The 72089-nt window shown below is 40.4% G+C and overlaps 1 protein-coding gene and 1 pseudogene across 2 annotated transcripts; one reads left to right on the top strand and one right to left on the bottom strand.

The window, feature by feature from the left end:
- Positions 1-26134: 26134 nt before the first annotated feature.
- Positions 26135-48361, bottom strand: LOC307061581 (RE1-silencing transcription factor-like; the record flags this gene model as incomplete). Its single annotated transcript, XM_079716755.1, is given in 6 exon segments — positions 26135-28209; positions 34033-34116; positions 39452-40352; positions 48072-48085; positions 48088-48139; positions 48260-48361. Coding segments are annotated over 6 exon segments (3102 nt in total). The 3' UTR covers positions 26135-26260.
- On the top strand, positions 41490-42008 carry LOC307049773 (EKC/KEOPS complex subunit TPRKB-like; annotated as a pseudogene). The gene is made up of 2 exons: positions 41490-41531; positions 41623-42008. The product of its transcript is annotated as an EKC/KEOPS complex subunit TPRKB-like (transcript).
- Positions 48362-72089: the final 23728 nt, after the last annotated feature.

Genomic DNA, 72089 nt, shown 5'->3' with positions numbered 1-72089 from the left:
CATTCAGATTCGATGGAGAAATCAAAAGCTTTACAGAAAGCAAATGCTAAGAGAATTCAACACCACCAAACCAGCTCTATGACAAAGGCTAAAGGAACTTCTCTAAGTGGGAAACACAAGAGAAGAAAAGGACCTACAAAAATAAACCCAAAACAATTAGGAAAATGATAACAGGAACAAACATATCGATAATTACCTTAAAAGTGAATGGATTAAATGCTCCAACCAAAAGACACAGGCTTGCTGAATGGATACAAAAGCAAGACCCATCTATATGCTGTCTACAAGAGACCCACTTCAGACCTAGGGAAACATACAGACTGAAAGTGAGGAGATGGAAAAGGATATTCCATGCAAATGGAAATCAAAAGAAAGCTGGAGTAGCAATTCCATATCACATAAAATAGACTTTAAAATAAAGAATGTTACAAGAGGGCCTCCCTGGTGGCGCAGTGGTTGAGAGTCCGCCTGCCGATGCAGGGGATACGGGTTCGTGCCCCGGTCCGGGAGGATCCCATATGCCGCAGAGCTGGGCCCGTGAGCCATGGCCACTGAGCCTGCGCATCCGGAGCCTGTGCTCCGTAAAGGGAGAGGCCACAACAGTGAGAGGCCCGCGTACCGCAAAAAAAAAAAAAAAAAAGAATGTTACAAGAGACAAGGAAGGACACTACATAATGATCAAGGGATCAATCCAAGAAGAAGATATAACAAATATAAATATATACGCACCCAACATAGGAGCACCTCAATACATAAGGCAACTGCTAACAGCTATAAAAGAGGAAATCGACATTAACACAGTAATAGTGGGGAATTTTAACACCTCACTTACATCAATGGACATATCATTCAAACAGAAAATTAAAATGGAAACACAAGCTTTAAATAGACACAATAGACTAGATAGATTTAATTGATATTTATAGGACATACCATCCAAAAACAGCAGACTACACTGTCTTCTCAAGTGCACACGGAACATTCTCCAGGATAGATCATATCTTGGGTCACAAATCAAGCCTCACTAAATTTAAGAAAACTGAAATCATATCAAGCATCTTTTCTGACCACAACGCTATGAGATTAGAAATCAATTACAGGGAAAAAACATTAAAAACATAAACACATGGAGGCTAAACAATACGGCACTAAATAACCAAGAGATCACTGAAGAAATCAAAGAGGAAATCAAAAAATACCTAGACACAAATGACAATGAAAACACGACGATCCAAAACTATGGGATGCAGCAAAAGCAGTTCTGGGAGGGAAGTTTATAGCTCTGCAAGCCTACCTCAAGAAACAAGAAAAATCTCAAATAAACAATCTAACCTTACACCTACAGGAACTAGGGAAAGAAGAACAAACAAAACCCAAAGTTAGCAGAAGGAAAGAAATCATAAAGATGAGAGCAGAAATAAATGAAATAGAAACAAAGAAAACAATAGCAAAGATCAACACAACTAAAAAGCTGGTTCTTTGAGAAGATAAACAAAATTGATAAACCTTTAGCCAGACTCATCAAGAAAAATAGGGAGAGGACTCAAATCAATAAAATTAGAAATGAAAAAGGAGAAATTACAACAGACACTGCAGAAATACAAAGCATCCTAAGAGACTGCTACAAGCAACTCTATGCCAATAAAATGGACAAACTGGAACAAATGGACAAATTCTTAGAAAGGTATAGCCTTCCAAGACTGAACCAGGAAGAAATAGAAAATATGAACAGACCAATCACAAGTAATGAAATTGAAACTGTGATAAAAAATCTTCCAAAAAACAAAACTGCAGGACCAGATGGCTTCACACGTGAATTCTATCAAACATTTAGAGAAGAGCTAACACCCAGCCTTCTCAAACTCTTGCAAAAACTTGCAGAGGAAGGAACGCTCCCAAACTCATTCTATGAGGCCACCATCACCCTGATACCAAAACCAGACAAAGATACAACAAAAAAAGAAAATGACAGACCAATATCACTGATGAATATAGATGCAAAAATCCTCAACAAAATAGTAGCAAACAGAATCCAACAACACATTAAAAGAATCATACACCATGATCAAGTGGGATTTATCCCAGTGTTGCAAGGATTCTTTAATATATGCAAATCAATCAATGTGATACACCATATTAACAAACTGAAGAAGAAAAACCATATGATCATCTCAATAGATGCAGAGAAAGCTTTCGACAAAATTCAACACCGATTTATGATAAAAACCCTGCAGAAAGTAGGCATAGAGGGAACTTTCCTCAACATAATAAAGGCCATATATGACAAACCCACAGCCAACATTGTCCTCAATGGTGAAAAACTGAAACCATTTCCACTAAGATCAGGAACAAAACAAGGCTGCCCACTCTCACCACTCTTATTCAACATAGTTTTGGAAGTTTTAGCCACAGCAATCAGAGAAGAGAAGGAAATAAAAGGAATCCAAATTGGAAAAGAAGTAAAGCTGTCACTGTTTGCAGATGACATGTTACTATACATAGAGAATCCTAAAGATGCTACCAGAAAACTACTAGAGCTAATCAATGATTTTGGTAAAGTAGCAGGATACAAAATTAATGCACAGAAATCTCTGGCATTCCTGTACACTAATGATGAAAAATCTGAAAGTGAAATCAAGAAAACACTCCCATTTACCATTGCAACAAAAAGAATAAAATATCTAGGAATAAACCTACCTAGGGAGACAAAAGACCTGTATGCAGAAAATTATAAGACATTGATGAAAGAAATTAAAGATGATACAAATAGATGGAGATATATACCATGTTCCTGGATTGGAAGAATCAATATTGTGAAAATGACTCTACTACCCAAAGCAATCTACAGATTCAATGCAATCCCTATCAAACTACCACTGGCAGTTTTCACAGAACTAGAACAAAAAATTTCACAACTTGTATGGAAACACAAAAGACCCCGAATAGCCAAAGCAATCTTGAGAACGAAAAATGGAGCTGGAGGAATCAGGCTCCCTGACTTCAGACTATACTACAAAGCTACAGTAATCCAGACAGTGTGGTACTGGCACAAAAACAGAAAGATAGATCAATGGAACAGGATAGAAAGCCCAGAGTTAAACTCACACACATATGGTCAACTTTGATAAAGGAGGCAGGAATGTACAGTGGAGAAAGGACAGCCTCTTCAATAAGTGGTGCTGGGAAAACTGGACAGGGACATGTAAAAGTATGAGATTAGATCATTCCCTAACACCATACACAAAAATAAGCTCAAAATGGATTAAAGACCTAAATGTAAGGCCAGAAACTATCAAACTCTTAGAGGAAAACATAGGCAGAACACTCTATGACATAAATCACAGCAAGATCCTTTTGGACCCACCTCCTAGAGAAATGGAAATAAAAGCAAAGATAAACAAATGGGACCTAATGAAACTTCAAAGCTTTTGCACAGCAAAGGAAACCATAAACAAGACCAAAAGACAACCCTCAGAATGGGAGAAAATATTTGCAAATGAAGCAACTGACAAAGGATTAATCTCCAAAATTTATAAGCAGCTCATGCAGCTCAATAGCAAAAAAACAAACAACCCAATCCAAAAATGGACAGAAGACTTAAATAGGCATTTCTCCAAAGAAGATATACAGACTGCCAACAAACACATGAAAGAATGCTCAACATCATTAATCATTAGAGAAATGCAAATCAAAACTACAATGAGATATCATCTCACACCAGTCAGAATGGCCATCATCAAAAAATCTAGAAACAATAAATGCTGGAGAGGGTGTGGAGAAAAGGGAACACTCTTGCACTGCTGGTGGGAATGTGAATTGGTACAGCCACTATGGAGAACGGTATGGAGGTTCCTTAAAAAACTACAAATAGAACTACCATATGACCCAGCAATCCCACTACTAGGCATATACCCTGAGAAAACCATAATTCAAAAAGAGACATGTGGGCCTCCCTGGTGGCGCAGTGGTTGAGAGTCCGCCTGCCAATGCAGGGGATACGGGTTCGTGCCCCGGTCCGGGAGGATCCCATATGCCGCGGAGCGGCTGGGCCCGTGAGCCATGGCCGCTGAGCCTGCGCATCCGGAGCCTGTGCTCCGCAACGGGAGAGGCCACAACAGTGAGAGGCCCGCGTACCGGAAAAAAAAAAAAAAAAAAAAAAAAAAAAAAAAAAAGAGACATGTACCAAAATGTTCATTGCAGCTCTATTCACAATAGCCCGGAGATGGAAACAACCTAAGTGTCCATCACTGGATGAATGGATAAAGAAGATGTGGCACATATATACAGTGGAATATTCCTCAGCCATAAAAAGAAACGAAACTGAGCTATTTGTAATGAGGTGGATGGACCTAGAGTCTGTCATACAGAGTGAAGTAAGTCAGAAAGCGAAATACAAATACCGTATGCTAACACATATATATGGAATTTAAGAAAACAAAATGTCATGAAGAACCTAGGGGTAAAACAGGAATAAAGACACAGACCTACTTGAGAATGGATTTGAGGATATGGGGAGGGGGAAGGGGAAGCTGTGACAAAGGAAGAGAGAGGCATGGACATATATACAGTACCAAACGTAAGGTAGATAGATAGTGGGAAGCAGCTGCATAGCACAGGGAGATCAGCTCGGTGCTTTGTGACCGCCTGGAGGGGTGGGATAGGGAGGGTGGGAGGGAGGGAGACGCAAGAGGGAAGGGATGTGGAAACAAATGTATATGTGTGATTGATTGACTTTGTTATAAAGCAGAAACTAAAAAAAAAAAAAAAAAAAAAAAAAAGATGCCACCAGAAAACTACTAGAGCTAATCAATGAATTTGGTAAAGTTGTAGGATATAAAATTAATGCACAGAAATCTCTTGCATTACTAAACAATAACAATGAAAGATCAGAAAGAGAAATTAAGGAAACACCCCCATTTACCACTGCAACAAAAAGAATAAAATACCTAGGAATAAACCTACCTAAGGAGACAAAAGACCTGTATGCAGAAAACTATAAGACGCTGATGAAAGAAATTAAAGATGATACCAACAGATGGATAGATATAACATGTTCTTGGCTTGGAAGAATCAATATTGTGAAAATGACTGTAATACGCAAAGCAATCTACAGATTCAATGCAATCCCTATCAAATTATCAATGGCATTGTTTACAGAACTAGAACAAAAAATTGTAAAATTTGTATGGAGACAAAAGAGACCCTAAATAGCCAAAGCAGTCTTGAGGGAAAAAAATGGAGCTGGAGGAATCAGACTCCCTGACTTCAGACTATACTACAAAGCTACAGTAATCAAGACAATATGGTACTGGAACAAAAACAGAAATATACATCAATGGAACAAGATAGAAAGCCCAGAGATAAACCCACGCACCTATGGTCAACTAATCTATGACAAAGGAGGCAAGGATATACAATGGAGAAAAGACAGTCTCTTCAATAAGTGGTGCTGGGAAAACTGGACAGCAACATGTAAAAGAATGAAATTAGAAAACTCCCTAACACCATACACAAAAATAAACTCAAAATGAATTTGAGACCTAAATGTAAGACCAGACACTATAAAACTCTTAGAGGAAAACATAGGAAGAACACTCTTTGACATAAATCACAAAAGGTTCTTTTTTTGATCCACCTCCTGGAGTAATGGAAATAAAAACAAAAATAAACAAATGGGACCTAATGAAACTTAAAAGCTTTTGCACAGCAAAGGAAACCATAAAGATGACGAAAAGACAACCCTCAGAATGGGAGAAAATATTTGCAAACGAATCAACGGACAAAGTAGTAATCTCTAAAATATATAAACAGCCCAGGTAGCTCAATATTAAAGAAACAAACAACCCAATCCAAAAATGGGCAGAAGACCTAAATAGACATTTCTCCAAAGAAGACATACAGATGGCCACAAAGCACATGAAAAGCTGCTCAACATCACTAATTATTAGAGAAATGCAAATCAAAACTACAATGAGGTATCACCTCACACCAGTTAGAATCGGCATCATCAGAAAATCTACAAACAACAAATCCTGGAGAGGGTGTGGAGAAAAGGGAACCCTCTTGCACTGTTGGTGGGTATGTAAATTTATACAGCCACTATGGAGAACAATATGGAGGTTCCTTAAAAAACTAAAAATAGAATTACCATATGACCCAGCAATCCCACTACTGGGCATATACCCAGAGAAAACCATAATTCAAGACACATGCACCCCAATGTTCATTGTAGCACTATTTACAATAGCCAGGACATGGAAGCAACCTAAATGCCCATCAACAGATGAATGGATAAAGAAGATGTGGTACATATATACAATGGAATATTACTCAGCCATAAAAAGGAATGAAATTGAGTCATTTGTTGAGATGTGGATGGATCTAGAGACTGTCATACAGAGTGAAGAAAGTCAGAAAGAGAAAAACAAATATCGTATATTAACGCATGTATGTGGAACCTAGAAGAATGGTACAGATGAACCGGTTTGCAGGGCAGAAGTTGAGACCCAGATGTAGAGAACAAACATATAGACACCAAAGGGGGAAAGCCGCGGGGGGCTGGGGATGGTGGTGTGCTGAATTGGGCGATTGGGATTGACATGTATACACTGATGTGTATAAAATTGATGACTAATAAGAACCTGCCCAAAAAAATAAAAACCATTGATGGTAAAGGAGAAAAAAGGAAGTTCATTAAGTTTCTTATCAAGGAAACAGAGATGATTTTAAATTTTTCTGTAGTTGTATTTTAAGTAAACTAATGTAATGTTAAAAAATATATATAAATAAATAAAGTCCTGATCCTATTAGTGACATAGATATAGTAGTCCCTATCTATTCGCAAATCAAATAGCTTCAAAAACCAAATTAATTTTGTTCTGAACTTGTTTAAATGGCCTTGCCTTTCTGCTTGAGCATTCATCCTGTTTCCTGTTCCTTTTCACATCTTAACTGATTTTCACTAAAAGGGGATCTTAGCTGCCCAACTAAAAGCTTTCTATTATCTCCAGTTTTCTCAACATTTAACATCTAGCCTAAAGAGATTTCTCATTTTCCACTGTTCACTTTAAACTTTATGGTTAAATATTCAACTGGAAGAAAAATTAGAGAAATGGTGACCTCTTTCCCTTAAATACTAGATAGAAGATATATTTTACTGAAACACTTGCTAAGGAAAATGTCTTTCACTGGATGAAAAAGCTATTATGTAAAGTTAATTCCAAGAAATGTACTGAATATTTACAGCATGGGAACTTGGATGAGACTATTCAATGAAAGAAAACAATGCTTAACAGTCCCACTTACCCACTAACTCCCCCATTCAGCCTGGCTTCAATCAGTTCTAGGTACAGTTGCTCATTTGTCAATTGGAAATACTTCTTTTTTAACTAGACTGAAGGCATATTAGGTTTCTATCCACATCTGTTGCTGAATAACTAACCACCCCAAAACTTAGTGACTTAAAACAAGCTTCTATTTGCTCTTTAGTTTGGCAGTTTAATCTGGGCTCAGCTCAATGGTTCTCCCACTCTGTGGGGATATGCATTTGCAGATCTCACTCCATGTCAGGAGCTTCAGCTGGGATGGCTGTAATAACTTGGAAACCTGGGCCTTCTTCCATGGGTCCCTCTGTCTACCTAGAATATCGTCCTAAAGTAGGCCAGTTCAGGCTTGTTCACAAGGTCATCGTGTTCAGAAAAAGCATGAGAGTAGAAGCTGCAAGGCCTCTGAATCTCAGAGATCACGCAGTGTCACTCTGCTGCATTCTACTGGTCAAAGCAAGTTGCAGTGACAGTACAGACTCAAGTTGATTGGAAGGGCTGCAAAGAATCTGTAGCCACTTTCATCCATTACAAGGTTTCAGCATGTTCATCCCCTTGAGGAAAATGCAGTATAACATGCTATATATTCTGACCTATGTGAAGAGAATCCACTGTAAATTTATCAAATAAGAAATTTGATGCTGACTTAAATTTACCTCAGGAGTCAGATACATAGAACAGCTCGTGACCGAGGAAAGGAAGGAACACAAGGCTGTGGGATTTTGATTTCATCATGAATCTTTTAGGAATAGTGTTTTAAGTGTGCATGTATTACTTTCGTAAATTTAAAGTGAAAAAACAAATCCGTTCAGGTGCAAACCTAGGCAATCTCTACTCCCATCCTGACCCACCCTCGTGGAGCACTTACACTATCAGAAAGCTAAATCAGGAAGTCAGCTATCTGCACAGTCTCTGTTAGGGGAGGTAATGAGGACACAGAAATGAAGGAACTTAGTATCTCAAAGCAGTACCCTATTACTCTCCAAGAAGGAGAAAGGAGGTTTTAGGCAGAATCCAAGCTTAGGATCCTGAGGCCCTAGAAACTCTTCCTTTCTTTTCCTGGCTCTACAACCAGGGGGAGGTGTAGAGTGACATGGGGTTGAAAGTGATTTCAGAATCTTTCTCTTAGCATTGGCCACCTACCAGCATTTCTCCATCTCTGACGCCAAACAAGGAGACAGAAACCCACGTGGAGACATTTGTTGCTCGCAGCACTTCCTGCTGTCTAGCGTGGAGAGCCTGTTACTGTATGTCTCCACCACTCCCTATGGATTCTGAGAGACCAGGAGACAGGCACCTGATGCCAAGTGCCTGCAACTCAAGTGATATTTTAATAAATGGATCAAATGGGACAAATATTTGGGCCTACAATACAGCAGGCTCACAGGGCCCAAGAACCAAGGACGTTTCAAAATAAATGCCGTTCTTCTCTTTAAATTATATGTTCTCCTGTTTTCAAATAACTACCCACAAATCAAAACTACAATGAAGTATGACCTCACACTGGTCAGAATGGCCATCATTGAAAACTCCACAAACGGGACTTCCCTGGTGGCGCACTAGTTAAGTATCCGCCTGCCAATGCAGGGCACATGGGTTTAAGCCCTGGTCCAGGAAGATCCCACATGCCACGGAGCAACTAAACCTGTGCACCACAACTACAGGAGCCTGCGTTCTAGAGCCTGCGAGCCACAATTACTGAAGCACCCGCACGCCTAGAGCCCATGCTCCGCAACAAGAGAAGCCACCGCAATGAGAAGCCCGTGCACCACAAAGAGTAGCGCCCACTCACCGCAACTAGAGAAAAACCCACAGGCAGCAACAAAGACCCAACACAGCCAAAAATAATTAATTAATAATTAATTTTTTTAAAAACTACAAACATTAAATGCTGGAGAGGGTGTGGAGAAAAGGGAACCCTCCTACACTGTTGCTGGGAATGTAAATTGGTACAGCCACTATGGAGGACACTATGGAGGTTCCTTTAAAAAAAAAAAAAAAACTAAATATAGAACTACCGTATGATTCAGCAATACCACTGCTGGGCATATACCCAGAGAAAACTCTAATTCGAAAAGGTACATGCACCCCTATGTTCACAGCAGCACTATTTACAATAGCCAAGACATGGAAGCAACCTAAATGTCCATCGACAGAGGAATGGATAAAGAAGATGTGGTACATATATATACAATGGAATTATTACTCAGCCATAAAAAAAAATGAAACAATGCCATTGGCAGCAACAAGGATGGACCTAGAGGTTATCATACCAAGTAAAGTAAGTCAGACAGAGAAAGATAAATATCATATGATATTGCTTATATGTGGAATCTTGAAAAATGATACAAATGAACTTATTTACAAAACAGAAATAGAGTCACACAGTAGAAAAACTTATGGTTACTAAGGGGAAAGGGGAGGAAGAGGGGAAGGGATAAATTGTGAGATTGGGATTGACATATACACACTATATAAAATAGGTAACTAATAAGGACCTACTGTATAGCACAGGGAACACTACTCAATACCCTGTAATGACATATATGGGAAAAGAATCTAAAAGAGTGGAAATATGTATAATTGATTCACTTTGCTCTACAGCAGAAACTAGCACAACACTGTAAATCAACTACACTCCAGGATACCAGTTGACCAGACTTCCGGGGAAGATGGCAGAAGAGTAAGACGCGGAGATCACCTTCCTCCCCACAGATACACCAGAAATACAACTACACGTGGAACAACTCCTACAGAACACCTACTGAACGCTGGCAGAAGACCTCAGACCTCCCAAAAGGCAAGAAACTCCCCCACGTACCTGGGTAGGGCAAAGCGGAGAGATTCCCGCACAGAGGATCGGTGCCGACCGGCACTCAACAGCCCGAGAGGCTTGTCTGCTCGCCCGCCAGGGCGGGCGGCGCTGGAAGCTGAGGCTCGGGCTTCAGTCAGAGCGCAGGGAGAGGACTGGGGCTGGCGGCGGGAACTCAGCCTGAAGGGGGCTAATGCGCCACAGCTAGCTGGTAGGGAGTCCGGGAAAACTCCGGAGCTGCCGAAGAGGCAAGAGACTTTTTCTTCCCTCTTTGTTTCCTGGTGCGCGAGGAGAGGGGGTTAAGAGCGTTGCTTAAAGGAGCTCGAGACGGGCGCGAGCCGCGGCTGAAAGCGCGGAGCCCAGAGACGGGCGTGGGACGCTGGGGCTGCTGCTGCCGCCGCCAAGAGGCCTGTGTGCGAGCGCAGGTCACTGTCCACGCCCCCTTTCCGGGGAGCCTGTGCAGCCCGTCACTGCCGGGGTCCCTGGATCCAGGGACGGCTTCCCTGCGAGAACGCACGGCACGCCTCGGGCTGGTGCAACGTCACGCCGGCCTCTGCCGCTGCAGGCTAGCCCCGCACTCCGTGCCCCTCCCTCCCCCCCCGGCCTGAGTGAGCCAGAGTCCCCGAAGAGGCTGCTCCTTTAACCCTGTCCTGTCTGAGCGAAGAACAGACGCCCTCCGGCGACCTACACGCAGAGGCGGGGCCAAATCCAAAGCTAAGACCCGGGAGCTGTGAGAACAAAGAAGAGAAAGGGAAATCTCTCCCAGCAGCCTCAGAAGCAGCAGATTAAAGCTCCACAATCAACTTGATGTACCCTGCATCTGTGGAATACATGAATAGACAACAAATCATCCCAAATTGAGGAGCCAGGAGTCAGTGCTGTGCCTCTGAGGTGGGAGAGCCAACTTCAGGACACTGGTCCACAAGAGACCTCCCAGCTCCACATAATATCAAACGGCGAAAATCTTCCAGAGATCTCCATCTCAACACCAGCACCCAGCTTCACTCAATGACCAGCAAGCTACAGTGCTGGACACCCTATGCCAAACAACTAGCAAGACAGGAACAAAACGCCACCCATTAGCAGAGAGGCTGCCTAAAATCATAAAAAGTCCGCAGACACCCCAAAACACACCACCAGACGTGGACCTGCCCACCAGAAAGACAAGATCCAGCCTCATCCACCAGAACACAGGCACTAGTCCCCTCCACCAGGAAGCCTACACAACCCACTAAACCAACCTTAGCCACTGGGGACAGACACTAAAAACAACGGGAACTACGAACCTGCAGCCTGCAAAAAGGAGACCGCAAACACAGTAACATAAGCAAAATGAGAAGACAGAAAAACACACAGCAGGAGAAGGAGCAAGATAAAAACCCACCAGACCTAACAAATGAAGAGGTACTAGGCAGTCTATCTGAAAAAGAATTCAGAATAATGATGGTAAAGATGATCCAAGATTCTATTTCCAAGATCCAAAATCTTGGAAATAGAACAGACAAAATGCAAGAAACAGTTAACAAGGACCTAGAAGAACTAAAGATGAATCAAGCATCGATTAAAAACACAATAAATGAAATGAAAAATACTCTAGATGGGATCAATAGCAGAATAACTGAGGCAGAAGAACGGATAAGTGAGGTGGAAGATAAAATAGTGTAAATAACTGCTGCAGAGCAAAATAAAGAAAAAAGAATGAAAAGAACAGAGGACAGTCTCAGAGACCTCTGGGACAACATTAAATGCACCAACATTCGAATTATAGGGGTTCCAGAAGAAGAAGAGAAAAAGAAAGGGACTGAGAAAATATTTGAAGAGATTATAGTTGAAAACTTCCCTAATATGGGAAAGGAAATAGTTAATCAAGTCCAGGAGGCACAGAGAATCCCATACAGAATAAATCCAAGGAGAAATACGCCAGGACATATTAATCAAACTGTCAAAAACTAAACACAAAGAAATCATACTAAAAGCAGCAAGGGAAAAACAACAAATAACACACAAGGGAATCCCCATCAGGATAACAGCTGATCTCTCAGCAGAAACTCTACAAGCCAGAAGGGAGTGGCAGGACATAATTAAAGTGATGAAGGAGAAAAACCTGCAACCAAGATTACTCTACCCAGCAAGGATCTCATTCAGATTTGATGGAGAAATGAAAACGTTTACAGACAAGCAAAAGCTGAGAGAGTTCAGCACCACCAAACCAGCTTTACAACAAATGCTAAAGGAACTTCTCTAGGCAAGAAACACAACGACGGAAAAGACCTACAATAACGAACCCAAAACAATTAAGAAAATGGGAATAGAAACATACATATCGATAATTACCTTAAAGGGAAATGGACTAAATGCTCCCACCAAAAGACACAGATTGGCTGAATGGATACAAAAACAAGACCCATATATATGCTGTCTACAAGAGACCCACTTCAGACCTAGAGACACATACAGACTGAAAGTAAGGGGATGGAAAAAGATATTCCATGCAAATGGAAATCAAAAGAAAGCTGGAGTAGCAATTCTCATATCAGACAAAATAGACTTTAAAATAAAGACTACTAGAAGAGACAAAGAAGGACACTACATAATGATAAAGGGATCGATCCAAGAAGAAGATATAAAAATTGTAAATATTTATGCACCCAACATAGGAGCACCTCAATACATAAGGCAAATACTAACAGCCATAAAAGGAGAAATCGACAGTAACACAATCATAGTAGGGGACTTTAACACCCCACTTTCACCAATGGACAGATCATCCAAAATGAAAATAAATAAGGAAACACAAGCTTTAAATGATACATTAAACAAGATGGACTTAATTGATATTTATAGGACATTCCATCCAAAAACAACAGAATACACATTTTTCTCAAGTGCTCATGGAACATTCTCCAGGATCATATCTTGGGTCACAAATCAAGCCTTGGTAAATTTAAGAAATTTGAAATTGTATCAAGTATCTTTTCTGACCACAATGCTATGAGATTAGAGATCAATTATAGGAAAAGAGCTGTAAAAAATACAAACACATGGAGGCTAAACAATACACTACTTAATAACGAAGTGATCACTGAAGAAATCATAAAGGAAATTAAAAAATACCTAGAAACAAATGTCAATGGAGACAAGACGACTCAAAACCTATGGGATGCAGCAAAAGCAGTTCTAAGAGGGAAGTTTATAGCAATACAATCCTACCTTAAGAAACAGGAAATATCTCGAATAAACAACCTAACCTTGCACCTAAAGCAATTAGAGAAAGAAGAACAAAAACATCCCAAAGTTAGCAGAAGGAAAGAAATCATAAAAATCAGATCAGAAATAAATGAAAAAGAAATGAAGGAAATGATAGCAAAGATCAATAAAACTAAAAGCTGGTTCTTTGAGAAGATAAACAAAATTGATAAACCATTAGCCAGACTCATCAAGAAAAAAAGGGAGAAGACTCAAATCAATAGAATTAGAAATGAAAAAGGAGAAGTAACAACTGACACTGCAGAAATACAAAAGATCATGAGAGATTACTACAAGCAACTCTATGCCAATAAAATGGACAACCTGGAAGAAATGGACAAATTCTTAGAAATGCACAACCTGCCAAGACTGAATCAGGAAGAAATAGAAAATATGAACAGACCAATCACAAGCACTGAAATTGAAACTGTGATTAAAAAATCTTCCAACAGGGCCTCCCTGGTGGCGCAGTGGTTGAGAGTCCACCTGCCGATGCAGGGGATACGGGTTCGTGCCCCGGTCTGGGAGGATCCCATATGCCGCGGAGCGGCTGGGCCCGTGAGCCATGGCCGCTGAGCCTGCGCATCCGGAGCCTGTGCTCCGCAACGGGAGAGGCCACAACAGTGAGAGGCCCGCGTACCGCAAAAAAAAAAAAAAAAAAAAAAAAAAAAAAAAATCTTCCAACAAACAAAAGCCCAGGACCAGATGGCTTCACAGGCGAATTCTATCAAGCATTTAGAGACGAGCTAACACCTATCCTTCTCAAACTCTTCCAAAATATAGCAGAGGGAGGAACACTCCCAAACTCATTCTACGAGGCCACCATCACCTTGATATCAAAACCAGACAAGGATGTCACAAAGAAAGAAAACTACAGGCCAATATCACTGATGAACACAGATGCAAAAATCCTCAACAAAATACTAGCAAACAGAATCCAACAGCACATTAAAAGGATCATACACCATGATCAAGTGGGGTTTATTCCAGGAATGCAAGGATTCTTCAATATACGCAAATCAATCAATGTGATACACCATATTAACAAATTGAAGGAGAAAAACCATATGATCATCTCAATAGATGCAGAGAAAGCTTTCGACAAAATTCAACACCGATTTATGATAAAAACCCTGCAGAAAGTAGGCATAGAGGGAACTTTCCTCAACATAATAAAGGCCATATATGACAAACCCACAGCCAGCATCATCCTCAATGGTGAAAACCTGAAACCATTTCCACTAAGATCAGGAACAAGACAAGGCTGCCCACTCTCACCACTCTTATTCAACATAGTTTTGGAAGTTTTGCCACAGCAATCAGAGAAGAGAAGGAAATAAAAGGAATCCAAATCGGAAAAGAAGTAAAGCTGTCACTGTTTGCAGATGACATGATACTATACATAGAGAACCCTAAAGATGCTACCAGAAAACTACTAGAGCTAATCAATGAATTTGGTAAAGTAGCAGGATACAAAATTAATGCACAGAAATCTCTGGCATTCCTATATACTAATGATGAAAAATCTGAAAGAGAAATCAAGGAAACACTCCCATTTACCATTGCAACAAAAAGAATAAAGTATCTAGGAATAAACCTACCTAGGGAGACAAAAGACCTGTATGCAGAAAATTATAAGACACTGATGAAAGAAATTAAAAATGATACAAATAGATGGAGAGATGTACCATGTTCTTGGATTGGAAGAATCAACATTGTGAAAATGACTCTACTACCCAAAGCAATCTACAGATTCAATGCAATCCCTATCAAACTACCACTGGCAGTTTTCACAGAACTAGAACAAAAAATTTCACAACTTGTATGGAAACACAAAAGACCCCGAATAGCCAAAGCAATCTTGAGAACGAAAAATGGAGCTGGAGGAATCAGGCTCCCTGACTTCAGACTATACTACAAAGCTACAGTAATCAAGACAGTATGGTACTGGCACAAAAACAGAAAGATCAATCAATGGAACAGGATAGAAAGCCCAGAGATAAACCCACGCACATATGGTCACCTTATCTTTGATAAAGGAGGCAAGAATATACAGTGGAGAAAGGACAGTCTCTTCAATAAGTGGTGCTGGGAAAACTGGACAGGGACATGTAAAAGTATGAGATTAGATCATTCCCTAACACCATACACAAAAATAAGCTCAAAATGGATTAAAGACCTAAATGTAAGGCCAGAAACTATCAAACTCTTAGAGGAAAACATAGGCAGAACACTCTATGACATAAATCACAGCAAGATCCTTTTTGACCCACCTCCTAGAGAAATGGAAATAAAGACAAAAATAAACAAATGGGACCTAATGAAACTTCAAAGCTTTTGCACAGCAAAGGAAACCATAAACAAGACCAAAAGACAACCCTCAGAATGGGAGAAAATATTTGCAAATGAAACAACAGACAAAGGATTAATCTCCAAAATTTATAAGCAGCTCATGCAGCTCAATAACAAAAAAACAAACAACCCAATCCAAAAGTGGGCAGAAGACCTAAATAGACGTTTCTTCACAGAAGATATACAGACTGCCAACAAACACATGAAAGGATGCTCAACATCTTTACTCATTAGAGAAATGCAAATCAAAACTACAATGAGATATCATCTCATACCAGTCAGAATGGCCATCATCAAAAAAATCTGGAAACAATAAATGCTGGAGAGGGTGTGGGAAAAAGGGAACACTCTTGCACTGCTGGTGGGAATGTGAATTGGTACAGCCACTATGGAGAACGGTATGGAGGTTCCTTAAAAAACTACAAATAGAACTACCATATGACCCAGCAATCCCACTACTGGGCATATACCCTGAGAAAACCATAATTCAAAAAGAGTCATGTACCAAAATGTTCATAGCAGCCCTATTCACAATAGCCCAGAGATGGAAACAACCTAAGTGTCCATCATCAGATGAATGGATAAAGAAGATGTGGCACATATATACAATGGAATATTCCTCAGCCATAAAAAGAAACGAAACTGAGCTATTTGTAATGAGGTGGATGGACCTAGATTCTGTCATACAGAGTGTAGTAAGTCAGAAAGAGAAAGATAAATACTGTATGCTGACACATATATATGGAATTTAAGAAAAAAATGTCATGAAGAACATAGGGGTAAGACAGGAATAAAGACACAGACCTACTAGAGAATGGACTTGAGGATATGGGGAGGGGGAAGGGTAAGCTGTGACAAAGTGAAAGAGCGGCATGGGCATATATACACTACCAAACGTAAGGTAGATAGCTAGTGGGAAGCAGCCGCATAGCACAGGGAGATCAGCTTGGTGCTTTGTGACCGCCTGGAGGGGTGGGATAGGGAGGGTGGGAGGGAGATGCAGAAGGGAGGGCATATGGGAACATATGTATAACTGATTAAATTTGTTATAAAGAAAAAAAAGAACGAACTTAAAATGTTAGGCAGAAGACAGACACGTTCTCAATACTGTCAGAAATCAAAGGCTCCTTTTCATAGTCTATGTCTTGTAACATCTCATTTACTGTCTTGCAATGAGATTCATATTTAATAAAATGTCCCCATACACAGAATTTAAAAAAAATAATGTAATGCCCTAACCAAAATATAAAAGAGAAATAAAAGAAATTTACAAAATAAAACTACACTCCAATAAAAAATTTTAAAAATACTAATTATTTTTTAAAAAATAACTACCCACATAATATAGTCGCTTATCTAAAAATGCCAGCTTATGCTATCTCAGAACCAGGCATAAGTAGAATCAGGGAACAACTGCCTTACCCTACTTCACTTTCATCTCAAAAAGGTGAAGTTCATCTCACTACTGCTAGTAAACTTCTCATGATCATCAGTAAATATAAACTGGTTAGATGTTATGATAGAGAGAAGGTTGCTTAAAGAGTGACCTCTATATCATGTTAATATAATTAATACATTATCATAAATTGAGAACATTCAGATCAGGCTGAAATCCTTTTCACCACCACTCCTAATTGCTCCTTGCATTTATTACAGCGCCTATTTCCCCACATAAAATTCTTCACTTAATCAGAAAAGCAGTGTAACAAAGACCTGCCACTTCCTACTTGTGTGACTTCAGGCAATTGGCTTGTCTGTAGGAAGCAAAGTGGGAATAACAACCCACTTTTTAGGGATGTTGAGAGCATTCAGAGTTAATGGGATGTGCTTAGAAGAGTGCCTGGTACTTAGAAAAGGACTACTCCTAAATGCTAATGTGGGATCTCCACTTCTGTGCAAAATGTTTCCCAATTTTTTTCCGGTGTCCCCAGGGTTGGCTCCCATGGGTCGTGAATAAGGCCAGCCTGCTCTTACGTGAAATCAGCCATTTCCTTCCTCCCCAACAACAGCTCCCTTCAGTGGAAATTCATACTTGTGCACACAGGACACAGAGCAGAAACATGCAAGTCTCACCACTCCGCTGCTGCTACTAACCTACAGAAAAATCATGTTCATTAGTGTCCCTACCAAAGAGGCTATCTCAGCACTTCTAACACACTAGTGCAGATTCCTGCCCTTGCCTCTCTCTGGTCCCTGGGTACTGCAATCACTACAGCTACCTCTGCTACTGTTAACTGCAAGGCCTCATGCTTACTACGAGGCAAACTTGCCTACCTCATTCTCAGTATCTGTAAGATGTGCTGTATCTCATCAGAAAAATCTTTGGTCTTAAATGAATTGAAAGGGAAAAAAAGAAAAATCTTTGTCCTGCCATGCAAATAAAACTCCTGCCGGGATCCCCACACTGGTCCACTAGACATGGCAAAATTCCAGCTACCATTGTAGCTCATGCTCAAGCAGGGACCTCTGTCTTATTAACTTGCAATTCCTTAATATACCATCATATGGAGAATTCATTTCCCCCCAGTAAAATAAGCTGAGTACCAAGGTGCTATTCCCCTATCATATCAATGGTGAATGTTAAATGAACACGTTACTCATCATTCTGTTACTTTAAGCAACACTAAATTAAACATCCATCTTCTGTATTAAAAAAAAAAACCACCTTGAAATAGAGTGCAAGACTTGATTACTATTAGCAAATCTAAAAGTTGTTCTACTTTAAGAACATAAGCATAAACGTAACTTGTGGGCTTCCCTGGTGGCGCAGTGGTTGAGAGTCTGCCTGCCGATGTAGGGGACAGGGTTTCGTGTCCCGGTCCGGGAAGATCTCACATGCCGAGGAGCGGCTGGGCCCGTGAGCCATGGCCACTGAGCCTGCGCGTCCAGAGCCTGTGCTCCGCAACGGGAGAGGCCACAACAGTGAGAGGCCCGCGTACCGCAAAAAAAAAAAAAAAAAAAAAAAAAACACATAACTTGTAAGGTTGTAAGATCCTTTGGATCCCCTGAACCACTCACTCCACTTGGTGTCCACTCTCAAAATACTTCCAGATGGTCAATTTTCACTATAATCAGTGATTAAACCATGATACTATGAAATATTATGCAACAGTTGTAAAGAATAAGGAAGATCCTTAACTAGGACAAAGATCCTCAAATTCTACTCACTGCAGAATATCAATAATCTGAATTATGTAAAAAGTATAGAAATCAAGCATTTCAATATGCATACACATATGGAGGTTAAGAGTTAAGAGCAGATCATTAACAGTAGTTAATTCTAGAGGAGAAACAAATGAGAGTAAGAGGATTAGTAGGAAGAGAGCTAGTCGGGATGAATTTTAACTTGCTTGAATTTTGAGTATGTAGTTGTACTTGCATTATGTCTTTTAAAAATTAGAGCACACCAAAAAAGAAATGAAAGGTGTGGTATTTTAAAATCAATAAAAGAATTAAGACATCATTCTCTAAAATTGCCTTCTGGTGGTAGAATCTCTACCACTGGCAAATTTCTACTTGCAGTTTATCCCTTAAGGCATTCCATCAAGCTTTCATAACTTTTATTGTACTGTTACGACTTAAGCACAGAGAAATGTAGTATTTCTGAGTTTCAGTCGTTCAGTGTGATACTCAAACTGTAATAGTCTCGTTTAGCTTAAAAAGGCACCCCAAACACACACTGAACTGGGGTAAAGTGAATAACTCAGCACATGAAACAAGAACCTAGGTCTACGGGGAAAAGAGAAAGCTGTTTTTGATAGAGAATACCAGTTACCATAGAAGATATGTAATTGATTTAAGCAAAAATCAGTAGATGTTAAAATCAATGGCTGTGTTGAAGAATAAGATCGTTTCACTATATCATCCTACAGAATATTAATTATAAAGGGAAAAAAAACTTTCCGGTTGAGAAATGTGGTGGACAACACCTTAACCAAATAATAAAAGTTAACACAACCAATAATGGCATCATATGCGTTCTGATGTAATGCACCAGTACTTACTATTCCTGCAAAGATGCATAAGCTGAATTGAAGCATGAGGAAAACAATTAGAATAACCCAAATTAAGGAACATTCTTTAAACAGCTGGCAAACGTTCTTCAAACCCTTAATGTTGTAAAGGACAAAAGCATAGAGTTGTTCCAAATTAAAGGAAACTGAAGAGATGTGACAACTAAATGCGATGAGGGATTAGGAACAGGGAGATTGTTGAAGGTTAATATTAAGACATTTGGCACACTTTGAATATAGACTGTGTATTAAAGACTACACCCATCTTTAAAGTCCTGAATTTCACCATTATAAGAGAATGCCCTAATCCTTAAGAGATAAACTGAAGTATTCAGAGATGAACAGGTATGCTTGCAACTTAATTTCTGGGGGTCCACCACATAATACATACATAATAAAAAGCAAATGTGAGTAGTGGATCACAATAAGGGGTACACAAGGGACTTCCCTGGTGCTGCGGTGGTTAAGACTCCGAGCTCCCGATGCAGGGGGCCCAGGTTCGATCCCTGGTCAGGGAACTAGATCCCACATGCATGCTGCAACTAAGAGTTCGCATGCTACAACTAAGGAGCCAGCAAGTCGCAACTAAGGAGCACACATGCTGCAACTAAGACCTGGCATAACCAAATAAATAAAATTAAATTAAAAATTTAAAAAATAATAAGGGGTACACAAGAATTCCGGGTACCATTTCTGTAACTTCTCTGTAAGTCTGAACCTTTCTCAAAATAAAGTTTCTTTTTTAAACTTATTTATCTGGCTGTGCTGGGTCTTAGCTGCAGCACACGGGATCTTCATTGCACCATGTGGGATCTAGTGCCCTGACCAGGGATCAAATCCAGGCCCCCTGCATTGGGAGCACAGTCTTAACCACTGGACCACCAGGGAAGTCCCAAAATAAAGTTTCTTCACTAAGTCTCTTTCTCAAAACTTACTATTTCCTGCTACTTGGGTGAACTCTCCTTGACTTGTTAATGCATCCAGAAAAAAAAATCCTACTCTATGAACAGAGATTTCTGCATTATCAAAATCTTTAAATTACCACTACCATTGTATTATTAGTTGAAATCAAGGAAACACACACACACCAAGACACCACACACATAATTATTCTTGGCCTGGGCAATTAAGAACTATTTGCCTTTCCACGGGCCAGATGCCGTTTTAGGTGCTTGAGGAAAGCAGTGAACACAAAAGCATTCTGACTCTTATGGAGATTACAATATAGTTGAGTAAAGTAGTGGACACAAAAGCCCACATATAACATTAAAATTCCACTATTTTGCAAGACATGAAGACAAGCAGGTGGATTATACAATTTAATAATGTCAAATAGAAGAAGCATACTATATATTTAAGGATACTTACTCTGTTATCTAGTGGAAAATGTCTTAATATTAAAACTACATGCCAAGCACTAGGCTAAGTGCTCAATAAAGATTTAACACTCAAAGCCACTCTATGGACAGAAGTACCATATGCCCCCATTTTCTGGACGAAGGAAGAGGTTTAATAAAGTTAAAAATGATTTGCCCAGTTACAGTAGTAAGGAAGAGAGGCCCATTGTGAACCCAGCTCTAATTGCAAGGGCCACAGAGCACCTCATACAGCAAACATCGAAATCCTTTAAAAAGGCAATTTCGTAACACAAACTTTCCCTGATTACCAAACATTAGCACATTGTTTTAGCAGCTTCACCAACCTGCTTTTATGGAGCTGAGGATGAGAGCTGTAACGTACCCTAGAGATCATACTACTGTACCGTTAACTCTACCTACAAACTAGTGTCAAGCCCTGACTGAGACCATGGGCAGAATACAAAGAAAGGATGGCCAACGGTTAAGTGTAAACGGATGATACATATAAAAATCATAACAGGGTGAGCCTCTGAGAAAGGAGTAGCAAGGGACTGGAGAAACACACTAATAACCCTTCTTTCATTCCTTAAAATAACAAACCAAGTCACACATCAGTGACATTTATATATTCATGAGAAATTCCCCATATATCCTTGCATTAGGCAGAAACTTTCATGCTCCTCATCACTGATTCTACCATGCCAATAAAACAAATGCTTCGAAACTCATTTTGCTTTGTTCATGATAAGGACTCTTGCAAGAGGGGGAAGCAAGAGGGGGAAGAGAGTGAATCACACTCATCGGTTCAACAAGAAATATCCTTTACTGACAGCTTCCAGGTCACTTGCTGCATCAGGACAGGCTACAATCCGGTTGTTTTGATGCTTTGCATCACTTTCCCTTTTCCCTAAAGTCCACAAAAATACCAAAGCCTTCAACATACAGCACCACCGTTTATGTGAACTAACAAAGGAAAGAGAATCTTACTAGAATGTGGCTTATCACTTTTTCATGGGTTTCATATTCTTCTCAGACTTCCACTGAATACAGTAAAATCCTTAAAATAGTGCCCGGGCTTTCACTGAACATTCAGTGTAACTCATTTTATTTTCTCTTCAGTGCATCTTTTTCCAATTATGAGTCAAAATTTACTAATACCAGGCCTGCAACTGAGAAGGGACATGTACATTAAAACTGTTAAAGGGACCTGTACTTGGGAAGGAATTACTACGTAAAATCTCCTATAAATTGTCTGCAGCTTGTTTTTTCCCAACCTTCACCTCTGCCTCCCAAAAAGCAAATTATAGAAAGACAGGCTTTAGACTACTACCCACTGGGATTGTTAACTCAAACAAAAACATCTGCCACAACCTTTCTACCTACCATGGGTTATCCAGGGTAAAAGATTTTGAAAATTAATACACTTGCAATTCCAGCCAAATAAATTGAGTTCCTTGATACCTGATGTACCAATAATAAACAAAGGCATAAAATGCTTTTTAAAACTTTATTTCAACATAACTATACTTACAGAAATACACTCATATTGGTTATTAGAACACAATTTAATTTAACCTACACAATTTGGACCAAAAAACTTGGTACATGGTTTGCTTTAAAAAAGAAAGAAAAAGCATTTGCAATCTGGTTTATTTTTCCATCTATTACAAATGTATATAAAACATCCACCATCAAATGCTGCTAAAGCAAACAGCATGAACCTTGAGAAATTAAACTTTGGTTTGTCTCTGAAAAATAACACATATTGCACTGTAAAAGTTTATAAAATTGGTGCAACAAAACATTGTTGTAATGTTTCAATGCCAGTTCACAAAGTTCGATAACTAATGGATGTTGATGAGGGTGGGGAGAGCCTATGTATACATGTGAAAATATAAAAGGTATCCAATCTAGTTAATATTGCATGTAGATCACAAGTTTACTCAAATTAAGATTCAGATAATTTCTTAAATCTGAATTAACACAACCAGTCCAGTTCATCTGCTGAGGTCAACAAGGAAACTGCACAGTAGCTGTTTTTCTGATTTGTGCAAAAAAGAAAATGAAGTTTCTTCCCCCAGGTTTTCAGTCTAGAACTGAAACTACAGGAAAGGTATTCCTTCCACTGTCAACATTCATGGGGTGATAGGCGATGACTCAAGCTTAAATCTGAATTAGCACTCAGATGAGAAATAGTTCCCAAAGTTAAAGACCACATGACTTTAGAAGTGACTCTAGAGGGAATCTAAAGTCATGACAAAGATAAAATGGCCCTTCTTGGGAGACCAGAGTAAAACACTCAGACATAGTTGTAAGAAACCTTAACAAAAAATGCAACCCTTTGTGAATGACACCTCAATTTAACTTTAAAAAAAAGGCAGCCCCATAGAAGCAGCTCTGAAAACAGGAAGAAAATATAACTTAAAATACCTTGAAAACCAATGTGAATATAGGTTCAGAAGATAGTTAAAAGAGATATATTTTTATAAGACTACCAAGGATTAGGCTTATATTCTAATATTTCAACTTTTGCTCTAGTACTAAACATCAATCTACAAATAACATGTTCACTTTTCATTCCTTTATCAAAAGGGGAAATTCTAGCTTCAATCCTATCCAGTGGAGGGTATACTGAGAAAACAAAAAGATTCAAACAGTTCCATGCAAATATCACATTTTTCAAATGGAAGAACTCCCAGCTAGACCAGAAGTTCTTATTACTAATGCACTTTTCATTGAAACAATTTTTAATAAGAACAAATACATGGCATTAAGGTTCAGAACCTAATATAGGCCTGACAATCAAGTCCTTGTTTTCTGGAAGAAAGGCCTTAAGTCCACTCAATTTCCAGTAACAATGTTTTCACAGATCACTTTCATAATAAGGAGTTTTAATTTCCTTCATACTTTTGTTTTTGGCATTCTAGTCTTAAAATCTAGATAAGAAAATTAGTCCAATTCCCCAGAAGTCAGATTTTTTTTTGAAGTATCAAAGAATCCACAAAACCTTTTCCCAAAACTGATTCCCAATTTGTAATTTGTACTTAACATGAATCTTTTCATGTATACTGTAAAAGGTAACTTATATAAAATGTACCCATGAATACTAAAAAATAGTTGTTAGAAAGATTTAACTAGCCTTATAATTTAAGTTTTAAAACATAAATATTTGCAGCTTGATCTTCCATTGACAATGATTGTCGGAGCTTAGAATTCATCATTTACAAATCCCCAACGTGCACACAAAACACACACCAGTAACACAACTTACTCCTCATGTCTTGAGAGAATCTTCTGCTTCTTTAAATCTTTGGCCTCCCAGTCAATTCCAAGTTCAAATGTCTTTTAACTTGGACTTCACTCTCAGAATTTTAACAAGTTTTCCACCCATACTTCAATACTTTTTCTAATCTTTCCTGTTGCACTGCCAAACTCTGAAACCTGCCTCAGAGATCATCAGACAAAAGAAAATCAATGAAATATAAAGTGGTTATTTCAGAATAGAACATGGGAGAACTGGAATTGTTCAGGGTTCCCTATGGGGATCATACTTTATTGGACTACTATGAATAACTGCTGTCAACAAGAAAAATCCTTTACTGGATTCTTTCATATTCTTTGGTGACTGGCCAAAGAACCTACCAACAAAGTTTGGAAGTACATACTCTTCCATACAAAGTGCCCCGCAGGAACACGAGAATAGCTGCAGCTCATTTGAGTCCTCGCCTGTAGAAAAAAGGCAGTCACAGGAACAGCTAGGACACCCACTAGTTGGTGGAGATCCCTGAGAAAGTGTGATTTTTTTTATCTGGACTGAATTTAACTTTCACCAGCCTTTTTCATTGTATTCACAGGAAGTAGCAGCTGGTCTACCAGCACTCATACTACCTTTCTCATCATAGGTTTTCTGTATAATCGCTATGGCTTTGGAATCTCACAAACTCATATTCTGTATAACTTGAAGGAGTAATTATGCCTCCTAATTCCAGATTTGCAGTTTCCAAATAAAAATTACAGTTCTTTATTCAGCGGAGTAGACATAAAAACACCAACCATCTATGAAAGAGGTTTTCCTCTAAGATACGATTTAACACCATACATTTAGGAAGTAGATGTACTAAGACAGGTCAAAAGTTTACTTATGGTTGGTATTTGAGATAAAAATCCATTCAGTATAGACCTAGTGGCTTATTTATTGTAAAGTTCAAACTGAGAGCTATGAATTCATTATACACATTTAAAATAAATAACTTATATGAAATGCAGAGTCTGGCATAGATATGAATATCAAAATCAATGAATTTAACCTGCATGTTTCATTTGCTCAGAAATTTGCACACACTAATATTCTGCAAAAAAGACAACTGCAGCAAAGGAAAAAAGAAAACTGCCCTTTTGCAAACAAGATTAAAAGCATCCCTCCAAAGAGGAAAAAATAAAATGCAAATATATGTATAAAGTGTTACTGTTCAACAAAAATGCTAGTTCTAGAAAAAAATGTAACTGCATAGATTAAAAAAAAAAAGTGCAACATCTTAAGCTATTAAAGCAACGAAATAAAAAAACACACCAAAATCAATGTTTTTATGACGATTAACATATACACAAATAAGAAATACGTATTGATCAAAACTCAGGAAGTAAATACCTGGGCTGATACACTGTCCATTGTTGTAAGAACTTCTCTTCAATTTAAATGTCTCTTTTCATCTCTAAAACAATTTTAAAGTGCTAACTTTATATAAAGCAGGCAAATTCTTCAAGTAAGTTGCTATTTAAGTATGCCAACTTTTACAGAGCTAAACAAGGAACTAAGAATAAACTAAAGTGAAACAGGAGTAGACATGGGGAAAAAACTCAAAAGTTATAGTTGAACAAATCAATAGAATGCTCTAATACCACCTTGGCCCTCTTGGTTCAATTAAAAGCAAAAGCTAACAGATCTAGCTGGTTTATTACATTAACTCCCTTGGATTTGCTAAAATTTGTACATCATTAAGTACACGGAGTCCTAGGGAAAAGAATGCCACTTAAAAATCAAGATTGGATACTAATTAAAGCAATTTTTTAAAAACAAAATGTTGTCGATTACTACAAATGAATACAAAATGTCACAGACCTTACAAACTAAGAACTGAAGCCTTGCCCAAAGTTTATTTACTCCTGCCCTTGAGCTGCCTCTTCAAGGAAGTATACATTAACCAAATGGCGATTGAGGTGTTTGCTGTAATCTTTTTCCTTTCTAAAAGAACGATCACAGAAGATACAAACAAAATCTCCCTCGGCCACCTTGACTGCCAAGGCTTCCTTTCCATTTTTTCTACTAGTCTCTTGTGGAACTGGCCGAGCCCCATTCAATCCAGAGTCATCACTATCCTCTGACATGTTGTCACTTAGGTCACTTCCATCATGACTGTGGATGCCTTCGTCTTCATCCATTTCCTGAGACTCATTTACTGCCACGGTGACAGGAGGTGATGCCACAGTAGCTGTGGACGCTGCTTCACATTTTTCTAGCGGTAGAGGAAGAAGTGGTGGTGAAGTTGGTTCTTCAACCGCCGAGTCTCTGCCAGGGGGATTCTCTGTTTTCTTCTCATCAGTGTCCATCTTCATTTCACAAAGCATAGTGTTAGCCTGATGTTTACCATCTAAAGTTTCACCCTCTGGCATATTCAAGTTTTGTTCAGGGGATGAAATATTGGCAGATGCCTTGGTAACAGCAGCAAGACTCTTATCTGCCTCTTCTGCTTCCACTTTTTGAAGAGGAGCTTCTTTATGTCCTTCGTCTGAAGGGACTAATTTTTGGTCTTCTGACTCTTCCCCTTTTAAGTTTTCCTTTGGCAGAGGTGGTGATGGTGCTAAGAGATCCTGTGCACCGGCACTTTCCTTTAGAAGCTGCCTGTCTTTAACAGGCACTAAGCCAACTTCAATAAGGACTTGCTCCTTCTGTGCCATTTCACTCTGCATGTTGGACTGTTCCTTGCCATTATCTTTTTGAGGAGACCTTTTGGGGATCGGCTCCATGGGAGGAGCAGGAGGCTCCGCATGAACAGGCCCCTTCTGAACGACCTCGACCTCAGCATGCCGCACGGGGGGAAGAGGTGGAGGAGGAGATGGGGGGGGAGGAGGGGGAGGAGGAGGCGGCGGCTCCGTCTGAACAACCTCGACCTCAGCATGCCGCTCGGGGGGAAGGGGAGGAGGAGGAGATGGGGGGGCAGCGGGAGGAGGCTCCGTCTGAACTGGCCCCCCCTCAGCAGACTCCATGGGAGGAGGAGGCTCTATCTGAGCGGGCCTCCTCTGAGCAGGCTTGCCGCTTTTTTTACATGATTTACTTCTCAGAGTTTTCTTCTTTGCACTGTTTTTCATGCAAATACTTTGCTTTTTATTCTCCTCTACTTTGCTGTCACCCTTTGGCACCTCCTGACTATTTCTGGATTTGCTTTCTGCCTTCTTTTTCTTTTTTGTCATAGGTTCCTCATCATTAACAGGTTCTTGTAAGGAACGGGCTTCAGCTTCTGTCTTCCTTTTGCTTTTCTTGCTTTTACAGCTTTTTTCGGCATTATTTCCTGGGTGCACATCCATTTCTTTAGCTTCCAGTGCCGATTTGCGAGTTCTGGTAGTCACTTGGCTTGAGGCATTACTACAAGGCTTTTTCTCTTTTGAAACATTATCTTTTTTCTCCACTTTTACAGACCTCTCGTTTTTCTTCCCAGTCACATCCCCCTTCATTTTTGTCTGCTCTGTTTCTGTTTTCTCATTGGTGATTTTGTTATCAGGCAAGTCAGCCTCTCGTTTTTTGGTTTTCTTCAGTTTCACTTTTGAGACATCCATGGTCTTATTAGGACAAGTAGGATGCTTAGATTTGAAATGATACTGCAGATTACACTTCTTGGAAGCTGCGTAGTCGCATACAGGGCAGTTGAACTGCCGTGGATTAACATGTAGCTCCACGTGTTTTTTGAAGTTACTTCTATCTGCTGTTTTGTAGTCACAGTGTGGGCAGTTAAGAGGTTTAGGCCCATTGTGAACCTGTCTTGCGTGACGGGTTACTTCATGTTGATTAGAGGCCACATAACTGCACTGATCACACTTAAATGGCTTCTCACCTGAAGGTAAACAAGAGATATTGCAGAAGGCATACATTAAGAAATGAATTCAAGATTTACTCAAGCATACTTATAAGGAATTGGATATATATTGAAAAACAAAAAACAAAAAAAACTCACAGAAACTATTTCTTGAAGACTTTATCATGCAACTCATATTTACCATATTTATTTGTATATCTTTTCTCCATCTCTTGACATAGATTCTCATATCAAATGGAGGAATAATTATCTCAGTTAATCATCATCTTCTAAAAAGTTCATCAAATACAGATTCATCAAGAAGTACACAACAGGACTTCCCTACCATTCCAGTAGTTAAGACTCCGCGCTCCCAATGCAGGGGGCACGGGTTCGATCCCTGGTCGGGGAAGATCCTGCATGCTGAGTGGCGTGGCCAGAAAAAAAAAAAAAAAGAAGTACACAACAATTATTGGCAAAGTGACTTGCGCTCTTGATGTTAATTTTGGGACAAGGGCACTAAAAGAGAGAAGGTAAATTTAAAGGCTTTTGTTTAGTTAAAATGTATAATGGAGTAGAACATAAAACTCCCATACATTTCAGATAAACCTTGAGACTTCAAAAGAAATATTATACACTACAGGCTACACTCCCAGACCTTCCATGTGAAAGTTTTAAAACAATTCTTGGCCTCAGGGAGCAAAAGGCTTTTTTTTTTAATTTAACCCTTTTGTCCATCGTGGCAAGAGCTGAGTCAAGTTTCACTCAGCAAACTTTTCCAATGCCAGAGTTGCTATTCCACAGCAAAAATAAAACAAGTCAGAAATCTTTCCTTGATTTTCTCTCACCTTCTTCTAAAGAATGGGCAAAGAAACTAGGTAAATGAAAAGGGGCATACAAATATATATGGTATATAAAATAAGCACAAAAAGTCATAATCACAGGTACATACAAGACCAGAAGCCCACCCCCAACCCCCAAATTAAAGGCATTAAGATTAACTCATTCTACCTGAATACATACCCATCTAGATCACACTCTAGTAAATATTACCAAATGGTATCCATACCCCACTGGTCCAATGGAATGCATAGCAGAAAAATGGAAATTGACATTTATGAAAATTCATCTCTCAAACATTCTCAAATTCACATCAAATCTTATTTAATTTTTTTCATAAAGCAAAACTACTCAGACATGAAGTAAAACCATATAGGTGGTAAGCTTTACATGATTAAAAAATGTCTGATGATAGAATACTCGATCACAAAAACAAAAACTTATCCGCGTATGTCAGATTGTAAATGTAGCTAACTGGACAACTCTTCTCCACATTAGTCCACTAACAGATTCATAAATGGAGGTTTCTAACAACATGCTGCATTAGTCTACACCTGGCCCTATCTTGTCCTCTCCATTGAATGACTTCAAAGGAGACAAACATTTACTTAACATATATAGACACAGAATGGGGAAAAGATATGTGACATAACAGTTAAGAATTTGTTCTACACTAAGAATACCTGGGGGGATCAAATATGAGCTCTGCAAATTACTGTGAAGTCTTGAGCAAGGTACTGAAAACTCTCTAAGCCTCAATTTCCTCATCTGTAAAGTATTCTTAAGTGTTGTGAGCTATAAATAATCTAATCCACATAGAGCTCTTAGCAAAGCACAGATAGCCAAGCAGTCAATACACATTACCTGTAATGCATCACTTTTGGAATGGCTGGTAAGTTTTAGAATGGGTAAACAAAAGGGAAGATTTCATGTGTTTATCCTGCCTTACCATATAAACCCTACCTCTCAGTAAACAAAGAGCTGATGAATGGAGCTGACCTCTTTAGGAAAGTATTTGTGCTCATAAAATAATTAAAATGAAAATGGTCATTTTTAAGTCCTAAAGAATGAGGGTATTTACACAGCCAGCATCAAGCAAGGTGCAAACCTCCATGTGTGAAATGGTCAGGGAATGGGAGTTCGTAGGACTCTGTTTAAACAGTGATGGCATCATTTAGTTGCTTCATTCACCCTACCACATTTTTGCTTTGTTGCCGTTAACCTCTTTCTTGTATTGAAAGATCTATTCATCAAGTTTAGTTTATTAATACCTAGCTGAATGAAAATTCTTTTGCCCTGAACCAAGAGTAATATTTACCTGTTTTTGATCTTTATAAATGTGTCAGATATCTATTTTATTCTTCCTAAATTAATTTATAGAGATAAAGGAAATTAAAAAAGGGAGTTTTACAAGCTTTACACATTCTTATCAAGAAGAGCCCAGACAGAGTAACAAGGGAACTTTTAATTAAAGAGTAATAGGGGGATATTACTCAGCAATAAACACAAAGTTCTGATAATACAACATGGAATGAATCTCAAAAATATTTTACAGAAGGATGTTACATTTAAGTCAGAGTATCAGTTGAGGGGGGACTATGGGAGTACTGACTAGAAAGGGTAAGGAGGGAACTTTTCTGAAGGTGGTAAAACATTTCATGTCTTCACCTAGATGGTAGTCAAACAAGAGAAAACATACATAAGGTCACTGACCTGTATACCTAAGATGTGTGCATTTTCATGTGTATTAATTAAACCTTAATAAAATACTATTTTTAAAATTATTCTAAAATTCACAAAAAGACTCTCAAACCATAATATGTTTCAAATACTTGGCGAAAGGAAAATAATTTGTGCTGAAAAAAATATTTTTCCATCTTAAAGAGTAGTCGATGGAGGTGGAACTTGGCAAGTTGTTAGTTTCCTTTAACAAACATCAATTATACTCATAATGGGAAAATATTCAAAATGAACTCCTATGCTGGCAGGACGGGAGAACTATCCAGTGTCATACCTACAAAAACATCATAAACTGGATGTATTTCCTCCAGGATGAAATGGTAGCATATCCACTCAGAACAGGAAATGGAGAGCTGTGGATTATGTCAGGATCTCTAGACTACCCAAGTGAGGATACTTCAAAACCATTAGTTACAAACACCAATAAAACGCAGAATAACACCAGATTAGGTTAGTTTGTCTGTATATTTCACCAAACCAATACTCTGATCCCTTCTTACTTTGGCCTCAGAAGACCTACCCTAATGGAAGTGCTCCAAGGAAATAACCAATGTGGTTTTGCTTTACAAACCAATTTGTCATTTTAGCTAAAATGTACCAACTCAGCAGAGCCTAGTCTCTTCCAGAAATAAGAGACTGAGCATACACTTCTCCTCCCTAAAATACATTCACATGAACAAGGAAGTGAATGCCCAAGGTGACCTATAAAGATCAGACTCAAGACCACAGAGAAAGCATCCAAGATATTCACTCCATGCAACCCAGTCAGAAAGACTACCTACCCAATTTGACCACACTTAGCCTCACTTAATTTGCAAGTGTTATTATCAGCAACTTCTAAGAGAAGTACTAAAACATAGGATCGTCTGGAAATAATTCAGCACACTCATACACAAAACAAACTAACCATGTTTGTTTCCTGTTTGTGACTCACAAATTATTGGCATACAATAAAAGACAATGGTTCTGCTCTCTCCATACTCTGTGCTATGCTGTAGTTTCTTGAGCCATTTTCTGTGCCATAATATTCTTTAAACACTGCTGATGACTGAAAATGAGGGTAGGGGAGTCACGGCCAAACCCGAGCTCTTCTAAATTGGAAGAATGACAATTAACCTTAGATAAAAAACTTATCTTCTCTAAGCCAGTGTCCTAATCTATAAACTGGGATTTAAGTATTCTAGAGGTACCAAGATTATAGATAACAAATTCCAACTTCTAGGTACCCAGCATGCATACAATAAACAGTAACTGCTACTCATTATTATAACACTTTTTAAATACTTGCTGTACTGTAACAGCAACTACTAAAAATCACCTTTAAAATATAGCAGACAAAAGATAACAGTAACCAATGCAAAATCATTCAGGCAATCATTATTGTCTGGTGTAAAACACCATAGATAAAAATTTATACAGTGACAAAAGTATTATAGATTCAATGAAAAAAATACAAGTGTGTTGTCATTCTGATCCAGTGACACTAATATTAGGTCAACCAGATATGACTTCAAGTGAGACACATTATTATCTACAATTCAAGCATTTAGATTTAATTTCCAGTGTACAAGTTATACAACACACAGGGACAGAGGAAAAACTAAATGATACCATGAGAAAGCAAGTTAACACAAATCCAGAAGAGGGGACATTCCAGAGGAAAAATGGCCATATTTCTCCAAGGCCTTAGTTTCCCCATTTGTAAAATGGGGACAATAACAGAACTTACTCATCATGAGACAGTTATGAAAACGGAAATGATCCAACTCATGAAGAGCTCTTAAATATTTTATTTAAGGGCTAGAGCACAAGTATCAGTAGGATATGATGGCCTACCCTCAATAAAGCAACCATATTACCCACAGAAAATGAAACCAGGAAGCATCCAAAAGTAATACTAAAAACAGGTTTCTGGTTAAGTGACTCAATAGTTTAGGAGACTGAGAAGAAACATTCAAAGTATAAAACTTGACAAGCATGTAAGGTCAAGTTGAGCCAGTAAGCATGCTGTGAGCCCTCATAGCTGCTCAAATTAGAATTCATACTATAATCAAGTCTTACTCAATCACTGACTTAAAACAGCAATACCCAATAGAAATAAAATGCAAGCAACATAGGTAACTTTAAATTGTCTAGCAGTCACATTACAAAAGTAAAAAAGAGGTAACATTAACTTTACTACTTACTTAACCCAATATATTCAGTATCATGCCAACGTGTAATATTAAAAAACAGATATTTTACATAATTTTCTTCATACTGTTAAATTCAGGTGTGTTATTTATACATCTCAATTCAAACCAGCCACATTTCACATGTGGCTAGTGGCTATCCAATTAGACAGCACAAACTGTTAACCTAAGGTAATTGGTAATTGTTAACTTAAGGGAGTTGGGTCTACATACACTTTGGTAAACAGCAAGATTTTAGCATACCTCCCCCACAGGGGTATATATTCTAAATTTAGGAAGAGAGTACTCTGATCAGATGTTCACCCAGGGTCAGTGTGGCCAAAATGAAATAATTATCCATTCAAGACCACTATGCTTTTTAACTTTGCCATCTACCTACATATTTTGACTTTTTAACTTTGCCATTTACCTACATATTTTGATAATGGGGACCAATTCTGGTGGTGATCATGATAATTTCAGTCACTAGAGGGGATATAAATCTCCCACTTGTTATAGCCCTGCATTTTATCTATTATAGGTTAATAAAAGGGAATCCTGGATTATTTATCATTCTTTAAAGTTTGGCTTTTATAAATCAGTCCTCAGATGCCCTATCAACTGTCAAGAGAATAAAGCCAAATTTAAGGACCTGAGCAGGTAGCTAAGAAGGAACCCTTGGAACCTGGCAACCACACACTATGAAACTTGGTGTTATACTCTGTTGGGGATGCGGAAGGAGAGTCGGGAAGGAGTGTAAGAAGGCAGAGGTTGCTCAAAAAGGATAAACCAGCCTTGGTCTATGATAGCAGTTCAACTTTTATTACATCATGGAACTTGATGAAGGTCTGATGAAAATTAAGGACACTCCTCCCAGAAAAAGTACACACATACATTTATATTTAGTTTTGGACATTCCACCTACAGACTCTCTGGGTAGGAATCTCCATTTAAATACAGCCCCACACTAGTAGACCACGAATTTTTAACTCTAATTTCAAAACTATATTATAAATGAACTATAAATAAGGACCCAATTCCCAGTCTAGAAGAACTTTCTTATAACGGTAGTTAACCAAAGATGATAGAAACGTTCCCATTTCTTACCAACCTGAATGAGTACGCATATGTCTGGTTAAATGAGTCTTCTGAGAACTTGAGTAAGGACAAAGTTCACATTTATATGGACGTTCTCCTACAGAAATATAATGATTAGTGTTCAAATATGATAAAATAATGCAATTACAATTCTCACTAACAATATACACATCATTTAGTACTGAGCATTTTTTAACAAGGATTTCTTTTTTCCTGTCGCTGGCAAAATGATCAATTTTTATCATGTATTAGAAAGATTATTCAGAATACACCTAACTACATTATTTTAGCTTTGCTGACAAAAAAATACCATTGGCTTTCTGAATTCTCACAGCCCTTTTAATTTTCACAGTAATGCTACATGTTATTACATTAAATATTAAGAACTGAAAAAGTATCTTAGATAGGTATAAAATTAGAATTATCCTTTTAAAAAAATCCATAACATTGTAAATCAACAATACTTCAATAAAATTAAAAAAAAAATCTACCCAAATTTTCTGATGCTATGACTTAGGTAACTTTTTTTTTTTTTTTGCGCGGTATGCAGGCCTCTCACTGTTGTGTCCTCTCCCATTGCAGAGCACAGGCTCCGGACGCGCAGGCTCGGTGGCCATGGCTCACGGGCCCAGCCGCTCCCGACATGTGGGATCTTCCTGGACCGGGGCACGAACCCGTGTCCCCTGCATCGGCAGGCAGACTCTCAACCACTGTGCCACCAGGGAAGCCCAGGTAACTATTTTGATCCTTATAAATGATAAATCTACCATTTGAAATTGTTAGCTTAAAGCAATAACATTTTTGAGTGGGGAAGCTGTTGTTTTAAGCTAAAAATTTCAAGTGGTAGATAGAACTTTTATAAAATAGTCAGCTCGGTGTTAAAACAAATTATAATCATAAGGCCACAGGGACTGAGAGCAACTGAAGATGAGAGGCCAGTGATTTACTAAAGAATTTAAGACTCAAAGGCAGGAAACGTGTATTTTTTAGAAACAAGTTGTCAACCACAAAACATATCAAAAAACCAGCTTGCTAATTTGTTTTCATATATTCTTTAGCCACAAGGTAACAATTATGACCTCAGGCAAGCTCCCTCATCTGTAAAAGTAATAGTACCTTCACTTCCTAGAATTGTGAGAATTTAAATCAAGATAATATATCCAGAGCATTTAACGCGGTGCCTGGCACATAAAAGCCCTCAATAACCATCAGTTATTATTTTGTCTACACTATAAGTTACAGTAATAGATGTGTCTAAAAAAATGGGATAAGGAAAAGACGAGTACAAAAAAAAAAGAAAGAAAAAAGAGAGAATGCATTGATTATGGGACTTCCCTGGTGGCGCAGTGGTTAAGAATCCGCCTGCCGGGGCTTCCCTGGTGGCGCAGTGGCTGAGAGTCCGCCTGCCGATGCAGGGGACACGGGTTCGTGCCCCGGTCTGGGAGGATCCCACATGTTGCGGAGCGACTGGGCCCGTGAGCCATGGCCACTGGGCCTGCGCGTCCGGAGCCTGTGCTCTGCAACGGGAGAGGCCACGGCAGTGAGAGGCCCGCGTACCACAAAAAAAAAAAAAAAAAAAAGAATCCGCCTGCCAACGCAGGGGACACGGGTTCAAGCCCTGGTCCGAGAAGATCCCACGTGCCACGGAGCAACGAAGCCCGTGCGCCACTACTGAGCCTGTGCTCTAGAGCCTGCGAGCCACAGCTACTGAAGTCCGCGCGCCTAGAGCCCGTGCTCCGCAATAAGAGAAGCCACTGCAATGAGAAGCCCGTGCACCGCAATGAAGAGTAGCCCCCATTCATTGCAACTAGAGAAAGATAGCGAGCAGCAACAAAGAAGCAACACAACCATAAATAAATAAATAAATAAACAAACAGAATGCATTGATGACTGTGAAATGTGTTCCTAGTAACTATTCAGCTGTTATTAGCCAGTAGCTATAGATTAGCTGTAAATACATTATAGCAACAAAATGCCTACTTTGACCTAGAAGAATTTTAAAACAGCTTAAAAAATGTTGAATGTATTTCTGTAAAGAAGATACATACAGACTTCCCTGGTGGCACAGTGGTTAAGAATCCGCCTGCCAATGCAGGGAACATGGGTTCAATCCCTGGTCCGGGAAGATCTCATGTGCCGCAGAGCAGCTAACTAAGCCCCTCTACCACAATTACTGAGCCTGTGCTCTACAGCCCGCGTGTCACAACTACTGAAGCCTGTGCACCCTACAGCCTGCGGGGCACAACTACTGAGCCCACATGCTGCAACTACTGAAGCCCAGGTGCCTAGAGACCGTGCTCCACAAGAGAAGCCACCGCAATGAGAAGCCTGCACACTGCAACAAAGAGTAGCCCCTGCTCGCTGCAACTAGAGAAAGCCCACGTGCAGCAACAAAGACCCAATGCAGCCAATAAATAAATAAATAAGTTAATGGAAGAAAAATTTAATAACCTTACAGATTAACATGAAGACTCCACTAAGGATAATTTACTTTAAAATTCTTCATAACAAAATAGATTTCTTCTATCTGTGCAACTCACCAAAAAAGGCATAAATACTCTAGAAACACTAGTAATTTTTCAGGCATACATATAGGCAAAAATGTCATTTTTTTTAATGTCATCTTTTAAAGTAGAATTTGTGTACTCCAATAAAAATTAATTTTAAAAAAAGTAGAATTTGTGAACTGGTTAAATATCGAGTCTACAAAATGAAAAATCTTTTGACTGAAGACTCAAATGAAAATCCTCAGATCCCTACCATGATAACTATCTATAGAAATGAGATTCGGAACTTTGAATCTTAGTTGTATGTGACAATGAGCACATCACTTTAGGCTTTCAGTAAACACTTACCCTGTTTTCCTCAGTAAATTGTTCTGAAGATTAGCAGAGAGTAGAAGAAAGCACCTAACACTGAGCCCTCAATACAGGAACATAAGAGACCCACTAAGTGAACTTGAAAAGCAGGCTACCTAAGTGAGAAATAAGAAACAAGCGATTCCTGTTGATGATCATTTCTTATCTCTGCTCTTCAGCACTAGCTGAATTTTTCCATAAATACAACTTCAGAACCATGCATTTAATACCACTGATACTCTCAGAATTTACATAATCAAAATACTATCCTTCTGTTTATACACCAACAAACTGTTTTGAAATTTTTTTCTTTTAAATAAACCACAAATTAGGTAATACCGGGGGGAAAAGCTTTTTAAAAGTATTAAGACAGGGACTTCCCTGGTAGTCCAGTGGTTAAGAATCCACCTTCCAATGCAAGGGACATGGGTTCGATCCCTGGTCCGGGAACTAAGATTCCACATACCGCTGGGCAACTGAGGCTGAGCTCTACCAACTAATGAGCCCGTGTACCACAAATGCAGAGCCCACGTGCTCTGGACCCCTGCACCACAACTAGACAGAAGCCCATGCACGGCAACGAAAGATCCCACATGCTGCAACTAAGACCCAACGCAGTCAAAAATAAGATAAATAAATAAATAACTTTTTAAAAAAATGTATTAAGTCTAAATAAGTTTACCACTAAAATGTGAAATGAGATATGCACAACCAATGTTAGCTATGTACGTCATAACCTTATTGTGGAAATATCAACTTTAATGTGGAGAAAAAGTAATGAATCATGAAGTATATAAAATACAGCTATTAAAATTAGTCACCTGGACTGTAATTAAGTGAAAATAAACCACTATAAGAAAAAAAATTAAATGGCAAAAAGTAGAGATACTACTTTAAAAAAAAGTATACATAAAAAATCAGAAATATACAACAAAACTGAAATTTTTCCAGTTCTCTCCATTTTCCTTTTTTTTTTAATTCTAAAAATGTCTTAAATCAACTAACTTAGACTCACTGTTGAAAACATTTTTAGATTTGGGGCATAGGTTTTAAATTGTTCATTGACTCAACAATTTTGAAAGTATCAAAATATAACTGACACCAAAACAATCAAAATTTAATAAGATAAAGACACTGGTCATATTCTTTTTTTTAATACTTTTTAAAAATATATTTATTTATTTATTCAGTTGGTTGCACTGAGTCTTAGTTGCAGCGGGATACAGTTCCCTGACGAGGGATCGAACCCAGGCCCCCTGCATTGGGAGCAGAGTCTTAACCACTGGACCACCAGGGAAGTCCCAACAATGGTAATATTCTTTATGTTGACTTGCATGGTGGCTATGAGTATATCTATTTGTAAAACTTCATCATTGTCAATAATACCTCAATTTTTAAAAATTCATAAAGGTGTACACATAAAAGTCATGCACTTTTACCATATGTCACAGTTACTACCTGAAAGCTCTACAGATTATGGCCAATTCTAAATTAGGCCCCAAGGTTTTCACAAAACTGTGAAAGGACATAAAGTACTTACGGCTAAAGAATATATGGTATCTGGGATTTGTTTTATGATATTGCAGGTGAGGTTAGTTTAGTCTAACAGTTTGTTTAATTAAAACTGTTAAGTGATTAATGGTGTAGGATTCACAGGTAACTCTCATTTCCTATGCCACGTAATTGTGAAGTGTTTGTACTTTTTTACTTTTGAAATAAAATGGTTTTGAAGCCTGGAGACAATCAATCACAGGTTACAACAAATTCCAAAGAGATTGCAAATTCTTTTACATAACTAGATTTTAAAGTTTTAAATTACACAGAAGCCATCTACTAGAGCTTAGGAATCTTGCTACACATGGTCTTTCTTATAATGGAATTTCATCTGCAAGTTTTCTTGTTTATGTCTACCACTTAAGCAAAGCAACATCAATTCCTCTCCTCAGTATGACTCACTTCAGCACGGGGTTCAGTCCTGCAGAGTGACAACTACTGCAAAAGGGATCTGATGCAAACAGCATTCCACAGCCCCTTTTCACTTCTGATGCAGGGTACTAGGTTACCCTATCCATTTTGTTCAGACCAGTAATCAGTCCTCAAAGGTACCAATTCGTATAAGGAAAATGTTAACATAACTATCAGTAGTTACAAAGACTTTTTAAAAAATGAAACCCCTTAATTACAAAGATTTGAAAGTCAATTTAAAAGTGAATAATTAAGGGGTGTTGGGGAGAAATGGGGAGCAACCACTGAGTGGGGTTCCTTTCGGGGTGAAGATGTCCTAAAATTGATTGTGGTGTTGGCTGCACAAGTCTGTGAACACACTAAAACCAATGCATTCTAACTTTCAATGGATGAATTGTGTGGGAGTGGAGTACATCTCAATAAAGCTGTTATTTAAAAAACCGAATTGCCAAATATGACAAAATATTAATAACTCTTGAGTATAGGTGATGGGGACCCATGGGTGCAGCGGGGCATTCTCTTTACTTCTGAGATGTTTGAAATTTTTCATTCTTAAAGTGTTTCATTTGTGGGGTAGCGTACACTTATAAACGAGAAAGGTCCTCTTACCTGTATGAGTTCGAACATGCTGAACATAATTGTTTTTTCTGTCTGAAAAATAGTTGCATTTTCCACATGTGTATACTTTCCTTGGAAAATGGTTTCTCAAGTGTTTCCTCCAGTGATATTCGCTTACTGTGGTGTACGTGCAAATGATGCACTTGTAGACTCGCTCATTGTCCCCGGCTCGGGTGTGGTGTTTCAGGTGAGCAGTATAGTGATCATAGCGATTGGTATTGTAGCCACAGCGGTCACAGCGAATGGGGCCCTTGGAGAAATCTCCCTCTTCCCCAGTGGAAGAGCCGCATTCCCTGGCTTTGGCTTGCTTCTCTGCACTTTCCTCCACAAAAAATTTCTTGGCACTATGAACTCGGATGTGATGCACAAACTGTTCTTCAGATTCTGCTTCATACTGGCATGGTTTACAGCGAAAGGGCTTGGTCTTCAAGTTCTTGCATTTGTCCTCTGCTACAGGTGTTTCCCGAGGAAGATCTTTATTTGCGCTGTACGGTTCTGAGGCAGCTGACACCTCAAACACAGGCCGTGGTTGGACAACACTGAGTTCCAAACTCTCCAGTTCCACGTTTTCCAGACCACTGGGCTCGCCTTTTACCTCAGGAGACTCAAGTCCTTCTCCATCACTATCGGAAAAGTTGTTATCCCCAACAGGCATCAATTCTGCCATCTGTCTTTCTTCGCCAACCAGGTAATCACAGCAGCCGCCGTTTACTTCCCCAGTTAAGGCCACATTTGCCAACATGATGAGCTGAGGCGCAGCCAGTTCAGCTCTGGAGAGATCAGGCAAGTCATACATGTCGTTAGGCAAGGCCATGCCCATGGTGCCACTGCCGGTGAACAGACCTCCTCCTCCGGAAGACTGCCCCATTACCTGGGTGGCCATAACGGTGTTCTGCATTCAAAACAAAACAAATAACACGAAAGCACCAGTGTAAACACAACTTTTACTGGTCTAAAACCACAACATCACTGTAATTCTTCATAACTTAAAAAAATACATTTTCCCATATAATCTTTAAACTCAATCAGTTTCATCAACTACTGAAAATAAGCCTTTAAAATATGTTTGTAATTCCAAATTCTCTTTACTGCAGTCATCAAAAAAATTTGTATGACCCCCTACAAAAAATTCTATCAAGTGTTTGACACAACTCATCCATCAACTAGGTCTACCACTAGTGTGCCTTCTCTCAAGCACTTTTAATTTCTCTGGTAGAAAAATATAAGTAACCTTCATTTTTAGTGTTAATTAAAATTATATTTTATATTCCATACATGAATTCCATACATAAATTCCAAACATGCTCTCCTCCCATCTCCTGCCTCAACAGCTTATTGGTCTGAATCAGAAAGGGGAAAAATTCAAAAGCCAACCGTGCACTTATTAAGTATAGTCTGGAAAGTAGAAGCCTGTAATAATTGGCCAATGGATTAAATCTCATATGAACTCAACTACCTCCAAAAGAATAAACTACAGTTGACCCTTGAACAAGGGGTTAGGGGCACTAACTCCCTGGTGTAGTCTTAAAATCTGAGTATAACTTTTGACTCCACAAAAACTTAACTACCAACAGCCTACTGTTGACCAGAAGTTTACCGATAACATAAAGAGTAGACTAACACATACTTTGCATGTCACATGTATTATATATATTGTATTCTTACATACTGTATTCTTACAATTAAGTGAGCTGAGAAAAGAAAATGTTATTAAGAAAATCATAAGAGGGGCCAGGCTGGGCTGGGCTGAGCGGGAACGGGAGACTCAACCCCAGCACCCACGACCGTGATTTTCCAGGTGATGCCTGTGATTCTTGACGCCTTCATTTATCCAACACCTTCCGAGGCCTGGTCCTGGGATGCAGCCTGGCAATAATCAGCTCAGTCTCTCCCTTTGAGGGCTGACAGCCTAGCAGCGATACATCATCCTGATAAGCCTGTTGACTCACCAAAGTTGTGACAAATTAGCTTGCAGAATAGGGAGCTAGTCCTGGGGTTCTGGGCCCGCTGAATCCTGCTTATCTATGAAATGCAGTTAACACATCAGCTAGACCTATTTCCCAAACACAGGGTGACCCTTCTGTTATTTAATGATGTAAAAAATGCTTGAGAATAAAGGCCATGGAAGGTGACATTGATGGCTCGTTAATAAACCCTACAGGACTGTCAATCCATTTCAGATACTTGTGGCAGCAAACAAAGCAGTTCACCTCTACAAACTGGGAAAAATGAAGACAAGAACTCTATCTACTGAAATTATTTTCAATCTTTCCCCAAATAACAATACTTCAGAGGCCTTGAAAAAATTTGGTACCTCGGCAAATGACACATCAATTCTAACTGCTTATATTGAAGAGGGAGAAAAACAAATAAATCAAGAAGACCTAACATCTCCGATAGAAGGTCAAAAGTTTCTCTGAAAAATCTCCCAGAAATAACACATATTACAGAAGTCAAAAAGATATATAAACTATCTTCACAGGAAGAAAGTATTGGGACATTATTGGATGGTATCATTTGTAGAATGTCAACAAAAGATGTTCTGTGAAATGGGGACTTCCCTGTCGGTCCAGTGGTTAGGACTCCGCGCTTCCAATGGCAGGGTGAGGAGGCGCGTGGGTTCAATCCCTGCTCGAGGAACTGAGATCCCACATGCTGTGCAGCGTGGCCAAAATATAAATTGGAAAAAAAAAAGATGTTTTGTGAAATGACAGAAATATTAAAAATTTTTAGCACTTATAAAAAGAAAATCATAAGTGAAAATATATTTAAAGTACTGTATTTACTGATACCATAAGTTTGTGTACAACATGTGTATAAGACATCCATCTTGTCTTATATGATGCAAAATACTGTTGATGGTAAACATATTACTAACACTAGACATCAAAAATGAAAATATGAAAAAGAAGTTCATACTTATTTACAGGTATAACATTTATGCACTGACAACAAAGAAGCAGCAATATGATTGCTTTATGGTAACCTAATATAATCAACACGACTGCATCCCGGTAGTGTACATGCAAATGAATCTTCATAAAAATTTTATGGCATATAGTATTACAGTTATATTCATCATACAGCATTGGAAATGTCACATTTTTTTAAAAAAGCCACTTACCTGAGATGACAGCCTGATACATAGTTTGACCAAGTAGGAGAGAGAAAGGCATACTGTATGGTACTATAATTTTTGAAAGCAAAGTTACAAGACAGTAGGAAAACTAACACATAATTAATTTTATATTAAATATCAGTCACCTTATACCAATGTAAGGATAGGCTATCCACTTCAATACAGGTTTTGCACACCATGTTCTACACAATGAACCTGTAGGCGATAAAGATGATGACACGATAACGTCTCAGGGTTCTTGCCATAAAGTTACTAGATTTTCACAAGACACTCACACACAACAGATTAGTTCATTAACTGTACAGTATGATGATTATTTACTATTCATTAAGTGGAAGTGGATCATCACAAAGGTCTTCATCCTACTAGTCGTCATTCACACTGAGTAGGCTGAGGGGAGGAAGAGGAGGGGTTGGCCTTGCTGTCTAAGGGGTGGAAGAAGTGAAGGAGATGAAGGGTAAGGCAGGAGAGCCAGGTATACTCATATAACTTGATGGAAATACATCCTAATTTTTCTGTCTGACTTTTTTGCTTTTTTTATTTCTCCCAAAATGTTTCTATGTGGTACCAATCCTTCCACGCTTTGCTTTAGTTTTAGTGCCTGTATCACAGAAGGTCCATGCTGTGAAAGGAGTCAAAAACAGTCTTGAATAATCAGAACCCTTCTGCCAGATTGTCAATTTGTTTCTGGCACTGCTTCTTCTGCATCTTATTCCTCATCATCTGGCGCTGGTTCGAAAGCACTCATCTCCATCAAGTCATCTTAATTCCTCTGATGTGTTTATTAGATCTTGAATTTCTCCAAGATCCCTATCTTGAAACCCTTCACCCTCCACCTTTTTTCTTTTTCTTTTTGCCATATCCAGAATCTCATGATTTCCTTGGTTGGCTCTGTTGTAAATCCTGTAAGTCATGCACAACATCTGGACACAGTTTTCTCCAGCAGGAATTTACTGTTTGGGGCTTGACAGTCTTCACACTTTTCCTATAACAACAGCCAACTTCAATCATGTAATCCTTCCAGACTTTCATGATGTTCTGTCAGGGTTCCCCTTCCACAGCACTGACAATCTTTCCAATCTTTCCATAGACTACCACATGTAATGAGCTTTAAAGACTCCCTAATCTAGAGGCTGAATTAGAGACAGTTCTGTCTGGGGGAAAGCAGACCACTTCAACATCATTAATGTTGAACTCACGGGGTTCTGGGTGGCCAGAGGTATTGCCAAATCAAAACTACTTTAAAAGGCAGTCCCTTACTGGCAATGTATTTCCTGACTTCAGAGACAAAGTATCAATGGAATCAATGCAGAAGAAGGGTTCTCATTGTCCAAGCCTTCTTGTTGTACAACCAAAAGACTGGCAGCTGGGGACTTCCCTGGTGGCACAGTAGTTAAGAATCCACCTGCCAATACAGGGGACATGGGTTCGATTCCTGGTCTGGGAAGATCCCACATGCCACAGAGCAACTAAGCCCGTGCGCCACAACTACTGAGCCTGCGATCTAGAGCCCGCGCACCGCAACGAAGAGTAGCCCCCACTCACTGTAACTAGAGAAAGCTCACACGCAGCAACGAAGACCCAATGTAGTCAAAATATATATAAAATAAATTAATTTAAAAAAAAAAAGACTGGTGGCTGGTGTTTATCCTTTCCCCTCAAGGCTCGGGGGTTAGCAGCTTTAATATATAAGGGCAGTCCTGATCCTAAACCTCACTGCATTTGCACAGAAGAGTTAGCCTATCCCTTCCTGCCTTAAATCCTGGTGCTCATTCCTCTTCCTAATAAAAGTCCTCTCATTTTTTTCCATAATAGGGCACTTTTGTCTGCATTAAAAACCTTGAGAGACTTGTGGTTGCCAAGGGGGAGGGAGGGTTGGGAGAGGGATAGAGTAGGAAGTTGGGGTTAGCAGATGTAAGCTATTATATATAGAATGGATAAACAAAGTCCTACTGTATAGCACAAAGAACTACATTCAATATCCTATGATAAACCATAAAAAGAATATTAAAAAAAAGAATTTATATATATGTATAACAATCACTTTGCTGTACAGCAGAAATTAATACAACATTGTAAATCAACTATACTTCAATTAAAAAAAAAGTCATTGAGGAAAAAGAATAGCAGCCTGAACAGGTTTGTTTTTTTTTTTAACTGAAGTATAGTAGATTTACAATGTTGTGATCAACGACTTTCTTTTAATATTTATTTATTTATTGGTTGCGCCAGGTCTTAGTTTCAGCTCTCCAGCTCCTTAGTTGTGGCATACAAACTCTTAGTTGCGGCATGCATGTGGGATCTAGTTCCCTGACCAGGGATCGAACCTGGGCCCCCTGCAATGATCTTATCCACTGTGCCACCAGTGGATTGGGAATTTGTCTGCTGCGTCTTGATTGGCAGACACTACTTCTGTTATCTTGACATGTTTTAAGCTAAATCTCTTCCTAAAATTATCAAAACAACCTTTGCTGGCATAAAATTCTCCAGCTTTAGATCTTTTACCTTCCTTTTGCTTTAAGTCATCATATAATGACTTTGCTTTTTCTCAAATCATATTTAGAGTCCATAGGTATGCCTTACTTATAGCAATCCTGCACCAACGTAAAAACTGAATTTTTAATTCGAGATAAAAAGGTATTTCCCAGGGCTTCCCTGGTGGCGCAGTGGTTGAGAGTCCGCCTGCCAATGCAGGGGACACGGGTTCGTGCCCCGGTCCGGGAAGATGCCACATGCCGCGGAGTGGCTAGGCCCGTGAGCCATGGCCGCTGAGCCTGCACGTCCAGAGCCTGTGCTCCGCAACGGGAGAGGCCACAACAGTGAGAGGCCCGCGTAACGCAAAAAAAAAAAAAAAAAAAAAAAAGGTATTTCCCCAAACATGCAAGGTTTTCAGGCCTGCTGGTGTAGGTGCAGTGATGACCTCACAAATTTCCTTTTTTTTTTAACCATTGGTCCTTAGGATCAATTCATTTATCTTGAAATGGTGGGCAACCTCAAGTGCGGATATCAATCTACCCCAGTACACATCAAACAATTCAACTTTACTCTGCTTCTGGGGAGCACTTCCAGCATCACAAGTGACACTATGGGGTCCATGATGTTATTCAAGGTTTCTGGTATTGCACTGAACAGGATGAAAAATATGCGAGAACCGTGAGTGGTGACTCTTTATTGCCACACAATTTACCGGAGAGACTGCTCACATGGAGATGATTACCTCACTTGGCATTTTAAGCAGATACTTGCAACACTTGAGCTCACCAAAATTAACAAGAGGTGGCCACAAAATTATTACATTAGTACAGTATGTACTACAGTTAATTTTAAGCAATTATGATTTAATAATGAATCTTTATGTTTTGCACTTCTGTGAATGGCACTCATGTGTGGTTGGTTATGAGTTTGTGTGCGTTGTCTTGATAAATTTTAACGTTTTATTAGATTTTTGTTATTTTATGGCAGCAAATGATAAGAGACTAGTATCTACATATATTTTACATATTAATAACATGTTTCCTAATTTTTTATATTAATAGGCTACATGGTTCATCTGTTAATTTTTTCAAAATATTGCAAATCTCCAAAAAATTTACAATATATTTCTTGAAAAGAAGCCACGTATAAGTGGACCCGCAGAATTCAATCATGTATTGTTCAAGAATCAACTATATTATTAAAAGTACCACTTAGTTTTTTTCCCTTTCTTTCTCTTTTTTTTTTTTTTTTTTTTTTTTTTTTTTTTTGGTGATGACGACCTGTTAAAAAGTAAAAAAAAATGACGGACTTTTTCTCCTGTGAAAAGAGAAGTTTGGTGTATTTAAGAGATCACAAATCAAAGTAAAGAAACTTTCAAATCCCCATATAAAATAGCCGATCAAGTCATCTCCGCAATCAGCAACTTTCTTGCATTGCGCTTGACTTGGCCCACTTGCCTGGCGGAGCCATAACAAGATCACCTCGAAAACATGTTGGGCTTTTTTATAAACTGTCTTAACCACGCTACTTTCAAATCTAAACGGTGTAATTCTCAAATTAGGTGTTCTCCTGAAAATTAGAAAAAGCAAAATAGGTGGCAAAGGCTTAAAAAAATGTTAAACCCAAAATACAAAAAGCAATCCTGTCTCACCCAAGTGCATAAACACAAACCGGTTGAGTCATAGGTACCAACAAAAGTTGGAATCAAATGCCATCACACAAAGCAAACGCTGTCCAAGGGTTTAACATAACAGCCCAGACTACTCGGTCATTTCTAATTCTTCCCAAACCCTAACTACCATCCCCGAAGGGATTTTAACGTTGGTCGGGAAGACTGTCCAAGCACAGTCCGAAAGCCCAACGTGCTGCGCGAATTCCTACGTGCTGCTGCCACCAGCGCCTGCCTCGGCGGCGGCATTCCTAACTGAAATAGGCATTCGGCCATTTTCTCAAAATACGTACCAAACACAAAGCAGCTCTTTGCAAACTCGGGAGCTCTCGCTTCCTCTCGGCTCGGCCCGCTCACTGCACCACTGACACACCAGTTGCCGCCACACTCGTCCTGAACCTTTCCCTGGGCTCCCCAACACTCAAAACTGCAAGACGGGCAAACTCGGGGTGCCGCTGGGCCAGGCCAAGTCTTCCCCAGTCCAGGCTGCCCCCTCCTGGCCCGCGCGCCCGAGTCCGGGAAGAGGGAGGAAAGTTACCGCGTCGCCGCCGTCCCGGCTGCTCGCCGGCCCCAGGCTCGCCCTCCGCAGGGGGCCGAGGAGCCGCCGCGAGCGCCCTCCCGAGGCGCCGGGCCCCGAGCGCGGGAGGGGGGCCCCCCTGCGCCCCGGAAGCTTGCGGGTTCACTCCCCCACGGCGCCCCGCGGGACGCGCGCCCCGGCCCCGCCGACGGCGGCGGCTAGGTGGCCCCGCGCAGAGGGCCCCGGCGGCGGGGCGGCCCCAGCGCAGAAATCGCTGTCCAGCCCCATTGGCAGAACCGCCCGAGCCCCAGGCTGACTCAACCCTCCCGGCCGCACTCAACGGCGCCTTCCGGCGAAAGGGAGAGGCCGCAGAGGGAGGGGGCGGGAGGGCCGCCGGCAGGCAAGGAGCTGCGGCGGGACCTGGAGCAGGAGCACGAGAGGAAGTTTCAGAACTAGGGCCCCAAGCAGCTCCGCTCCTGGCCTCAGGACAAGACTGCCAGGGACGCCCGGGTCCGCGCGGAGGCGGCGGCCCGGCCTCAACTGGGGAGGGGGTCCCGGCGCCGCGCCGCTCCCCACCAACGCCCCCGGCCCAGCCCCCGGACCGCGACGGTGTAACCCGATCCCGCTCAGTCGCCAGTCCCCGCCCGACGCGGCCGCCACAGCCGGAGCCACAGTATCTGCAAATCAGCCCTGGACAGCGCCTCGCTCCGCGTCCTTCCGCGCCCTCCCCCTCCCGCGGCCACCGCCGCCACGACCGCCCGGCCGGCCCGCCGCCCCCACCCGACCCTCTGCCAGACCGCGCCACGCTTACCGGCCTTCCTGGCGAGGAGGGGCGACGACCCGCGTCGCCGCTCCTTCTCGGACTACTTTTCTTTGTTGCTGGAGTTTCGGGGGAGGGGAGGGAGAGGGCGGAAAAGTTGGACGCTGGGGCAGTCGAGGCCCGCGAAGACCCAGGAGAGGGACTGCAGAGAGTGTTCAGGCCTCCAGCTCTCGCCCTGCCGTCCCGGCCGCCGCCGCCGCCGCCGCCGCCGCCACCTGGGGCCCCGGGCCTCGGCGGCGCTTGCTCTGCTCCTGCGCCGTGAGCTCTCGGGAGCCGCACATTCCAGCACAGAAGGCTGCGCCGCGCACCCAGCCCGCGCCGCCGCCGCTGCCGCCGCCACTCCCGGGACACGCCCCCTCCGCCTCCCGCGCGCGCCCGCGGGACACGCCCCCTCCACCGCCCCCGCGCGTGGCCGCCTGGTGCGCCCCGCCCCTGGACGAAGGAGGCTGCTCTGGGCCCCGGCTGTGCTGGGGGCGCGCCAAGAGGTGCCGGTCCGTAATCTCCCCAGACCCCCAACTCTGACCCTTAGGTCTAAAGAGAAGAGCGCTCCGCTCCCATTCTTGGTTTCCTTCATAAACTAACAACAGAAAAGTTATCCCCCAGCCCTGGAGTGCATGCACGAGAAAGGCTCTGTTAAAAGAAAAATCTACAGACTTTGACCATTCTCTTTAGAAGGATTGTCACCCGCCCTTTCAAGTCTAAAGCGCTCAAAAATACCTTTCAGAATCTCTTCAAGTCTCCACCCATAGCCACCCTTAACCAATTAAGCTTCGTTTTAAGCTTCTTTAGAAAAAAACAAAAAAACTATATATATATATGAACTGATTGAGGCTTTTTTTCTTACTGTTTAAAATTTGGAAGGCATATATATGTATATATGTAAGGAAAAAAACCTCAATCAGTGAGTTGTAAGAAGAAAATGTTTCGGGAAGATCGTGGGCCCAAAATTCACGAATGAGGACGGAGGGGACAAGTCCCTAGACACAAAATAGCAGGTCACTGCTGAACCTTCGAAGCACTATTTCAGTGTAGCAATTACCGTCAGATTACAGAGGGTAAAAAGGGTGTTAAACACATGGCAGCTGCTTCGTGAGCAAGTGTCCCATAGTAACCTGCTTCCACGTTTATAAAGTGGGGTAACCATGCATGTTACCTGATACATAGTAGTATGCTAGAGAGAGAGGGAGAGAGAAAGTAGCTTCATGCACCCCTTCTTTTCTGTTTTCACCAGAAATGCTTTATTAGTTTGCCTCTGATACCTTAAATCACAGCTCTCCTCAGAAAATTAGTGGCTCCCTTTAAACCTCTTAGTGTAGCATTCAAGGCCCTGGCTAACCAGATCTAATTAAGTTGGACTATCACTAGTATTATAATAAAGGTAGCAGCAAGTGCTAGGAGGCTTCAGAGTCGGAAGATAGTTTCTAACCAAGAGGATCTAGAAACTTGTCACAGTAGGTGATTATCCAGTCTGGTCCTGGAGAATTAGAATTTCAACAGGTGGAAAACAGAGAAAGGAACATTTCACATGGTGAAAACAGCAAGCCTCAAAACCCATCCACTGAGGCTTCCCTAACTCTTTCTGGGGCTCCCCCAGTTCCTTCTCTTTTCAAGTTCCTTCATTTGTCTTGTCTAGCTTATGCGAGAGCTTCCAGACTCCCTACTCCCCTGGTCTACTCCTCAGTAGAACTGTTTCCCTAAATCTAGACAATATATTATTAATTTTGCAGTGTCAGATGCAAGATGGAATGAAGGCCCCAATGTGTTTTCCAAAGGTTTTGATTCTTAATATCAAATGCAAGCCCTCTCCATAAACCAAACTTGAGAACTACTCATTTTCATTGAACCAAAGAGAAAAAGAAATGCAGAAAGGAAGGAAAAAAGAAAGAAAAAGAGAAAGAAAAATGAAAGAGAGGAAGGAAGGAAACAAGGAAGGAAAGAAGGAGGGAAAAGAGGGAGAAAAAAACTTTTGTAGAACTGGTACAAAATCTTCAACATTTATTCTTTTTTAAAAAATGTATTTTTTTTTTAACTAAAATCTAATTTGAGGTTGCATGGCTTTTTTAGATGCTGTAGCCCAGGGAACAATTCTGGCCTCAATCAATACCTCAAAGATATATACTTTCTTTCTTTTTTTCATGTCCAAAAAGGCAAAAATGAAACATCTTTTTCTTTTCTTTGAAACATCTTTTTAAACTTACTAGGTAAATGTTCTTCATTTCCTCAGTCTGACTGTTACTGGAAATGTTTTATTAATTGCAAATTTATTCCCACATATTGTGATGCAAATAAATGAATGGCAAATCAACAGCTGCATTCATTTAAAATTAGTAGAGGTCCTTGTTCAAGAGATGGCATATTCAGAGTGACCCAAATTATCCTGACATGAAGGTCACAGGTCAAATTCAAGGCCAAGTTACAAATCAATAGGAACTCTCCTTGGGGGAAACTAGTGTTATAAACTTGAATTCTTAATTGTTTTTCAAGAGGTTGTATTTTACTTTGCTTCAGGCAAAATTTAAGGTCTTCTGCACAATAAAGACTTTAAAATCTCAATGAGTTCTGGTTTTCTTATTTTGAGAATATGGATTTTTCCCATATATTTAATTCATCATTAAAAAAAATTTAGGGCTTCCCTGGTGTCGCAGTGGTTGAGAGTCCGCCTGCCGATGCAGGGGACACGGGTTCGTGCCCCAGTCCGGGAGGATCCCACATCCCACGGAGCGGCTGGGCCCGTGAGCCATGGCCGCTGAGCCTGCACATCCGGAGCCTGTGCTCCACAGCGGGAGAGGCCACAACAGTGAGAGGCCCGCGTACAGCAAAAATAAAAAATAAAAAATAAAATAAAATAAAATACTGAAGACCCAGGATTGACATTTTTTTTTTTTTTTTTTTTTGTGGTATGCGGGCCTCTCACTGTTGTGGCCTCTCCCGTTGTGGAGCACAGGCTCCGGATGTGCAGGCTCAGCAGCCATGGCTCATGGGCCCAGCCGCTCTGCGGCATATGGGATCCTCCCAGACCGGGGCACGAACCCGTATCCCCTGCATCGGCAGGCAGACTCCCAACCACTGCGCCACCAGGGAGGCCCCCAGGATTGACATTTTAATGTACAAAGCTCATCATCAGTTTAGGGGAAAGGGGACTTGACTCAAAATACAACTTCTCTCAGCCTTTCTCTTCCATTGAGAAACAGGCAAAATGCTTCTAGTCTGTGCTTCCAAAGTGCCATGGGAAATGTACTTGTGCACATACTTTCTTTCCCATGTCTTTCTGACATGACCATGAGGACCTTGAGACAAAGAACTGTGTTATACGTTCTCCACATGATCTTATTCCTGACAGTCAAGAAAATCAAACATCTGACAAAGTGTAGCAACCCAGCCAAAGTTAACTGGTTTTATCAATAAATGTTTCTTTGATGAATGAACCTGTATGTTTTCCTTATTTGTCTTCAAATTATCACTTAACCTTCCAGAATGGCTGAAAGTAAAACAGCGGGCGATATAAAGTGCTGATGAGGATACTAAGCAACTGGAACTTCATATATTAATGATGACAATGCAAACTGTTACAAATGAGACAGGAAGGGGACAGGGCACAACCTTTAAAAGAATGACATACCCTGAGGACACGACAGAAACTGGTTAGAACCAGCTAGGTCCAAGATGGCAGACAAGTCGACTTCCACTAGACCTTGAGCCTCAGTATATGCTCACTGTAACACATCAGCATGCTAAATGACACACCCACAGGCACTATGACAGTTCCAAGGCTGACTAGAAAAGGTCATAAAGTGGGTGCTGGCCCAAATCCTGGAAATCCCCACCCCTTCCCCCAAATAGCTGGAAACTCCTCCCACTTATTAGCCTATGAGATTACCCACTCCTATAAAAACTGACAACCTCATGCCCTGGAGCCGCTCTCCCCTTCTGAGATGGCCCACACTCTGTCTATGGAGTGTGTATCTCCCTGAATAACCTTCTTTCTCTTTACTATGGCTCACTCTTGAATTCTTTCCTGCACAAAGCCAAGAACCCACACTTGGTGGCCATCCCAGGGACTCGCCTGCAACCTGGAACATGACCATCCTCTCTTGCCTCACTCTCTTTTCCTGCAATACAACCATTTTGGAAAACAGTCTTGAAGTTTCCTATAGAGACATATAGCATATAATCTAGATACCTCATTTCAGAACAGAACTGAAATTTCATGCTATGCAAAGACCTGGTAGGGAAGTGTCCAAAAACTGGGAACAGCCCAAAAGTCCAACTGGTGAATGGATAAAACAACTTTAATACACTCACACAATGGAATAAAGTCTCAGGGAATTAAAACTTTTCCTGTACTCTCTTTAGTGATTGGGATTTTTCAAATTCAACTGATAAAAGACAGATTAGCAAAAGATAACATTCAGTCACCGTATTTTTGTTAAGGTATGTAGAGGGTGTAGAGAAAAGGGTGACTCAAGGGGCAGTTAGAATTTGGGGCTTATATACCATCTTAATAGGGGAAGGGGAGGGAGAGAAAGACACTTATGGGGAAACAAATGAGTTCTCAATAAGGGAAAGGGAGGGAGAAAGGGCATTCATGGGGAAACAAATGACTTTCTGGAAAGATAAATGGGCCTCAGGAGAACAGATGGGAGATAGGATAGTTTTGTGACAATGTTTGTTTACATGTGGTGTGGAGACTTCTCATGGCTCTTGATAAGAGTCAATCATCCCTGGTGGATCCCAGGGATGGCCTCTAGTGGAGGGGATTTGAGTTCATGTTAGTTCTGTTTTTAGGAAGATAAGTAATTTCAGGAACTCAAATGCCTTCTGCTAAAAGTAGTTTCTTTATGCCACAGTGAGTGGGTATTACTGATCCTTTAAATATCAATAAAAAGGAGCTAGCTACTAATAGAGGCAAACTACACAGATGAATCTCAAAAGCATTATGCTAAGTGAAAGAAGCCAGATACAAAAGGCTACTTACCTTATGATTTCATTTATACAGCATTCTGGGAAAGGCTCTAGAGATACAAATGAGATTAGTAATTGCCAGGAGCTGGTGGTGAGGCAAATGGATTGACTATAAAAGGGCACAAGGCAATTTGGGTGGGTGATGTAAATGATCTATATCTTGGCTGTAGTAATGGATACCTAACTGTAAAAATTACTCAAAATTCATGGATATGAACAACTTAAAAGGGTAAATTTTGCTAAATGCAAATTATACCTCAATAAACCTAACTTGAAAAATGTAACTATAAACAATAGAGACTCTTGATTTATTGGGGTGTTTTGGTTATTTGCATTATTTTGGTAAGTGTTCCAAATCTTTTCACAAAATATTGTATCCAAGGATGTTGATTTTCCTCCTGATAGAGTCTCTACTAATTTATACTATAAAGTCACTTCTTATCCTTAAAGCTGCTTTATTCAACAGGTATTTATCAAGCATCTTCTCTGTTTAAGGTAAAAAGTGGTATGGGGGTGGAGGGCAAGTAAAGTATAAAATAGGTTTTGACATTCACCAAACTTATGATCTAGTTTGGGAAATAAAACATACCCTGCTTTAGTAAAAGCACAAACAGTAAGAGTTTTTAGAGTTTGGAGGAGAAATGGCTTCTAGCTAGGCAAAGCTTCAGAGGAGTATTTATTTCAGGAAAGTAAGTAACTCATGGGCAGTTTATAAGCAAAAACTCCAAAGTCTAGAGATCCGTTACCTTAAGGTCTTTTTTTAAAATAAATTTATTTATTTATATTTTTAAAATTTATTTTTGGCTGCATTGGTTCTTTGTTGCTGTGTGCGGGCTTTCTCTAGTTGCAGCGAGTGGGGGCTACTCTTCGCTGCAGTGCACGGGCTTCTCATTGCGGTGACTTCTCTTGTTGCAGCGCACGGGCTCTAGGCACGCGGGCTTCAGTAGTTGTGGCTCACGGGCTTTAGAGCACAGGCTCAGTAGTTGTGGTGCATGGGCTTCGTTGCTCTGAGGCATGCGGGATCTTCCCAGACCAGGGCTCAAACCCATGTCCCCTGCACTGGCAGGCGGATTCTTAACCACTGTTCCACCAGGGAAGTCCCCTTAAGGTCATTCTTAATGTGTCATCCGAGAGGAAGGGAGACTGGTCCTCTGCTGAAAGATGAAGAGGCAGGATAAGGGATGCAGGAAACTCAAGTAAACCAGAATGGCAAAGCAGCTGGAGTTGGAGCAAATCAGGACTGAAAATAAAGTGCATGGCATCAGTCTAGAACAGATACCATTTTAAGCATGGGCTTGGCTTGCTCCAAGGAAGTCTTAAATAAGCAGTGATGAAGTCTGTTTGGAAAACAAAACCAGACCACTGCAATCCAATCACAGCTGTGGTTGTCAACCATGAAACCTTATCCGAATTCAGTATACTGATTTGGACAAAAATGAAATCTAAATTCCTGTGCTGTTGAAGATAGATAGATTCTATCATAAGATAGACTGTTTCCATAAGAAGCCAGTCTGCATATAACCTAGAAAAGAGGAAAACAAAGGGGGGAAAACTGGCACTGTTTACCTAACACTGTCCACAGAGCATTGAGTTACTGAATCTGGCAGATAGAGGTGCATCATCCAGGTTTAGGACAAGCATAGTTCACTTGGTTTTTTTGGCTCCGAATAGATGTGAAGATTATCTCTCCTGACATTAAGTCCATACTCACAAAGTCACTTAATAGCTAATAACATATACTGTCCATACTTTGGTTTCAAGTGACAATTATGTCATTTAACAACTAGTATTCTCATTTTTGCATTTCCTCCTCCTACTCTCCCCCTAACGTCTCTTACTATATCTCTTCCTTTTCTCACTCTCACTCACTGGGCTCCAGCCACACATGCCTTGCATAGTGCTGTACTAAGGCCTTTGCAGATGTACTTAAATGAAGGATCTTGAAATGAGGAGATCATTCTGGATTATCTGGTTGTGTCCTAAATCCAATGACAGGTGTCTTTATAAAGCACACACAGGGGAAAACAGAGAAGGCAATGTGAAGACTGAAGCAGAGATTGGAGTGATGTGGCCACAAGCCAAGGAATCTGGCAACCATCAGAATTTAGTAGAGGCTTGGAATGGATCCTCCCCTAGAGGCCATTCAGAGGCAGCATGGCTCTGCTGACACCTTGATTTTGGACTTCCAGCCTCAAGAACTGTAAGAGAATAAATTTCTCTTCAATTCTAAGCCAGATCAGCCAACCCTACAAAGGTTTATGCTCCAAGCTTTGAAAAATGAATTCTAAGACAAATTGACAATGGTTGAATGAAAAGACTATAAATACATTATGTCAACTTAATGCATAAATTTAGCATTTATTAAATGTCATTATATCTTTTAAAAAATTTATAGGCTAGATTTTCTTACTTTCCAAGAAACCCTGAGTATGCTGAATAATTATTGAAAAATCATAGCTGATAAATAAGTTACTTATAGTCAAGTAATTTTCAGAGAAAAAAATGTTAAATTATTACTCTTTTGTATTATATATATTTGATGTAGGTGCATTTGAAGTTGATTGGTAGGATGTAAGATAGGGTTTTGCTTTTCAAAATGCAAGTGTGCCTGAGGCCTCAGAGGTCTAGGCTGTTCTTTCCCAGAATTCCTTAGGAGTGACATAAGTTGTTTACATGTGCTGGAGGAAAAAGAAGAAAAAAAAAACCTATAATTGACTTTGGGAGGTTACTACATTGACCATATTTTCATCTCATTGTAAAATAATTTCAAAAATTGGATAGAGGGTGGGAAATACTTTAATTTTCTACTTTCTATGCTCCCAAATTATTCAACTCTTCCCAAAGGATGTGTGTACTTTTATAATTTAGAAAATAAGAATATTTCAAGTAAAATAAATTCATCATGGAACATTTTACAACACTTTGTTTAGGGGAGTCAAAATTGTTACAACTTTTGGGGGAATAATTTGGCACTACCAAAATAAACACACACACACCCACACACAGGGAAACCTTTTCACCCAACATAACCTCCTACAGTGCAAAGAGATTAATAAGAATGCTCAGTTCAGTGTTTTTAGTAAAACTAGGGTCAAGGGCTTCCCTGGTGGCGCAGCAGTTAAGAATCCGCCTGCCAGTGCAGGGGACACAGGTTCGAGCCCTGGTCCGGGAAGGTCCCACATGCCGCAGAGCAACTAACTCCGTGCACCACAACTACTGAGCCTGCGCTCTGGAGCCCGTGCTCCACAAGAGAAGCTACCGCAATGAAGAGTAGCCCCCGCTCGCCACAACTAGAGAAAACCCGCCTGCAGCAACAAAGACCCAATGCAGCCAAAAATAAATAATTAAAAAAAACAAAAAAAACCCACAAAAACTAGTGGTCAAAATATTAACCAGGATTATTTTGTGAAATGGGCTTATGGGAGGGTACTTTCAACAATATGCATTTCTATATTATGCAGCTTATAATGTTATATTCAAATTATAGGGTTTAAATTTGTTTATAAATTGCTTCATTCACTTAACAATTATTCGGTACTTACAGTGTGTCAGGTTTTACTCTTTTGAATCTTCCCTCACCAATCTAAGATTGGGATGAAAAAATAATTTGTAAAAGGAGAGAAAGTAAGGAGATGGCTAACTGAATGTTTTGTGGGTACCAAGGAATCTACAGGGTGCAGAAAGACAGGGTAGAAGATAAAATAGAGGGTGCTATTTGAAGAGTTCCTTGATCACAATCCTAAGGAAAGCCTGCCACACCAGCTTCTTCAGAAAAGAAACTGAAAGCTAAAGCTAATTCCTTTAACTGTCAACCACCACCTTCCAAGATCCAGAGATTTCAGACTGAAAGTCAATAGAATTACCTCACCACTCACTCACCTTCCATATAATTGTTTTAGTGAATATAAACTGTTATCTTTGCTTTCTATATTCGGAAGCTATTAAATGAGTAACAGTCCCCAGCTTAAATAAAACAAGCCCGGAACTTCTTCAAGTTTAACATGTAATATAATTCAAAAATAGACAACTATGTGGTCACTCATGGTGGTTTATGCAGACAGCTGTGGTGACATTGATTACTCAATGTCAAGGAACAGTTAAGAAAAAATGACGTTCAGTGATTAGGGAATGTGGGACCAACACAGACTCACTTTGTTCTCACAAAATCCCCTGTATAAAAAGTATGGATAAAGATAATTCATGTCTGGGGACCCAGAAAATGGAGGCCCCCCCAGCAGCCCGGCCCAGGTCACAAATCTAAACCTAAGTCAGCCTGCACTTCCAGGAAACGCCACACTCTCAAGGAAACTTAACACACACAGATCACAGTCCTCTAGCTGAGCTTTAGCTAGCTCACCTTACCCTGGAAAATAGGACCCTCTAGGCTTATAAAGAAATCGCTGACCTCCTAGGCAATCTTGTTCTGTTTCCTGTTGCCTCTTCTAAGCTCTCTAAAACTCACTGTAGCCCGAAATTCCTTGGGAAGAGTGCTCCACTGTCTGTGAGGCAGTGTACTCCCCAATCCAGGGATGGTTTTCCCTTGAATACCGTTCATTGAACTCATTACTAAATTGTATTATTTTTGTCATTTTGTTGCAGGAAGGGGGACCCCTTCTAGGGCCCAGGAGTGGGTTATTGTTTAATATTCAGAACTGAATTGTCCGAGGAGACACATGTGCTGGCAAAGCAAGAGACTTTATTGGGAAGGGGCACCCAGGCGGAGAGCAGCAGGGTAAGGGAACCAGGAGAACTGCTCTGCCACGTGGCTTGCAGTCTCGGGTTTTATGGTGATAGGGTTAGTTTCCCGGTTGTCTCTGGCCAATCACTCCCACTCAGGGTCCTTCTTGGTGGTGCGCATATCGCTCAGCCAAGATGGATTCCAGCCAGAAGGGTTCTGGGAGGTTGGTAGGACATATGGACTGGCGTCTCCTGTCTCCTTTTGACCTTTCCCAAATTCTCCTGGTTGATGGTAGCTGGTTAGTTCCGCATTCCTTACCAGGACCTCCTGTCATAAGATAAATAAAGCAACCTAGGGCTTCCCTGGTGGCACAGTGGTTGAGAGTCCGCCTGCTAATGCAGGGGACACAGGTTCGTGCCCCGGTCCGGGAAGATCCCACATGCCGCGGAGCGGCTGGGCCCGTGAGCCATGGCTGCTGAGCCTGTGCGTCCGGAGCCTGTGCTCTGCAACGGGAGAGGCCACAACAGTGAGAGGCCCGCGTACCGCAAAAAAAAAAAAAAAAGAAAAAAGCAACCTAAATAAAAGGTATGTGTCAATGGTATATGGTAGAAGGAATATGAGCTTTGGAATAAAAATCCCAGCTCTGTACATTTATTATAAACTGTGTGCTCAAGAAAAAGTGTGTAAAAATTCTGATACTTGTTAAGAAAAATTATCCAAAACATGGAAATAAGGCAAAAAGAAGGTTGTGTATCATTCCAATGTCACACTTCAGGTCTATCTTAACAGGCCCACCCAAGGATGATTTAATTCTCTAGGGAAATGACCAATTTTTGTCATGCTATTTCATTTTGATTAGGCCCAAGTTCTGGGAAATTACATGTTAATGTGAAGACTTTTGCCTGATAGAGGGGCAAATGATTCCTCTCCAGCTGAAACGATACCTCTAAATGGCTACAATTTTAGTGCCCTGTAGGACATTAACTAGTTGTGTCTCTCATCTAGCAAATTTATTTAGCATGTCTTTCCTGGCTGACTTTACAAATCTCTATTCTTCAAATGGTCTTTGAAACAGCTTTATTGTCTGCCAGTTCCCTTGCTGATAAGTTAAACAAATCTCTCTCTCTCTCTCTCTCTCTCTCTCTCTCTCACACACACACACACACACACACACACACATCTCTGGGAGTCATATTTTAAATTTGGGCAAGTAGCTAATAAACATCATTTTCCTTACCCCTTGGTTTCCTCTTTGTAGTCAATGTCATGTGAGAAAAGACCTTTTCTTTGGCTGAAGATTTGCCCACTCTCCACAGCTTACGGAGCTTATTTTTTCTGCTTATACGATACAATCAGGTTTAGTTTTGAACATGCGAGGTTTAAGATGCCCATGAAACACGCCAGTGGAGATGTTAAGGAAGTTCTAAGCTTAGAGTTCAGGGAAAAGGCCTGGGCTGACAATGTAAGTTTGAGAGTCATTTGCATCATCAAGAAGGTATTTACAGGGTTTCCCTGGTGGTGCAGTGGTTAAGAATCCGCCTGCCAATGCAGGGAACATGGGTTCGAGCCCTGCTCCAGGAAGATCCCACATGCTGTGGAACAACTAAGCCCAAGCGCCACAACTACTGAGCCTGTGTTCCAGAGCCCAGGAGCCACAACTCCTGAAGCCCGGGCGCCTAGAGCCTGTGCTCTGCGACAAGAGAAGCCACTGCAATGGAAGCCCGCGCACCTCAACGAAGAGTAGCCCCCGCTCACTGCAACTAGAGAAAGCCTGCGGACAGCAACAAAGACCCAACGCAGCCAAAAATAAATAAATAAATAAAATAAATAAATTACTTTTAAAAGAAGGTATTTACAGTCATGAGGATAAACAGAGAGGGATGAAGGAGTGGGGAAAAGAATGAGAGAAGGAATAAAGACTGACACAGAGTTGTTGACATGATACAATACCAAATTGGAACTACAATAATTTAGAGACCCACAGAGGATGAAGAGGTAGCAAAGGAGACTGGAGAGGGAACAGAGACATCAGAGAACAAAACAGTCTACTGTCAGAGAAAACAGAGGGCTGGGTCAAATGCTGCTGAGAGGCTGTGTCAGATAAGGAGTAGAATGCATGTATTAGATATGGCAACATGGAAGACAGCCAGGACTTTAAAAATGTCACTTAGTGTGGAGTGATGACGACAGATGCCCGGCTGGATGTGAATGGGTTGAAGGGTAAATGGAAGCTGAAGGTGTGGAGACAGTACAAGTAGAAAACTTATACTACAGACGTACCTGAGACTTCTGGAAGAGATTTAGACTCTACAAACATTAATTACTTTCCTAGCAGGTTCTTGATGATCTCACCAAAGTGAAATCCAACAAGATTAAATGCCTGGTACACACCACACTGTGCTATGTTATAGAATTCTTGAGAGCAATACTTGAGGAAGTTTCTACTCAAGTAGAATGTGGGTTCTAGACCCTGATTATCTGGGCTCAAATCCTAGCCCCTTCACTAACTAGCTCAATGACTTTGGCAATTACTACAACTCTGAGTCTCAGTTTCTTCATCTATAAGTGGGCGTGGATAACAGCATCTACTTCATTAGCCTGTTGTAATGATAAAAAGTATTTAGAATATGCCTTCAAATAGTAAGTGATGAATAAAGGTTACCTTTATTATTATCTTTTCCAAGGAGACAGTTTAAGTAAGGAAATAGTTAAAGAGATTTATAAATACAAGGTATTAAGTGTCATGATCAAAGCAGGCATTGGGCTTGCAGGATCTTAGTTTTCTGAACTGGGGTCAAACCTGTGCCCCCTGAAGTGGAAGCACAGAGTCCTAACCACTGGACCACCAGGGAATTCCCAAGGACTATATGGGTTTTTTCTCATGATGACCCTATGAGAATATACTGCAAAGATATCAAGGCTTAAAAAGAATCAGAGAAAAGATGTTGCAGTTTGTTATGGAATCCAGAAAGCTTCCTTAAATAATTTTTCTTGTATTTTACAAAACTGTAAAGCCCTGGGAGTTTGTAACTTTGAGATCATATGTATCTTGAGCAAAGTTTATTATCCTATGCTTGATGAAATTTCTCAACTTTCATATTACTGCCATGAGGGAGGGAGACAGAAAGAATTTGCTAGGGCCTTGTTTCAGTTTTCTGGCTACTTTCCCCAGTGGTGGCTTGTGTGTTGTTAACATAGACTCCTACTTAGCAGTAAAGGAGCGATAGTAAACCAATCTAACCAAGTTCCTCCTTGTTTAAAGCCTATCATTGTTTCTCCACAGTAAAGCCCTCACTAAGTCCTGGTTTAAGATAGTTTCTATTCATATTCTTTTCATTCTTAAATGTCCGCTTATGAAAAGTCTTCCATTAAGTCCCTGCTTTTGAGAACTGGTCCCACCGAGTTTTAAGAATTCTGTGATCTAAAGTCTCACACAGAATGTATTTCATGGGCCAGCAGCACTGTTATCACCTGAGAGCTTGTTAAAAATGAGAAATCTGAAACCCAACCCAGACCTACTGAATCAGAAATTGCATTTTGACAAGCTGTCCATGCACATTAAAATTTAAGAGGCACTGTTATAAAAGAGGTAAAAGGAACTTAGGAAAACTTCAGGAGAATTTTTCTGTGCCAAATATCTTAAAGCAGGGCAAATTAAAACTAAATCTACCATAGAAATGTTTTCCAAAATCAGATTTTTTCAAAATCAGATTTTAAGTTCAAAACAGAAGTTGTGACATGTGGTATACTCATACCAGTGACTTGCTAAAGAGCTGAAGCTCCTTTTAAAGTATTCAACTTTTTTCAGAGAGCTGGACTTTCATATTGATAAGTAGGACTTAAATAATGACAATGGAAAGGACACACTCTTTATTTTAGACTCAGCCCTGGGAAAAAGTCATCTCCAAGAACACGATTCAAGTAGAAGAGTTGAAATGGCTTCTCTTGCCATACCTTCTTTTTTTCTTGCCAGAATCAATGGTAGCTACTTTTAAAACCGTTTTCTATTTCTAAAGAACTCATCTTTCACTGCTTGTAGACAACCTAGAATTCTCTATGACAATTTGTTCTTGTACTATTCCACACAATCAAGAGTTTGATAATTTTGTTTGTTTGGTTTTGGTTTTTTGGCCGTGCAGTATGGGGATCTTAGTTCCCCGACCAGGGATTGAACCCGCGCCCCCTGCAGTGGAAGTGCGGGAGTCTTAACCACTGGACCGCCAGGGAAGTCTCAAGAGTTTGATAACTTTTAAATTTCCTTTCTATGAACTTCTTGGTTTCAAGGAATTCTTTGTATCCACTTCTACCTGCAACTCTATTCGTCAGGTTTGCAAGCACATTCTTTTTTCTTTTTTTATAGATTTTATTTATTTATTTATTTATTTATTTATTTATTTATTTATTTATTTATTATTTATTTGTTGGCTGCATTGGGTCTTCCGTTGCTGTGCGCGGGCTTTCTCTAGTTGCAGCGAGCAGGGGCTACCCTTCGTTGTGGTGCGAGGGCTTCTCATTGCTGTGGCTTCTCTTGTTGCAGAGCACAGGCTCTAGGCACACAGGCTTCAGTAATTGTGGCGCAGGGGCTCAGTAGTTGTGGATCACAACTCTAGAGTACAAACTCTGTAGTTGTGGTGCACGGGCTTAGCTGCTCCACAGCATGTGGGATCTTCCCGGACCAGGGCTCGAACCCGTGTGCCCTGCATTGGCAGGCGGATTCTTAACCACTGTGCCACCAGGGAAGCCCACAAGCACATTTTAATTTCATGTCTAGGAAACAATTTGTCAATTTTAAATAATGTTAATGGTAGGCTCAGAAAGACATTGAGAAGTTCATGATGATGAGCGTAGCTTACACTAACATGGGCATATTTGAAAATTGATGAATTAATGGAAGTCAGCAGGAGCCCAAAGTACAACTTTATCCCAGTATGGCTGGCATCTTCCTTCATCTTACTGGGATATGGCCAAGAGTGGAAACCTGGAGCGTTAGGATCTGAAAAAGGAGTCCTTGATCCTTGACTAATTGTAGAGGTGTGATGGGCTGGGGATCAGGACACCTATTAAACTGTTTAAAAATTCATAAAGAGTCACTATCAATTGTCTTAAAATTTCAGTTATTTCCCCCAAATCAGGATGCATTCAAGGTGAGTGTTTTATTCCAATATAATTAAACTAATATGTTGGATTAGACTACATTATGCTCATCCTTGTGAAGCACTGTCCTGGTGTCATTTACTGAGCATACTGCCCCAAACAAGCCAATAATCTTGACTCCCCATTCCCTACTCTCTCAAAGCTCCTTGTAAGTAGAATGAACATGATTTTTAGAGTCAAGAAATCTGAGTATACACCCTAAAGGAGCCTCGTTTTTCTCATTTGTAAAGTGGATTGATAATACCTCTTAAATAAGGTAGAATTAAGACTAATCCATACAGCCAACAGCCCATAATCATAACTCAGTAAATGTTAGTTCCTTTCTCTGTTAGTGGTAAAATATCTTAATCCTTCAAGAAAGATGCTAGGGGCTTCCCTGGTGGCGCAGTGGTTGAGAGTCCGCCTGCCGATGCAGGGAACACGGGTTCGTGCCCCGGTCCAGGAAGATCCCACGTGCCGCGGAGCGGCTGGGCCCATGAGCCATGGCTGCTGAGCCTGCGCGTCCGGAGCCTGTGCTCCGCAACGGGAGAGGCCAGAACAGTGAGAGGCCCGCGTACCGCAATAAAAAATAATAATAATAAAAGAAAGATGCTGGGTGTGGAAGGCGGAAATGGTTTATGAAAAACAGCCCCTGGGGCACTGTTAACACCCTAAGGATGATCTTTTTTCTCTACCTGCCCTCTGAATTCTCCAGATGCAGCCTTGCAATATTAAGAATCACTTTGCCCACAGCTTGTGAACAGTTGAGATGAAACTGCTACCCAAAACCATGAGACGATGGGCATAGGTTTTAGAAAGGAAAATCATATATTTCAGTGTAAGCAAACCCTTGGAAGTTCCCTTTGCTCTCAGTATAGCCTTCAGCAGTGCCTGCAGCCTCTGGCACCATGGATACCGCCTTTACTGAGGCAATAGTCTCCATTGTTATGCGCAGCATCCCACGGTAATTGACAGCTACACGGTTTAGGAGAAGGAGGAAGGCCACAGAACAGACATCAAAGGCAATTGTCGCAAAACCCAGCTTGCTGTGAATGGAAGCGGTCACTCAGAATGTCATTTTGGAAATGAATTCCCTGGACAGATTAAAAATTTTAATAGTCACCAAAGTAAAAACTTGACCCAGGGCTTTCTATGAAGATGTTTTGACCAAAGGCATACTAGCACATGCTTCCTGGGGTTGAGTATTTCCTGATTTGCAAATATACTCCTTCCTGGTACCTCAAAAGCTGTTTGATTACATTTCCAAAATAGTGACATCTGTTTTTCATTCCATAGTAAGTTCATACATTCCTTCCTGCCAACTTGCAGCAAATAGCTATGAAGCACCTACTACGTGCAAAACATTTCTTCAGGTAATATGAAAATTTGACCATAGGGAATTCCCTGGTGGTCCAGTGGCTAGGGCTCTGTGCTTCCACTGCAGGGGCACAGGTTCAATCCCTGGTGGGGGAACTAAGATCCCACAAGCTGCACAGCACTGCTAAAAAAAAAAAAAAAAAAAAAAAAATGACCATAGAGGTGGGCAGGGGAACAAATTAATGCAAACAAGAGATCTTAAATTAATTATCATCAGATCTTAAATTAATTATCACCCTGTCAATTATTTTTGTCAGTATGGCTCTAGACCATCAGGAAAAATTTCTCCCTAGGTGGCCATAAAATCTGATAGATGTTTTGAAGGTCCCAGAGAACTCAGCTCCCTCTATTTTCTTTGTTCCTAATATTGGGAAATAGATCCCTAATTCAAACAGTCTCTCTCTCTTTTTTTCAGTATCTTATATACTTATATATTAGTGTATATACTTCTCAACTTTTTCTGGTAAGACACCTACATGTGCCTAAAACTGATATCCCTATACCTCATTATTTTGCAACTCCCATTTTTCATTTAACAATATACAGTTGACCCTTGAACAATGCTCAGGTTAGTGGTACCGACCCTCTGTGCAGTCAAAATCCGTGCATAACTTAAAGGCAGCTCTCTGTATCTATGGTTCCACATCCATAGATTCAACCAACCACAAATTGTGTAGTACTGTAGTACACGTTCACTGAAAAACCCACACATAAGTGGACACGTTGTTTAAACCTGTGTTGTTCAAGGGTCAACTGTACTCTAAAGATCTTTTCAAATCAATAAATATCCAAATTTGTATTTTTTCTTCATACTACATATCACTAGCTAAAATGAAACATTCTATTATGTTGCTTATCCATCCTCTCCCTATTTCTCTTGACTGTCATGTTCTCTCACCATAATGCAAGCAGAGAACTTGTCGGCTGCTCCCCAGGTCTGAAATACTGCCTGGCAAATAGTAGGAACTTCATAGATATTTGTTAAAGAAATGATTGAATAAATAACAAAAAATTCACTTTAAATGTTAAGGTATACACAACACTGTAAAGCAACTATACTCCAATAAAAATTAATTTTAAAAAAGTTAAGATATAACCACTTTATTTACATTTTTTTATTTTTCTGAACTTGTGGTTTACTCCATTTTTAAAAAAATTTTTATTCATTTATTTATTTATTTATTTATTTATTTTTGGCTGTGTTTGGTCTTCATTTCGGTGCGAGGGCTTTCTCTAGTTGCAGCGAGCAGGGGCCACTCTTCATCGCAGTGCACAGGCCTCTCACTGTCGCGGCCTCTCTTGTTGTGGAGCACAGGCTCCAGACGCGCAGGCTCAGTAGTTGTGGCTCACGGGCCTAGTTGCTCCGCGGCATGTGGGATCTTCCCAGACTAGGGCTCGAACCCATGTCCCCTGAATTGGCAGGCAGATTCTCAACCACTGTGCCATCAAGGAAGCCCTGGTTTACTCCATTTTAAAATAACATAGGGGAGGAGCTTCCCTCGTGGCACAGTGGTTAAGAATCCACCTGCCAATGCAGGGGACAGAGGTTCGATCCCTGGTCTGCGAAGATACCACATGCCATGGAGCATCTAAGACCCTGAACCAAAACTACTGAGCCTATGCGCTAGAGCCCATGAGCCACAACTATTGAAGCCCGCACCTAGAGCCTGTCCTCCTCAACAAGAGCAGCCACTGCAACGAGAAGCCCGTGCACCACAAGTAAGTGTAACCCCCACTCTGCCGCAACTAGAGAAAACCGGTGCGCAGCAACAAAAACCCAACGCAGCCATAAAGACATCATAAATTTAGAAAAATAAAGGAGGAGTCAAGATAGCAGTGTGCAGAGATGCAGAGTTAGCTCTCCCCACAACTAGGGCGCCTGCCGGCCGCTGGTGGGAAACTCTGACCCCCAAGAAGATGGGAGGAACCCCAGAGTGAACCGGTAAGATGTAGGGGGACCGAGGGGGTAGGAGAAGTGGAGGCCAGACAGGATCAGCACCCCTGAGGCGGGGGAGATCAGGAGAGGCAGGTGGGAGGGGCTCTCTGGGAAGAGCAGGAAAGGAGCGGCAGGCGATCACCTGGCTCACTCGGGCTGGGGAGTCTGCTGAGCTCCCAAGCCGGTAGCCCCCATCCAAAGCCCCATCCAGGCTGCGTGGGCCCTGGGGGCATAGGAGGGAGGCTGGGGAGATCAGGAGAGGCAGGCTGGAGGAACCCTCTGAGAGGAGCATAGGGCAATTGCCCCACCCACTAGGGGCCCAGGGAGCCTACAGAGCTCCCAAGCCGATCCCCTGCCCTCCAAGCCCCCTCCAGACTGCATGGGTCCTTGGGGGCATAGGAGGGAGACCGGGGGGATCAGGAGAGGCAGGTGGGAGGGGCCCTTGGGGAGGAGCAGGAGAGGAGTGGAGGGCAATTGCCCCGCCCACTTGGGCGTGGGGAGCCTGCTGAGCTCCCAGGCCAGTACCCTGCCCTCCAAGGCTCCTCCTTCCCCTTCCCTCCCCCACATTGGTCCTGGAGGCATAGGAGGGAGGCTGGGGAGATCTGGAGAGGCAGGTGGGAGGGGCCTTCCCAGACCCCAGGCCAGAGGAGCAGGAGAGGAGAGGAGGGAGTTTGTCCTGCCCACTCGAGCCCAGGAAACCTGCTGGGCTCCCAGGTGAGGTCCCCTGCCCTCTGAGACCTGGGGTGCGGGCATGCCTGGGCCCCATCTGTTCCTTGAGCCTAAGTGCCACCCCCCAGAGCCCCAGGGCCTTTTCCAGCCCTGTGGGTCCTGAGCACTGACCCTGCCCACCGTCCAAACCTCACCCTTGCTTAGGCCCCGCTCTCCACAGCCAAGTCCCCCCGCCTTTTTTTCCTTTCCCTCCAACTCTTTTTTACTATTCTGGTACTGATGTACCTTCCGGTTGTTGATTCATCTATATTTTTATTTTTACATTCTTTCTAACATATCTTTAGTTTCCTAGTATAATTTTATTTTTTACTTTGTTATTGGGTTTTTTTTGGTTTTTTTGCCACCCCATGCGGCCTGCAGGATCTTGATTTGTGAGCCTGGGCTTGGGTGGAAACTCCTGCGATGGGAGCTCTGAGTCCAAACCACTGGACTAACAGAGAACCTCAGATCCCAGAAAATATTCATTGGAGTGAGGTCTCACAAAGTTCCTAATCTCAGCACCAAGACCCAGCTCTACCCAACAGCTTAAAACTCCAGTGTTGGAAGCCTCAGGCCAAACAACCAGTAAGAAAGGAACACAATCCCACTCATAAAAAAAACAAAAAAATGAGAAAGCAAAAAAAATAGGTCACAGAAGAAGGAGCAAGGTAAAAACCTACAAAACCAAATAAATGAAGAGGAAATAGGCAATCTACCTGAAAAAGAATTCAGAGTAAGGATGATCCAGAATCTCGGAAATAGAATAGAAGCATGGATTGAGAAAATACAAGAAATGTTTAACAAAGATCTAGAAGAACTAAAGTACAAACAAACAGAGATGAACAACACAGTAACCAAAATGAAAAATACACTAGAAGGAATCAATAACAGAATAACTGAGGCAGAAGAACGAATAAGTGAGCTGGAGGACAAAATGGTGGAAATAACTGCTGAGGAGCGGAATAAAGAAAAAAGAAATAATTGAAGATGATCTCAGAGACCTCTGGGACAACAATAAATGCACCAATGCTCGAATTATAGGGGTCCCAGAAGAAGAACAGAAAAAGAAAGGGTCTGAGAAAATATTCAAAGAGATTATAGGGGAAAACTTCCCTAACATGGGAATGGAAGTAGTCACCCAAGTCCAGGAAGCACAGAGAGTCCCAAATAGGATAAACCCTAGGAAAAACACACCAAGACACATATTAATCAAACTAACAAAAATTACATTCAAAGAAAAAATATTAAAAGCTACAAGGGAAAAACAAAAAATAACATACAAAGGAATCTCCATAAGGTTACCAGCTGATTTGTCAGTGGAAACTCTGCAGGCCAGAAAGGAGTGGCAGGATATATTTAAAGTGATGAAAGAGAAAAACCTGCAACCAAGATTACTCTAACCAGCAAGGATTTCATTCAGATTCAGTGGAGAAGTCAAAAGCTTTTCAGACAAACAAAACCTAAGAGAATTCAGCACCACCAAACAAGCTTTACAACAAATGCTAAAGAAAATTCTCTAAGTGGGAAACACAAGAGAAGAAAAAGACACACAAAAACAAACCCAAAACAATTAAGAAAATGGGGACATCCCCGGTGGCATGGTGGTTAAAAATCCACCTGCCAATGCATGGGACACAGGTTCAAGCCCTGGTCTGGGAAGATCCCACATGGCACAGAGCAAATAAGCCTGTGAGCCACAGCTACTGAGCCCATGTGCCGCAACTACTGAAGCCCACATACCTAGAGCCTGAGCTCTGAAACAAGAGAAGCTACAGCAATGAGAAGCCCGTGCACCACAACGAAGAGAAGCCCCCACTCACCACAACTAGAGAAAGCCTGTGTGCAGCAATGAAGACCCAACAATGAAGACCAAATGCCACCAAAAATAAATTAATTTATTTTTAAAAAAAGAAAAAAGAAAATGGTAATAGGAACATACATATCGATAATAACCTTGAATGTAAATGGATTAAATACCCCAACCAAAAGACACACACTGGCTGAATGGATACAAAAACAAGACCCATATATATGCTGTCTACAAGAGACCCACTTCAGACCTAGGGACACATACAGACTGAAAGTGAAGGGATAGAAAAAGATATTCCATGCAAAGGGAAATCAAAAGAAAGCTGGAGTAGCAATACTCATATCAGATAAAATAAACTTTAAAATAAAGACTGTTACAAGAGATAAGGAGGGACACTACATAATGATCAAAGGATCAATCCAAGAAGAAGATATAACAATTATAAATGTTTATGCACCCAACACAGGAGCACCTCAATACATAAGGCAAATGTTAACAACCATGAAAGGAGAAATCGACAGTAACACAATAATAGCAGGGGACTTTAACACCCCACTTACACCAATGGACAGATCATCCAAACAGAAAATAAATAAAGAAACACAAGCTTTAAATGACACAATAGAGCAGATAGATCTGATTGATAATTATAGAACATCCCACCCAAAAGTGGTGGAATACACTTTCTTCTCAAGTGCACATGGAACATTCTTTAGAATAGATCACATCTTGGGTCACAAATCAAGCCTTGGAAAATTTAAGAAAATTGATATCATATCAAGCATCTTTTCTAACCACAAAGCTATGAGATTGGAAATCAATTACAGAAAAAAAACTGTAAAAAACACAAATATATGGAGGCTAAAGAGTGCACTACTAAATAACCAAGAGATGACTGAAGAAATCAAAGAAGAAATAAAAAAATACATAGAAACAAATGACAATGAAAACAGAGATGATCCAAAACCCATGGGATGAGGCAAAAGCAGTTCTAAGAGGGAAGTTTATAGGAATTCAATCTCACTTCAAGAAACAAGAAAAATCTCAAATAAACAATCTAACACTACACTTAAAACAAGTAGAGAAAGAAGAACAAAGAAAACCCAAAGTCAGTAGAAGGAAAGAAATCATAAAGATCAGAGCAGAAATAAATGAAATAGAAATGCAGAAAACAGCAGCAAAGATCAGTAAAACTAAAAGCTGGTTATTTGAGAAGATAAACAAAATTGATATACCCTTAGCCAGATGCATCAAGAAAAAAAGGGAGAAGGTTCAAATCAATAAAATTAGAAATTAAAAAGGAGAAATCACAACTGACACTGCAGAAATACAAAGGATTATAAGAGACTACTACAAACAACTATATGCCAATAAAATGGACAACCACAAAGAAATAGACAAATTCTTGGAAAGGTACAATTTTCCAAGACTGAACCAGGAAGAATTAGAAAATATAAACAGACCAACCACAAGCACTGAAATTGAAACTGTAATTAAAAATTTTCCAACAAACAAAAGTCCAGGACCCGATGGCTTCACAGGCGAGTTCTATCAAACGTTTAGAGAAGAGCTAACACCAATCCTTCTCAAACTCTTCCAAAAAATTGCTGAGGGAGAAACACTCTCAAATTCATTCTACAAGGCCACCATCACCCTGATACCAAAACCAGAAAATGATATCACAAAAAAAGAAAATTATAGACCAATATCACTGATGAACATAGATGGAAAAATCCTCAACAAAATACTAGCAAACAAAATCCAACAGCACATTAAAAGGATCATACACGATGATCAAGTGGGATTTATCTCAGGGATGCAAGGATTCTTCAATATATGTAAATCAATCAATGTGATACTCCACATTAACAAATTAAGGAATAAAAACCATGTGATCATCTCAATAGATGCAGAAAAAGCTTTTGACAAAATTCAACACCCATTTATGATAAAAACTCTCCAGAAAATGGGCACAGAGGGAAACTACCTCAACATAATAAAGGCCATATATGACAAACCCACAGCAAGCATCATACTCAGTAGTGAAAAACTGAAAGCATTTACACTAGGATCAAGAACAAGACAAGGATGTCCACTCTCACCACTCTTATTCAACATAGTTTTGGAAGTCCTAGCCACAGCAGTCAGAGAAGAAAAAGAAATAAAAGGAATAGAAATTGGGAAAGAAGAGGTAAAACTGTCACTATTTGCCGATGACATGATACTGTACGTAGAAAATCCTAAAGATGCCACCAGAAAACTACTAGAACTAATCAATGAATTTGGTAAGGTTGCAGGATACAAAATTAATGCACAGAAATATCTGGCATTCCTATACACTAACAACGAAAATTCAGAAACAGAAATTAAGGAAACACTCCCATTTACCACTGCAACAAAAAGAATAAAATACCTAAGAATAAACCTGCCTAAGGAGGTGAAAGACTTTTACTCAAAAAACTATAAAACATTGATGAAAGAAATCAAAGATGACATAAACAGATGGAGAAATATACCATGTTCTTGGACTGGAGGAATCAATATTGTGAAAATGACTATACTACCCAAAGCAATCTACAGATTCAATGCAAGCCCTATCAAACCACCAATGACGTTCTTCACAGAATTAGAAGAAAAAATCTTACAATTCGTATGGAAACACAAAAGACTCCGAATAGCCAAGCAATCTTGAGAAAGAAAAATGGAGGAATCAGGCTCCCTGACTTCAAACTATACCACAAAGCTACAGTAATCAAGACAGTATGGTACTGCTGGCACAAAAACAGAAATGTAGATCAATGGTACAGGTTAGACTGCCCAGATATAAACCACACATATATGGGTACCTAATTTATGACAAAGGAGGCAGGAACATACAATGGAGAAAAGACACCCTCTTCCATAAGTGGTGCTGGGAAAACTGGACAGCTACATGTAAAAGAAGAAAATTAGAACACTCCCTAACACCTTACACAAAAATAAACTCCAAATGGATTAAAGACTTAAATGTAAGACCAAACACTATAAAAGTTTTATAGGAAAAATACTCTTTGACATAAACCACAGCAAGATCTTTTTTGACCTTGAGTAACTGGAAATAAAAACAAAAATAAACAAATGGGACTTAATTAAACTTAAAACTTTTGCACAGCAAAGGACACCATAAACAAGACAAAAAGACAACCCTCAGAATGGGGGAAAATATTTGCAAATGAAACGACAAAGGATTAATTTTCAAAAGACACAAACAGCTAATGGAGCTCAATATCAAAAAAACAAACAATCCAGTTAAAAAATGGGCAGAAGACCTAAATAATCATTTCACCAAGGAAGACATACACATGGCCAAGAGGCACATTAAAAGATGCTCAACATCACTAATTATTAGAGAAATTCAAATCAAAA

Source organism: Hyperoodon ampullatus, assembly GCF_949752795.1.
Source record: "Hyperoodon ampullatus genome assembly, chromosome: 1".
NCBI classification, from domain to species: Eukaryota; Metazoa; Chordata; class Mammalia; order Artiodactyla; family Ziphiidae; genus Hyperoodon; species Hyperoodon ampullatus.
Note: the sequence above shows the minus strand (reverse complement) of the source record. Positions and strands in the feature narration are given on the sequence as shown.